This window comes from Mauremys mutica, chromosome 4, assembly GCF_020497125.1.
Source record: "Mauremys mutica isolate MM-2020 ecotype Southern chromosome 4, ASM2049712v1, whole genome shotgun sequence".
Classification (NCBI taxonomy): Eukaryota; Metazoa; Chordata; order Testudines; family Geoemydidae; genus Mauremys; species Mauremys mutica.
In genome coordinates this window covers 120,564,312-120,618,354 of record NC_059075.1, presented here as the reverse complement: position 1 = coordinate 120,618,354, position 54,043 = coordinate 120,564,312, and the positions used below count along the sequence as shown (strand labels likewise).

Below are 54,043 nucleotides of genomic sequence, written 5' to 3'. Positions count from 1 at the left end.
CATTAATTCGGCGGTATGGTAGGTTCAAACACATTATCCAGCGTGGTTCAGGGTATAGCTCGTCAATTTACTCCCTCCCCCCCACACGTGAAAGAAAAGGGGAAAAAATCGTTTCTTGACTTTTTTCAATGTCACCCTATGTCTACTGCATGCTGCTGGTAGACGGGGTGCTTGAGCGCTAAACAGCAGCATCCTCTCCCCTTCGGCAAATGGTGTGGTACAAAATGACTGGTATCCGTCCTCGTCTTCAGCCCGTGAGTGCTCCTGGCTGGCCTTGGTGAGGTCATCCGGGGGCACCTGGGTAAAAATTGGAATGATTCCCGATCATTCCCAGTAGATGGTACAGAACGGCTGGTAACTGTCCTCTTCATGGCAACTGGGGGCTGAGCTCCATCAGCCCCCTCCCTTTCATGTGTAAAGAAAAGATTCTGTACTGCCTGGACTACCATAGCAGCGGGATGCTGGGCTCCTCTCCCCTGCACTGCTTAATGTCCTGCCTGGACTATTATAGCAGCTGGAGGCTGCCTCACCCTCATTTTATCTCACTAACAAGTCAGTTTCTTATTCCTGCATTCTTTATTACTTCATGACACAAATGGTGGGGGGGAGGGGACACTGCCACGGTAGCCCAGGAAGGTTGGGGGAGGAGGGAAGCAACAGGTGGGGTTGTTGCAGGGGCACCCCCCTGAATGGCATGCAGCTCATCATTTCTGCGGGATCTGACACGGAGCGGCTGTGCTCTCTGGTTCTCTGATACACTGGTTCGCTAGTACACTTGCCCCATATTCTAGGCAGGACTGACTCTATTTTTAGATATCATAAAGGAGGGATTGACTCGGGGAGTCATTCCCATTTTTGTCTTTGCGCCCCCGGCCGACCTCAGCCAGGGGCACCTATGACAGCAGCAGAGGGTACAGAACAACTGATAACCATCATCTCATTGCCAATTTACAATGGCAGCAGACGGTACAGAACGGCTGATAACTGTCTCTGCTATCATGCAAAAGCAAATGAATGCTGCTGTGTAGCGCTGCAGTATCACCTCTGTCAGCGGCATCCAGTACACATACGATGACAGTGTCAAAAAGCAAAACAGGCTCCACAGTTGCCATGCTATGGCGTCTGCCAGGGCAATCCAGGGAAAAAGGGCGTGAAATGATTGTCTGCTGTTGCTTTCCCGGAGGAAGGAATGAGTGACGACATTTACCCAGAACCATCCGCGACAATGATTTTTGCCCCATCAGGTACTGGGATCTCAACCAAGAATTCCAAGGGGTGGGGGAGACTGCGGGAACTATAGGATAGCTATGGAATAGCTACCCACAGTGCAACGCTCCAGAAATCGACGCTAGCCTCGGACCATGGACACATACCGCCGAATTAATGTGCTTAGTGTGGCTGCATGCACTCGACTTTATACAATGTTTTACAAAACCGGTTTATGTAAAATCGGAATAATCCTGTAGTGTAGACGTACCCTGAATTAATCCAACCATTCTTTGTTTTAACTCACTGTCTTGTAATTTCATTATCTCCGCAGCCCAGCTGTTATGTCACAGACAGGCATATGATGTTATTTGTGAAATAAACAACAAAACCCAGCTATGCTCTTCTCACCCAGACAAAATGAAGAAAACACTCACTCCTTACATCTGCAACGAGACTGTTTGAAACATAGGAGTTTGTGTTATTGTTGCTGTTTCCAGTAGATAAAGAAACTGTGAGCAAGGGGGAACACACAGAGAATTTATATTTCCATGTATCAGAGGGGTAGCCGTGTTAGTCTGGATCTGTAAAAAGCAACAAAGAGTCCTGTGGCACCTTATAGACTACATCTGACAAAGTGGGTATTCACCCACAAAAGCTTATGCTCCAGTACGTCTGTTAGTCTATAAGGTACCACAGGACTCTTTGTTGCTTTTTATATTTCCATGAATTTAGGGAACTAGTTAGAAAAAGTGCACAAAACCAATACCAGAATATCAATGACTAATTCTCTTTCACAGAATTTGCTTCACAGTGAAGGTCACCATGCATCCTGGGCGCTAAAGAACTACTCAGCTGGTGCTGTAGATGGAACAGACCAAACAATACGGAGATGACAGGACCTACCCTCTTAAAAAAAAAAAAAAAAAAATCTTTGGCAATAATCTTTGCTGGGTTTGTAATTGTGACTGGGTGTGTGTAACCATGGAGAGGGAATTACCCTCTCATTCAAGCTGAGAGAGAGGGTCCATTCAGGTCAGCTTTGAGACACCCAAAGCTGCAGAAATGGGGGTTGAGGTGGTCAGTATTAAACCAAGACAGAAAGGGAATGAGACAAAGGAATGAGGCGCAGGATGGGAAAATGGAGGATAGAAACTACAGTGCACAGAAGAGGAAGGTAAAGGAGAAATGATGCTGAAGCATGAGATCAATCGGCCCCTGGAGAAGAGGATTGCACAAATGGGTGCCTAGGGTAGGCTGCAGACTGAAAGGCAGAAAGGATGATGCATAGAGAATTTGGCAGCAAGAGATAGAAGAGGAAAGATTATATGAACATGATCAAAGGGAAATCAATGGAAGGATGCTGAGTTGGCAAAAAAACAAAATCAATACAAAATTTCAACCAGGAACCACTTCATGTTGCAAAACAATCACAGCTGCAACCCTGTGTGCAATTAATCAAGTTTTATTACTCTAATCACAGATAGGGAATCGTTTCCATCAAATTCCAAAAGCATTCAACCTGGTCTAGTCCATTAGTCATCTATCTTTATAAATAACTTACAGGCAAGCAAACAGAATGTGGTAGGTAAGTGCAGAGCAAAGCAAAATACCATTTATGTTCAGAATCCTTCATTCTCTGTTGGGTCCATTGTTTCCTCAGGTCAACATAAGAGGAAAGGGGCAGGGGGCGGGGTAATGCAAGGGATACTAGATGCTTCGTGATCCAGTATACCTTCAACCCTACCGCAGGTCACTAGAGAGGAGGAAGAGGCATTGCAGGAGGCCTTACATGCCTCAGTGTTTCACTGAACCAATACCAAAGTTTGGATAGTAGTAGTGTTTCCACCATCAATCAGCAAATAAGGCTTAGTCACCCAGATTTCTACAGGTCAAGGCACATGCTGCCTTGCCTCCAAATTGCTAGCAGCTCCAGAAGCATCACGCCAACCCATTTTATCTCCATGGCAGAACTGATATTCCACATATCGAATCCCAGGGATATTTCATGACCCTGATGCCTTCTCTGTGATAATCAACATCCTGCAAAGGAGGGCTCAACCTGTCTCATAGCTAAAAGGGGCCAGTGCTAAAGAGGCCTTCCCCACGAGCAGGCTGGAAACAGCTGAAGTGGATAAACAGTGGCAGCAATGGACGGACCTTTGCTTTGTAGTAAAATTGTAGTGGTAAGGAAACGGCCCTGCAGTGTGCTGGGAATGGCAGGACTGAAGCTGGTTTTGGAGTTATGCTACAGTGACATGGGGCATATCAAGGGCTGATCTATCCCAACATGCTAGCTAGTCACTTATCATTGACAAGATAAATTATGCATTGATTCTGAATCTGGCTGACTCTGCTAATCTAGTTTCCAAGTGAGTTCCCTGGGAAGAAATATGAGCATTTCTGGTCAAATACTGTTCGAGATTCTCACTCCATCTCTCACAAACCTGTGTGTTTAGAATTCTTTTGGTATATATCCATATATACACAGGCATCTCACACACAGGTCCTCAGCTGGTGCATGTTTTGCCCATTTATAGTAGCAGAGAATCTGGCCCACTATTTGTATTTTCTAACACGGCTTCGAGTGACCAATCAGTACAAGTGGCCACTGAAGAATGCCAGCAGTCATCATACAGTATTATTCATTAACCAAAACCTAAAATAGTGCAATCCTCGGATGTCCTGTTACGGTGTCACTTTGTCTTACACCTTATGCTACTAGTGTGTATATGACGCCAGAACCACACCTCTCATCATACATAATGCTTATACATGTATGGATCTGAGGACAACACTCCCAGCTCTTACTTCTTTGGCTTATTTCTCAGCAAGGATCGATATCTCAGACCATGACACAGGAGAGGATGATGAAGCAAGCTCTCCAGAAGTACTGACTAGTATCCAGGCCAAGCAGGGCCTCGAGGTGGTGGGTATCCAAAGGGAGACTGTGAAGCTGGGGGATACGGAGGCTGGGATGGAATTGGGAAACTAGGTAGCGGTGGCTGGGTTGGGTATGGACACTGTGGTCTTCCACCTCCTGGTGGGAAATATGGAGGCTGGGGGTACCCCAGTCCAGATGGAGCTCTGGGCTGGGATTGAGGGTAACCTGAGGCAGGTGGTGGACCTCTGCATGGAGACCCAGGGTACCCTGGGGCTGAAGATAAGCCTCTTGTCTGAGGCTGGGAGTATCCTGGTGTCGAGCCTCCAGGTGGGTATCCAGGAGCTGGTTTATAGGGAAATGTGGGTTGGGTGCCTGGCTGAGAGGAGGTGAGGGGTCCCATTATAACTGGTGCTCCAGAGAAAGGAGCAGGTTGGAGAGCTCCATGGGCTGTAGGGCCTGCAGGCATGCCTGGGGCTGGACTATAGGGCAAAGGGAAGGATGGTGTTCCTGATTGGAAAGGCTCATCAGCAGGCCCAGGAGTTATGTGAGGAGCAGGATGCTGGTGGTTAAAATGAGAGTCACTGGCTGGTTCCTGTGAAGCTTCAGACTTCCTCAGTACCTCTTGGAGCTTTTCCACTCTGACCCGTCGCAGGTGGGACAACTTCCTCATGGAGGAAAACTGCTCAAGAAATATCTCCAGTGGCACTTCGCCCTCCAGGAATTTCTCGGCCATAGTCTGAAACACAAGACACCACTAATACCACTGCTGCCCCCTCCAATGTTCTCTACCAGCTCCAGCTCAGACATGGCCTAGATCACATGGAAACAGTTAAACCACTCAACCGTAAAGGAGTGATAATCCCAATCTTTAGGACAATGGTGTCAATCTATGGGAGAATCTCCAATTTAGGGTGCTGGTTGGGGAGGATAATTTCAAATTTTCAGGGAGATTGCCATTAGTCAATTTTATTTTAATTTGGACTTAAATCTTAGAATCACCTCAGATTCCTCTTCGATCCTCTGGCCCTCCACCTGCAGAAGATTTAACAGGGTCCCAGGATGCATCGCTGCAGAGAATTTCTCTGGGGAGGAAAAATGTGATGACCAAAACGTGACATACAGAAACTAGGCAAAATTACCATGTCTCCAGCTCTCTCAGAGACAATACTAGGCACCTATCCCAAAGCTCTATGCTCTGACTCATGATCCCAGCAAAGCGTAAAGAAGTAGAAACTATGTCACCTTCCTGCCCCGTGCCACCAAGACTCTATTAAACCCCTCACAATCACAACGGGAACCTTCGCTGCCTTGGGAAGTTTTAATATAAGAAGAAAACAGAAGGAGAAACCAACATTGTGCAGTCTCTTTTGACTAGGGAATCACCTCTATTCTTTCCAGGTTAGTCTGAACAAACACCAGGAGAAGACAGGAGTACTTGTGGCACCTTAGAGACAAACACATTTATCAGCATGAGCTTTCATGAGCTACAACTCACTTCTTCGGATGCATAGAATGGAACACACAGACAGGAGATATTTATACATACAGAGAACATGAAAAGGTGGAAATATGCATACCAACAGATGACTCTTCCTGTTGGTATGCATACTTCCACCTTTTCATGTTCTCTGTATGTATAAATATCTCCTGTCTGTGTGTTCCAGTCTGTGCATCCGAAGAAGTGAGCTGTAGCTCACAAAAGCTCATGCTGAAATAAATTTGTTAGTCTCTAAGGTGCCACAAGTACTCCTGTTCTTTTTGCGGATACAGACTAACACAGCTGCTACTCTGAAACCAGGAGAAAACAGATTCAGAATACAGACCCCTTGTATAGAAAGGGAGCAACTCAGTCTGCTGGGCAGGAAGGGGGTGGAGGGGAGGATGGGAAGAAGCCCTGGTTACAGACGACCTGACTGCACTCAGGAGGGTGGGTGGTTTGGGAGACATATACCCAGTTTTGCCTTCTGCTCCTGGCACTGTTCTGCCAGCTTCTGCAGCTTCTGGTATCTGTCGGAAAGGTTTGTGCGGCCAGTTTCCAACGGTGTCTGGAACTCCAGGTTCTGCTCTGCCAGGCTTCGGTTTGTGGCCAAGGCCATCTCCCTTTCCAGCTGTAGTTCCTGGACCTGAGAAGGGAGATCAAAAGCCACAGCCAATGAGGAGCAGTACCTCCTATCTACATCCACACACTTTCCTCACCCTGCAGCATGCATGTTAATGTTTACCTCTGTTGATTCCAGTGCCAGACGCTGGATCTCCTCAGAATTCTCCTGCAGCTCCTGGAGCTCATTCACAGATAAGTCCCTTAATGTCTCCATTTTCACTGGGGAATGTGAATTCCTAAGAGATGAGGAATGTAAATGGACAATTACTAGGTTTCACAAAGCCAGCTGCACATTGACAATATATAGATCTTAATCTCATGACAGACTGAACAAGAGGCTTTGATAAATGATGTCAACCAACAGTGGTGGGGAGGATTCTGTCACACTATAGACAACGGAGAGTCTGAGGACAGAGAGAAAAAGAAAAAACAGCAGATCTAGCCATTTTGATGTTGGCAACTGTCTTTCCATTTCAGGGAGACAAGGTGAGTGAGGTAATATCTTTTTTTGGACCAACATTTGCTGGCAAGAGAGTTAAGCTCAAAAGCTTGTCACTCTCACCAAGAGAAGTTGGTCCAATAAAAGATATTATCCATCTACCTTGTCTCTCTAATATCCTGAGACAAACATGGCTACAACAACATTGCATTTCCATTTCAGGTACAAAAGAGGGAGGTGATTCCTCCACTGTGCCAAGACAAAGGCATTTAAAAGTGGAGAAAAATACCTTCTCAGCCATACCAAATGGTGTGGTTATATCAACCCAATTCTTAAACAACTTCATTAGCTGGCCATTTAGTTCAGGATTCTGCTCAATATGATCCCCCTTTGTTCTTAAAACCAATCGTCTATCTCTGCACACACTTCCCTGCTTATTTTCATGCTAATCCTCTACACATCACCTGATGTAAATGCTTTCCATGCTGGCACTCCTGACACCTGGAACACCCTACCTGTATCTCCCTACCTTTTCAAATTAGGTCTGACAATAAGTTTGTATTTTCTTGCCTAAGTCACACCTGAATTTCTCTTTCCTTTCTTTTCCCTTTATGAATAAATACTTTCATCTTTTCCATGCACTGGGCTCTTACACCTTTGTAAATCAGGATTAACTCTACTGAGGTCAGTGGAATAAACCCTTTGCAGCACTCTTTTCCATCATTTATATATGCTCTGGCTGTCTTGTGCCATTTAGCTTTGTTACACATTAAGATTATACTTTGTCAGAAAAGTGCTATACACAGTAACTGTGAACAAATACAAACTAAACATGGGGGGGAAAAAAAGGTACATTCCTGCAGAGGTGTGAAAAGGGACCAATGAGACAACTAGTGCAGATTTTAACCTAGTACTAACTGCAGCTGTCTGTTCTACCCCTGGTTCAAGTGAAGCATCTCATAGATTCTGCCTCTGGAGATGCTGCATCAGTCTCACAACCAAACCCATCTAATAATCATGCTGTGAAACCAGAAGGCATATGTGCATCAGCAAATTTTGCCATCACGCTGTAGACTCTGAAACAAACTCAGGGCTCTTACCTGTCCCAGGAGCCACACTCACAAGATGAATGATACAGGGTAGTGAGAACTAGGGCAGCTGGAAACCCTACCCCCTGTTTCAGCGTTTCTATAATCTCCTAGAGAACAAACGCAATTCTAATGGCATGGCCACACCTATATCAGAATAATTTCAATAGAGGATGTTCACTGGTAGAACTGGCTTCTGCTGAAGAGGCCCTAGAATCAGAAGCCTGGAAAGCCCAGTGTGAAGGGGCGGGGGGACCTATTTAGTAAACCCTTTGATGAGTAGCAATGTTATTTCTCAGCTGATGAGAGCCATTCATTAGTAATAGCGAAAGCAAGTGGTTTATGAGGCGGCCCATGGGGTCAGATCCACAGAGCGTGATGGCATGAGTCACCCACACAGGCCAGGTCTGGGAGGGTTGGTGCAAGTCACGTGCATGGGGCAGCCCTGGCTGCAATGGCACAAGTCACTCACCTGGCAGCAGCAACAGGAGTGTTGGCATGAGTCATCCACTTAAGGCTGGTGTTAGGCACATTGGGTACAGCCCACTCCCAGGGGGGCAGAGCATGGTGTGAGTCGTGAACACAGGGTGCAGCTGGGTGTGCTGGCATAATTCACCCACACGGGGACTGCACTGGACACTGATGCAAGTCACCCACATGAGGAAGGGCCAGCGCTGGGCACATCAGCGCAAGAGTTACCCACCCTGATGGCACTGCCCCGGGTGTGTGGGTGCGAGAGCTGGGTGGGGTGTGGGCCAAGACAGTCAGGGGGCCTCGCGGCGTAACAGCCTCTCCCCTCCCCCCACCACCGGCGAAGGGCACCACGCGCTGGGCTGGACATTTGGGGCTGATGCATGTGCCACGCCACCTGGAGAGGGGAGAGAGATCGACGCGCGAGAGGGGAAGGCGGGGCGTATGGAACGTCGGTGCATGGTCGCGCGCACAGTCCGTTCTAGCCTCACACCCCTGTCGCAGCTGAGAGCGGGAAAAGAAGAGAGCCAAACCCCCCTGTTCTCGCGAGACCTAGCCCGGGAAAGGGTTAAGCGATAAAGAGCTGATAATCAGAGACTACTCACCTGTGAGCCTCCAATGCCACACACTTCCGGGTTCCGGCCCTCGTCCGGAAGTGAGCCTCACCATTGCTGTGTAGGTAGGGGGGAAGAAGGTGATCGCCCCTGGGAGAATGGTACGCTCCTGCAGCTAGCCCGGCGTTGGACGCTTTCAGCCGCGCGCCATCTTTGTTCCATAGTGAGGCTGCGGAGGGGGCGGGGCGGGAGTCAGCCGAGCGCTCTCCCACAGGAGGGGCGGGACTTGGCCTTAAGCTGCTGTCACTAAGCGCCCCTCCCCCGAGAGCGCGCGCCCAGGATGGGGGGAGGGTAAATCCTAGATCTGGCCCAGCTCTGACCTGGGCTAATCCCCCCTGGACACAAGAGGCCGAACCCTCCAGGGCTCGGCTGTCACCATCAGCCGTGTGGGGGCAGAGCCAGTGCTGGGTTTACAATGGCGCCAGCGTAGGGTGACCAGACAGCAACTGTGAAAAAACGGGGTGGGGGATAAATAGGTGCCTATATAAGAAAAAGTTCCCAAAAGTGGGACTGTCCCTTTAAAAATGGGACATCTGGTCACCCTACGCCAGTGGCGCCATGGAGCCAGGTCCATGCACTGCACCCTGAGACCCCACCAGGCTGCTGGCTCTCCCCACTGCTAGCGCCTCTTCACCCCTTGGCCCTACCTGCTGGCTTCTCTCTGCCCCCTGGCCAGACAGCAGTGAACCTGGGGCTCCCATCTCTGCTTCCCACCACCTTTGGGGCCACACCTGTCTCCCTGGAGCTGAGGCACTTGGGACTGGTGCAGAAGCCTGGCCAGTCCCAGGCAGGTGGGGGTGGGGGACATTGTGGGGGCTTGGCTGGGCCCCTCCAGGCAAGTGGGTCCTGAGGGAGGCTGGCTAGGGCAGACCCTGGCCTGGCTGATCGCACCCCTCCTGAGGGGCCAGAACTATTCCCTGCCCCGGGACCTGCACTGGCAACTCAAACCAGCAGATAGTTGCCTCCCAGCAGGGCTGGTGAATGTGGCCGGGAGGCAGAGCATGGGGGAGGGGATAGCTCAGTGGTTTGAGCATTGGCCTGCTAAACACAGGGTTGTGAGTTCAATCTTTGAGGGGGCCACCTAGGGAGCTGGGGGGAAAAATCAGTACTTGGTCCTGGTAGTGGAGGCAGGGGGCTGGACTCGATGACCTTTCGATGACCAGTTCTAGGAGCTAGGATATCTCCATAATTGAGGGGTTGTCTGGAGGATATAGGTGGTGGGGGTTGCTGGGCTGTGTGGGGGTGGGGAAGATCTGTGTGCTGGGGCACTAGGGAATGGGGGTTCTGTGTGGGGTGCTAGGCAGTTGTGGGGCTGTGAACGGGGTGCTGGGCAGGTGTGGTGTTGTGCAGGGCGCTGTGCATTTGTGGCAGGATCTGGGGAGCTCTGGCCATAGGGAATCAGAGGACTGTTCAGTGTTGCGGGGAGGGGCTCTGTGGCATGGCATGGGCCCATCCCTGAAGGGAAGGGGCACACGGGCAGCACAGGGCTAGGTGGGCCACTGTGCATATGGCAACTGCCGGTTTGTAAATAGTGCCTTTGCACTGGGCTTGGCAGAGCAGGACCACCCATGCTAGGCCCCAGGCCAGCCCCTCGCTCCGTGGACCAACCCCTCCTGCACCATGCTCCATTGCCCCCATGGGGACCCACAAATATGTTTGGTGCCAGGCCCACAAAAGGTTAATCTGGCCCTGGCGCAGAGCACTGTTGTTCTGGAGCTGAGGGGCCTAGCATGTTTGGTAGGGAGACACCTCCATTCCCTTCCCCTAGGCCCTGCCCATGGTTCCGGGATATGCCACAACCCTCCCAGGCCCCAGCTGACTCCCTGCTTCATTAACTCCTGGGCGCGGCATAGCCTTGGCACAGGAAGAGTTAATTCGTTTCCAGACCCTCCCTGCCTGGTGTGGGCAGGCGTGAACCCAGAGACAACCGTGGTACCTAGAGCAAGCACCATCATGCTGAGATAACCACAGCACACGCAACACCGAGCTGCCGCCAGGACCCCCGCTCGATGGTATCGCTGACGAGGCATTTTCCACACATGGATTAGCCCGGCAGGGGCTATTTGGGAAACACTTGGTACCAGATGTGATCATGCAGCAGCAGTGCTAACAGGCTTCAGGCCCCTGGGCCCAGACCTTTTCTGTTTACTCATCAGAAACAAAGGGAGCTGGGAACGATACCTCTGCCTCCATCCCCACCTCCTCATCTAGATTTTGGGAGATGTGGTTAGAAACGATCAAGGGAAACAGGGACCCTGGGATTCAGATTTCATTTAATGTTCATCTAGGATTTTTTGTTTGTTTGGGGGTGAGGAGAGAGTTGGTGGATTTAGCCTTCATGGGATCCAGATCCTTCCCAACCTTCCCCTTTGCTCCCAATCATGAAGGTGTTGCTGATGAGACTCCTGTAGGCCCTCGCTACCTCTTCTTCCAGGCATCACCATGCCAGTGCTATCGTCTCCCTGTCTCCTGCTGGGCTGGAGGAACCGGGCACCCAACCAACACCAGAGTTGTAGTCATATCTTTACAACTTTACTTGACTATTGACATCACTTAATCCCTGATTGTCTAGACCTGGTAGTATCAGCTCCCGACTAGCTGGCTGTTGTCCCCATTCCCTTGACTGCCCTCTGCATAATTGATTTGGTGTACAACTGACTCTTTCATTAATGGAATCCCGGCATAATTGTTTCATTATTGATTCCTTGTGTTATTGCTGCAGATCATAATTGATTCACTATATAATTGCTTCCCCAGTTAGCTGACTCACTGCACAATTGAACAACAGCAGATCCAGTCAGTGCTTTCCTATCACTCTCTTCACTCCCCTTCTTTACATCAGTGTTTGTGTAGGGATTTGCTCTGGGTACAGCTAACAGGCCCAGCCATTCCTGTAGCTGCTCAAAACCAGGGTCAGCTCCATCAATACAAATAGCAGTTTTGCTTGTCTACACTAGGGTTTTACACTGGTGGCTGAAATTGAGCCAAAACCCCAGTGTATGCAAGGCTTTTGTCTTTGGTGTCTCTTCAGAGCTGGATGATTTCCCGCAATGCTGGGACCTTCCAGCAGAACAAGGAGGCTCCCTGTGAAGCTAGATTTCCCAATACACAGCTAATCTTGCACTGATTAACCCATTTTTGTTCCATGCCTCTGTGCTCAGTAAAGCTAATTCCTATCAGAAACATTCCTGCCAAGTCCAGTCCTGTCAGTAACAAAGAAGAACAGCAAAGGAGACTGCCCTGGGGCAAAATAAGCACAATGAGCATGGAGATGCAGATGGAGAGTAAAGATATAGAAGGCACAGAACTAGAGGGGTGGAATTAGATAAAGATGTGATGAGGGGATAGGTATACAGTGCCTAGAAGATTGGCATCCTGATCCATGACTGGTGCATTTAGATGCCATTGCAATATAAATAAATTATAACATTAGACACTATAGGCATTGAATATCAACCTCCACCATGTGACAATGGTATGTATAACCTTGATTGACGCAGATCATATGATGAGCCAGGAAAGTCTCTTCCCACAATGGCTGTGTTAGACCCCTATTAACTCCTTGTTAACTCCAAGTTAACTCCTTGGCAAAAATGGAGTGAATGAAGCCCCCGACTCTGTTGTCTTTAAGAGAAAATGGGCAGTGGTGCCGAAAGTGCTCCCAAATTCCCATGAAAGCAAGGGGTGTTGACAAGAAAGGGTGAAATCCTCTACATGGCAGGCCCAGTGGCATTGAAAATCTCCAAAATGAGAACACCAAGGACACTGTAAACTGTTGAGAGTTATTCAGGTGTGATGGGTTCGGTCACAGAATTCCCCTTGGAACTGTCACCTGACATGCTGAAGTTACCTCTGAGCCTGTTTTCCCTACCAGCTTGGGACTCCAGAACCCTGCCTTGTTGAGCCAGACATGCTAGCCTGCTGCAACACAGACCAAGGTCTGGTCCACGCCCCCAAAGCTGCAGACTTTAACCAAAAACTGCTCAATAGGTCACCTATGTCCTAGATACCCAGTTCCCAATGGAATCCAAACCCCAAATAAATCCATTTTACTCTGTATAAAGCTTATACAGGGTAAACTCATACATTGTCTGCCCTCTATAACACTGATAGAGATATATGCACAGCTGTTTGCTCCCCCAGGTATTGATCATTTACTCTGGGTTTACTAATAAATAAGAGTTATTTTATTAAGTATAAAAAGTAGGATCTAAAAATAAGGAGGTGTTAGTACTGTTATACAAGGCACTGGTGAGACCTCATCTGGAATATTGTGTGCAGTCCTGGTCTCCCATGTTTAAGAAGGATGAATTCAAACCGGAACAGATACAAATAAGGGCTACTAAGATGATCTGAGGAATGGAAAACCTGTCTTATGAAAGGAGACTCAAAGAGCTTGGCTTGTTTAGCCTAACCAAAAGAAGGCTGAGGGGGGATATGATTGCTCTTTATAAATATATCAGAGGGATAAATATTAGGGAGAGAGAGGAATTATTTAAGCTTAGTACCAGGGCCGGCTCCAGACCCCAGCGCGCCAAGCGCATGCTTGGGGCGGCGTGCCGCAGGAGGGCGGCAGGCGGCTCCGGTGGACCCTCCGCAGGCACGTCTGCAGGAGGTCCACCAGAGCCGCGGGATCGGCAACCGCCAGAGCGCTCCCCGCGGCGTGCCGCCCTGCTTGGGGCGGCGCAATTCCTGGAGCCGCCCCTGCTTAGTACCAATGTGGACACAAGAACGAATGGATATAAACTGGACACTAGGAAGTTTAGACTTGAAATTAGATGAAGGTTTCTAACCATTAGAGGAGTGAAGTTCTGGAACAGCCTTCCAAAGGGAGTAGTGGAGGCAAAAGACATATCTGGCTTTAAGACTAAGCTTGATAAGTTTATGGAGGGGATGGTATGATGGGATAGCCTAATTTTGGCAATTAATTTGGCAATTGATCTTTGATTATCAGCAGGTAAGTATGGCCAGTTGTCTGTGATGGGATGTTAGATGGGGTGGGATCTGAGTTACTACAGAGAATTCTTTCCTGGGTGCTGGCTGGTGAGTCTTGCCCGCATGCTCAGGGTTTAACTGATCGCCATATTTGGGGTCGGGAAGGAATTTTCCTCCAGGGAAGATTGGCAGAGGTCCTGGAGGTTTTTTCGCCTTCCTCTACAGCATGGGGCACGGGTCACTTGCTGGAGGATTCTCTGCAGCTTGAGGTCTTCAAACCACAATTTGAGGACTTCAATAACTCAGACATAGGTTAGGGGTTTATTACAGGAGTGAGTGGGTGAGATTCTGTGGCCTGCATTGTGCAGGAGGTTAGACTAGATTATCATAATGGTCCCTTCTGACCTTAAAGTCTATGAGTCTATTTAAGTGGTTCCAAGTAATAACAGACAGAACAACATAAGTCACCAAGCAAAATAAAGCAAAAACGTGCAAGTCTAAGCCTAATACATTAAGAAACTGATTACAGGTAAAATCTCACCCTCAGAGATGTTCCAAAAAGCTTCTTTCACAGACTGGACTCCTTCCTAGTCTGGGCCCAATCCTTTCCACTGGTACAATGTTCGTTAGTTCCAATAGCCATCTTAGGTGGAAACTAGGGGTTTTCTCATGACTGGAAGCCTCCTTTGTTCTGTTCTGTTTATAGCTTTGGCAGAAGGCGGGAATCTTGTCTGTCTGGGTCCCCACCCCTCCTTCTAAATGGAAAAGCCCCAGGTTTAAGATGGATTCCAGTACCAGGTGACATGGTCACATGTCTTGTGAGACCCTAAACCTTCATTCCTCCTGGCCTGACTCACAGGAAGTCTTGCAAGTAAACAGACTCATTTACAACCAATTGTCCTAGTTGATGGGAGCCATCATGATTCCAAACCACCATTAATGGCCCGCACGTTGCATAATTACAATGGGAGCTCAGAGTTATATTTCATATTTCTAGTTTCAAATACAACGATACATTTATACAAATAGGATGAACATACTCAGTAGATTATAAGCTTTATAATGATACCTTACAAGAGACCTTGTGCGACAAGCATATTCCAGTTACATTATATTGACACTCATAAGCATATTTTCATAAAAGATTATGGAGTGAAACATCACATCAAGCATTCCAGGAATACTGTGATTCATACAAATATGTCAACTGGGAAAGGTGCATTTTCTCTGCAAAGATCAAGGGGCCATCTGAGACCACTGACTATCATATAACACAAGGTCATGTGAACTTGGACAAATACCAGATGGACTAATCATAGACAGACTTATTTTTGGCATAGCCAATAACCAGGTCAGAGAAATGTTATTGCAAGAAATGGACTTGACTTTGCAAAGAACAGCCTGATCCAAAGCCCACTGGAGTCAATGGGAGTCTTTACTGGGCACTGGTTCAGACCTTAATTGGTCTGTCAGTCAGCGACAGTGAATCAGAGCAGGTGATACCAGAGAAATTCCCCAGACTACATTTTTTATTCGTGACCTACATTTTTGAATAAGCAAAAGTCACTCCACCATCGGAAGCTGTAGACCACATATGATTGGAAGCTTAGGGTCACATAATATGTCTCAGCAGCCAGTAACTCTGAAGTAAACAAGTGTCAGTGAGCATCAATGAATGTGTAGTTAAAAAAATAATGAATGAAGTTGTAAAGTTAAAAAAAAGCATATAGAAAGTTCAGACAGGACAATATAAAATGATGACACAGTTGAGACAGATAGAACAGTGTTGTGTATTTGGTTGTCATGGTTTTTGTTGCTATGGCAACTGAGTTAGATTATTATGGGTTAGCTCAGCCGGTTTCAACCAGCTGAGTGAGCTCTCTGTATATCTGTAAATAAAATGGAGGTTTTGGTTAGCTGCCTGCTCTCTGGCCTCAAGTGATTGCTTCCTACACCGGCTGCCCCAAGGATATAACACTGGCGACGAGGGTGGGATCCTGGTGCTGCTCCAGTAACAGAAGGAAGTAGAAGTTAAGGTAAAGAACAAACAAACAAAAAAAGCTGCTTGTTTGCACTGACTGTGAAAGTGAAACTAAAAATCATGGCTACTCTGACCAGGCCCCTGGAGCCTTTTGATGAGAATACAGAGCAGTGGCATGTGTATACTGAGCGTTTTGAGCTTTTTGGTATTGCAAATGACATTACAGAAGCGAAGAAGGTGCCAATATTCTTAACTGTTGTAGGGGCTAAAACCTACTCTCTGCTACGCAGCTTACTACACCCTGTTAAGCCTGAGACTAAATCTTACAGTGACATTGTGGAAATCCTGGGGTCTCATTTCTCCCCAAAACCACTGGTAATTGCTGAAAGATATAGGTTCCACAAAAGAGACCAAAAGGAAGATGAAACAGTTGTACAATTTGTAGCCATTTTAAAAAAGCTAGCAGAACACTGTGAATTTAAAGAGATGTTAAATGATGCCCTGCGTGACAGGTTAGTGTGTGGCCTCTGCAGTGAAGCTATACGGAAGCGCCTACTGACAGAGGCTCAGCTTACATTACAGAAGGCTGTTGATATTGCTGTCTCCATGGAACTGGCTACAAGGGAGGCACAATACATCGGTGCATCCCCTAGGGTGCAAAAAGTGTCACAAGAACTGACCCACAAAACGGTGCAGAGTCAAGAATGTTACCGCTGTGGTAAGCTGGGTCACCAGGCATCAGAATGCTGGTGTAAGGACCTGGTGTGTCGACACTGTGGCAAAAAGGGACACATTGAGTATGCCTGTAAACAAAAGAAAAAGAGGCCTGTGGTCTGGCCGACAAAAAGAGGAACCTTGCATACCCTAGAGCAGATCCAGGATGATCAAGGTGACACCTTCTCACAAGAGGAAGTGCCACTGCATGTTTTGTCTTTGGCAGCGGGCTCACATGAATACTGGGTAACCCCCTTATTGGAGGGCAAACCTATACGCATGGAACTAGACACCGGTGCAGCTGTCTCGCTGGTTCCTGAGACTGTGTATAAGGAAAAGCTACAGCATCTTCCGCTTAAGGCAACAAAAACTGTTCTGAAGACGTATACAGGTGAAGCTGTGCCCATGTTGGGCACTATTGATGTTAAGGTGGAGCTCAATGGACAGGCAGCTAAATTGCCACTGTTTGTGGTGAGAGGTGACTACCCAGCCTTAATGGGTAGGTCTTGGCTTGGGAAGATTTAACTGAACTGGGCAGAAGTGCACCGGATGACTAAAGAAGAAACCAGTCTAACCCCTATTCTAAGGAAACATGCTGCTGTTTTTGGAGATGATTTGGGAAGTATGAAGGGAATCACTGTGACATTGAACATTAAACCTGACAGTCCACCAAAATATCTGAAAGCCCGAACTGTGCCATATGCCATCAGGCCAAAGGTTGAAGCAGACCTGGAGCGCCTGGTCACCAATGGAGTCCTAATACCAGTTACCCATAGCTCATGGGCCACTCCTATCGTTCCAATCGTGAAGAAAGATGTCTCTCTCCGGATTTGCGGTGATTTTAAAGTCACTGTCAACCCAGCGTTGTGTGCAGAGCAATACCCGCTTCCCCGCATCGATGACCTCTTCGCAGGCCTGGCTGGGGGACAAAAGTTCAGTAAGATTGATCTGAGTCAAGCATATTTACAGATGCACGTCAATGAAAAGTCCCAAGAGCTGTTGACTATTGTGACTCATAAGGGGCTTTATCGATACTGTCGCCTACCCTTTGGAATAACATCTGCTCCCGCCCTGTTCCAGAGGGCTATGGACCAGATCTTGTGTGGCTTGTCAGGAGTTCAGTGCTATCTGGATGATATCCTGGTCACTGGAAGAAATGAAGAGGATCACTTAAAGAATTTAGAGGCTACCCTACAAAGACTGGAAGAGTATGGCCTACGAGTTCGCAAAGACAAGTGTGAATTCTTCAAGCCCTCTGTTGAATATTTGGGACACATCATTGATTCTGCAGGTCTTCATAAGGCCCCTGCAAAAGTTAAAGCTATTGTGGAGGCTCCCCCACCTCGAAATGTAAGCCAGCTGCGCTCGTTTCTAGGACTCCTGAACTATTATGGAAAGTTCATCTCACAGTTAGCCACACTGCTAAAACCACTTCATGAGCTCCTTGGGCAGAACAAGGCCTGGAAGTGGACTGAAGCCTGTGATGTTGCGTTTAACAAAGCTAAGGATGCATTGCTAAATTCTGAAGTTCTAACACACTTTGATCCATCCTTACCACTGCAATTGGCCTGCGATGCCTCCCCTTATGGAGTGGGAGCAGTCGTGTCACATATTATGCCTTCAGGAGAAGAGAGACCTATTGCTTTTGCTTCACGCACTCTAAGCAAAGCAGAAACTAACTACGCCCAAATCGAACGTGAGGCATTAGGAATTGTTTTTGGAATTCGGAAGTTTCATCAGTACCTGTTTGGGCGAAAATTTACTCTTCTCACAGACCATCGACCTCTGACATCAATTTTTGGACCCTACACAGGCATTCCCCCATTAGCTGCTAGTCGTATGCAACGTTGGGCATTGTTACTTTCAGCACACACATATGAAATCAAATATCGGAAATCCACTCTGCACGGCAATGCAGATGGCCTCTCAAGGTTGCCTTTGCCAGTCAAACACCAAGATAGTGCCCAAAAGGAAATCTTCTACTTTGAACAGGTAGAGAATACACCCATCACTGCTACTCAGATAAAGAAGGCAACTCGCGTTGACCCAGTATTGTCCCACGTTATGGACCTGGTGATGCATGGAAAATCTCGACAAACCTCTCCGGTCTCATCCGACCTTGTTCCCTACATGTCCAAGCGGACGGAGTTATCGGTCCAATCTGGTTGTTTGTTGTGGGGGAGACGTGTCATTATTCCACCACCACTGAGATCACAGATGTTAGAACAGCTACATTCCGGTCACTGTGGAATAGTGCGCATGAAGGAAATTGCACGAAGCTATTTTTGGTGGCCTGGACTGGACAGCGCTATTGAAGAGAAGGCAAAAGCTTGTATGTCATTTCAGGGTGTGAGGAATGCACCCCAGTGGGCACCCCTACACCCATGGGACTGGCCTGAAAACCCGTGGCAACGTATTCACGTTGACTTTGCTGGCCCCCTTGAAGGAAGCATGTTCTTGGTGGCAATAGATGCCCATTCTAAATGGCCAGAAGTCTCTATAATGCAGTCCACTTCTGCAGAGAGTACTATCCAAAAACTACGAGGACTCTTTAGTCGTTTTGGTCTGCCAGAACAACTTGTGAGCGACAACGGACCGCAGTTCGTTTCTCAGGAGTTTCAAAATTTTATGAAGGCAAATGGGATACACCACATCACGTCAGCACCATATCATCCGTCCACCAACGGATTAGCTGAAAGATTTGTGCAGACAATGAAAAACGCTTTGAAATCAGCAAGGGGACAACACTCCATTCAAAAGCGTCTGGATACCTTTTTACTTTCCTACAGAAACACACCTCATGCTACGACCCACGCATCTCCGGCCTTTCTAATGATGGGACGACAGCTGCGCACTTGCTTTGATCTGCTGAAACCTTCTGAACCCCGACAAATTGTGCAACATCAGCAGCAATATCAAGTCATCAGACGGGCACCCAGAGCAAAAGACCGAACCTTTAGCCCGGGACAGCCAGTTTTGGCTCGGAATTATACTTCCAGAGCTAAATGGGTCCCGGCCACAGTCATCACTCAAACAGGACCTGTTTCCTACACAGTCCGGACTGCAGAGAATCTTACCTGGCGGCGACATGTAGATCAGCTGTTGCCAGGTCATGCCAGTCCTCAGGACCCATCTGCAGTTGAGGAGTCTGACTTCACCTCTTCTGGTGAGGGACCGAATCACGAGTCACCTGTGTCTGACTGTTCTCCTCCATTACTGCCGGCGGCTGAGATACCCCTTTGCCCAGCACGAGCTGATACCACCTCCTCACCTGTTCGTGCTGCGGACCCTGAGCCCCTAGTGCTTTCGGGTGCAATAACACCAGAAGTTCGCCGTAATCCACCTAGAGACAGAAGGCCTCCTCATCGGCTGGATCTTTAGCTAGGGCGAACCCACGGTTATGGGGCAAAATAATCCCCAGGGTTTAGCCGGGAATGGAGGCAGTCTACCCTCCTTCTCTAGTCTAGTGTGTGTTTTATTTAGGGGATGTTCTTATTAGGGGGGGAGGAATATGTTGTGTATTTGGTTGTCATGGTTTTTGTTGCTATGGCAACTGAGTTAGATTATTATGGGTTAGCTCAGCCGGTTTCAACCAGCTGAGTGAGCTCTCTGTATATCTGTAAATAAAATGGAGGTTTTGGTTAGCTGCCTGCTCTCTGGCCTCAAGTGATTGCTTCCTACACCGGCTGCCCCAAGGATATAACAAACAGAGAAGATCAATTGGAAGAACCAGCTGTAAGAGTGAAAAGCTGGGAGGAGAGTGGAGAAAAGCAACCAGGCAAAAAAGTTGAAGCAGCCAAAGCAGCCACAGTGGCAGAGACAACACAGTTAAATCACCATAAGCCTGTTAGATTGTATAACATGGCATAAGCTAGTATAGTGACAGAGTAACGGTATTAGTATGTGGATGTATGAGTATGTTAATTGTGGTTTACATATGTAAAATTTAAAGTACATTTGAAGAACTACTGTCAGTGATCTATTGCAGACTGGCCATCTGCAATAGAGTGCATCACTTAGAATAATTTAAACTGCATGCTCTTGTGGTTTAAATTATCTTTAACTTGCAGTAGGGGATTCATGTCTGATTTTTAATTTTAGATCATATTGCAATAGGGATTACTAGTTACATTAATCGGGTTTTGGGATAGAATACTGCCTGTGTCACTCATTTTATTGAAAGCTTGTATCCATGTCCTTTAAGTGTTACCTTAACTATCCCGGAAACCTTTACCTCAGGAAGAACAGATTAAGGGGGCGATAGGCTATTCTAGGAGTGCCCCAAAATCCAATTTTTGGGGTAAAACAGGGACTGCACACCACCAACGGCTGGGCAACAGGGCAGCTCCCAGCCAGCGCCAAGGTGCTAGATGGCAGGATAGGCACATCCAATGAGTGGGTGTGAATCATTGCAGCCAATGAGCATCCTCTGGGCCCCTCGGATGGAGCACTACAGAGCAGATAACTCAGTAGGAAACTGCAGGGGAGGACAGAGCTCAGGTTATTAGGCTACAGAGCAAGACCTCACCACCCTCCAGGCCCATCTGGGGATAGATGGGGCCTGCTGTGATAAGCAATTAACAGTCCTGCCCTCCTTAAGGCATCAGGATTTGATTGCATGGCTCACACCCAGAAAGCCATTTCACAAGTTTCTGTTGGAAGTAAACAAATCAAACAGATGAGGAGTGAGATGTCTTGGCACAGAAGGAGATGGGGAGGGGCAAGGCTGGAATAGCAATAGGGGCTCCTCGTCAGGAATGAGGGGTGCTGGCAGAAGGTACATCTCCCTCTTCACAGTGGTGGAATCTGAGTCATTCACTCCATCAAAGAGAAACAATTCACTCGAATGCTCTTATATTCCTTTATTCTACTGTGGGTAAGATTACAGGACAGAGGGTGAGTGTGGGGTGGGGTTACTAGACTGATACGCGGAGTTGGGGCCCTAGAGAAACAGAGACTTTCCAGGGTCAGTGTTCCATGGCAGTGTCCGAGGAACGGCGCTGTGTTCATGCCACAGAGGCCAGGGCCACTTGGTTGTTGGCCCTGTCAAAGACAACGTAGTACTGGCTGATGAAGACATCTCCGAGGATCCAGAGCTCTCCAGAGGAGGTGGAGACGTCGATGCTTTCAAAGCCAGAGCTACAAGAGCCAGACTCCTGCACCAGGGAAAATAGGACATAATTATTGGGTAGGAACTTCAATGATCCCTTGAGTTATCATCCTGTAGAGCTTGCACATGCCTGTGCCTGTGCCTGTCCCTGTACCATCTTCATCTGGGCTTTCAAAGCTCCCAAGTTAAGGAGCATTAGGCTGGATCAGGGCTTTGATGGGAGACCTCTGTGGGCCACAAGGAGTGGCACTGGTGACTTGTTCCCCAGTGTTTGGAGCTATTTAGATACCTTTTTTTTTTTTTAAATCCCAGTGGCCTACCTTTGTGGATCTGAGCCTCAGAACAGCCCCAGTGCCTCAGCCTAAGCCTAAGGGGTGCAAACTTTCAACTGGGAAGCGAAGCAAGGTCCTGACCACTTCTGTTCATGACACATCCCTTGGGGAGGCAAAGCGTGCTCTCTCCAGGCCAGATTCCAAAGGGAGCAATTACATTCTGCCACCAGAAATCCTGCTGTGATTATAAGTGGATTTGTGCTTCCCCACTGCCTGCTACCAGCTGGTGTTGCTGTGTGCTGTTAAAGCAGCTTTCCTGTTCCTCCCCAGATGGGAGCAAACTTTTATCATGGGGGAGGAAAACTCCTTCCTGATGCTCAGATGCCCAGGCCCTGGAGCGCGAGGCAGTGATCTCTCTTGATCTAACCTCCTAGCTTGGGTAGTTGCTCATTTAATTCTCTCCTAGCCCAGTAAGGCCCCTTCCCTGGTGATCTCCTACGGTGGCCAGCTCTACAGGCTGCCTTGCTTCTCTTGCGGTATGTCACTTTCACTGTGGGCCTGCCTTGATTTTGACCTTCCCTCCCCTTGGATTCCTTTGGGGGAAGAGCTCTCTGCCTCCCCACTCTAATACTGGGGACAGAGTCTTAGCTGTGTCTCAGTGATGCTCCTGCAGGCTCATGCCAGCTGTGCAGGTGGCAAGTGCCAGCACACTCAGTGCAATGGCCTCAGGCACAAGCCCTGGCTAAGCGGCCCCAAGGTGGCTTTCTGAGGAAAACACTCACATCAAGAATGTAGGCACTGGGGGGCACAGGGAACTCGATGCCGTTGATGGTGAAGACGATGTTGGGCAGGCTGCTCATGGCACTGCAGCTGATCTGCAGGGAGGAAGGTCAACACATGGAGGAAAGGTTAGGCGTGTCTTGACCACTAGGGTCTCCAATGAGAGAGATGGAGCATCACATCCATGTGTAGGAGACACCTCTAGAAGTGTCGGTCCCCGATCCCTGCCCTTACCGTGCCATCGCTGGCGCCGATGTAGGACTCGATGTTGGAGATGCCAGTAGAGGGCCCAGCCAGCAGAGAAGTACCAGTGTCAATGATAGCCTGGCAGCCACCAGAGCAAGCGATGGTCTCTCCATTCATGGTGATGCTGCAAGAGAGAGAGAGTCAGGGGGAACCTGCCTAGAAACACTCCCAATCTCATTCCCACTCAGCCCACGAGCCAGCAGCAAGAGGCCTGCAGGGTGGAGCTGCCTCACCGCCCCCTTCCTATGACTGCCAAGAACTTTCCCCTGATGTTTCAGCCTCAACCTTCCTTGGCTATTGCCCATCGCTCCTCATCCTACAACCTTCTGGGATTGTGACCGATCTAGCCTGGGGGTCACAAACAGATGTCAAGGGGTTGTGACCACCAAGCCCTTTCCTTTATTGCTAAGCCGAGCTGGCCAGATGAGGGTTTCTGGTGTGGACAAGGTGGAGAACCACTGATCTAACCTCCTCGCGGGTGAGCCTCTTTCCTATAACTCCAAGGAAGGCATGATTCTGACTCCCGTGTCTCTCATCTTGTCTAGACTCTGTAATTTGAGCTTCCCCCACGTCTCCTTTTGCTTGTCTCCTCAAGGTGGCACAATGAAGGGGAAGGGCCAAGGGGTGGGTGATACCTGTCCATGGTGATTTCCCAGTAAGTCTCAGCAGAGAGAGGGATCCAGTTCAGGCTCCCAGAGTAGTAAGATGAGTCGATGCCGCCAAACATCACGAAGCTCCCACTCTGCTCATCACTGGAGAAGGGAGAGAGGAGAGTCAAGGAAGATCCATGAATGGTCGGCCAAGGAGACAATAGCAAATGCTCCAGCTGTTAGAGAAGGACCACAGCTGGGGAGTGCTGGGGTAGAGTCAGAGCTGGGCACATCAGCATCTAGTAGCAAAGTAAGGACAGGATGGTTGGAAGAGAGCTGTGTCTCACCCCCTACTTCAATATCACTTTCCCCAGCCTCTTGCTAGATCTCAAAAGCTAATCATGATTGGACCTGCCCTAAAACTGGATAGGAGACCTTCAAGGAAAGGCCCAGGTGTTTGAGGCAGTAGTGTCAGTCACTCAGGAGGTGCTGCTCTTCCCTCTGAGCAGATGGTTCCATCTGGTGCTAGAAGATGCTAAGTGAGGGAACCATGTGGGTGACACGTTTGGGGGAACTTTTCCCCCATTGAATCAGTGTAATACAGATGGCCTACTTCGGCACTGGGCAGTGCTTGATGTGGCCCTGATGTTTTAATGTAATCATTAGAGATAGTAGTATTCATTTCTGATCCCCAAAACTTACATCACCGGCACAGAATGTGTGAAGTTGCACTCCATATGATTTTATGAAAATATGCTAATGAGTGTGAATATAATGTAACTGAAATATGCTTGTCACACAAGGTCTCTTGTCAGGTATCATTACAAAGCTTATAATCTACTGAGTATGTTCATCCTATTTGTATAAATGTATCATTCTTGTATCTGAAACTAGAAATATGAAATATAACTCTGAGCTCCCATTGTAATTATGCAACGTGTGGGCCATTAATGGTGGTTTGGAATCTTGATGGCTCCCATCAACTAAGACAATCAGTTGTAAATGAGTCTGTTTACTTGCAAGCCTTCCTGTGAGTCAGGCCAGGAAAAATGAAGGCTTGGAGTCTCACAGGACATGTGACCATGTCACCTGGTACTGGAATCCATCTTAAACCTGGGGCTTTTCCATTTAGAAGGAGACGTAGGGACTCAGAGAGACAAAAGATTCCCGCCTTGTACCAAAGCTATAAAAGGGGGTGGAACAGAACAAAGGAGGCTTCTAGTCATGAGAAATGCCTAGTTTCCTCCTAAGATGGCTGTTGGAACTAACAAAGATTGTACCAGTGGAAAGGATTGGGCTCAGACTAGGAAGGAGTCTAGTCTGTGAAAGAAGCTTTTTGGAACATCTCTGAGGGTGAGATTTTACCTGTAATCAGTTTCTTAATGTATTAGGCGTAGATTTGCATGTTTTTGCTTTATTTTGCTTGATGACTTACTTTGTTCTGTCTGTTATTATTTGGAACCACTTAAATCCTACTTTTTATACTTAATAAAATCACTCTTGTTTATTAGTAAACCCAGAGTAAGTGATCAATACCTGGGGGAGCAAACAGCTGTGCATATCTCTCTATCAGTGTTATTAGAGGGCGGACAATGTATGAGTTTACTCTGTATAAGCTTTGTACAGAGTAAAATGGATTTATTTTGGGTTTGGATCCCATTGGGAACTGAGTGTCTGGGTGTCTAGAAGATAGGTGACCTGCTGAATAGTTTTTGGTTAAAGTCTGCAGCTTCAGGAGCGTTGACCAGACCTGGGTCTGTGTTGCAGCAGGCTAGCATGTCTTGGGGTTCTATAGTCCCAAGCTGGCAGGGAAAACAGGCTCAGCACTTCAGGTGACAGTCCCAAGGAGGTGTCTGTGACCAAACCCGTCACAGCTGCTTTTGGGGAATTCTGATGCAAACTTGCAGGGATCACTCAGTGTGAGAGGCGCTATAGGAACGTGAATCTCACTGCAACAGGTGGGCTGTTTCCAGCCCTGACTTACGAGCTCAGGTAGACAGAGAAGAGGTCCTGTGACACCAAACCCTCATTCATCATGTTGTCGAAGACGGGGGTAGCTCCAGAAGAGGCGATGCTTGGGAAGGCCAGACCCAGGATCCCATCAAATTCAGAGTACTCAAAGGCTGTGCCGGGCTCAGTTTCACTCAGGCCAAAGATCTGTTTGGTGTCCACAATGCCTCCAACCTTGGCGGAGGGATGGGGACAATCAGACACACCCTGCACCCTGGGAGAAGCTGCTAAGTCCTACCAGAGGGAACTTCGTGGGTGGGGAGTTCTCAGAGGCTGAACTCTCTTCTCCCCCCATTTGGGAACAGCCTATGAATGACTGGATTACATGCATAGGCGCTAATGGGTCTGACTTTGATTTCATTCTTTGTGGAGTCATTCAGCTGAAGTGGGCAGAATTACCAGCATGAGATCAGAATGAGGCCCCAGCATTGAGAATAGTTTCAATGGGTATTATATGTATTAACAATCCTAGGATTTAGCAGTTGTTCCTATTCTGGATGCCACACTTATTCCACACTTCATGCCAAATGCAGAGGGAAAACTGAGATCCTCCTGCTCTAAAAGCCTCCCTGCCATACAAAGGAGAAACTCCTATAGTCACTGACTCTATAGGACCTATGGCACACAGCAGAGCAGCTCTATTCCATACAGTAGGGAGCAGAGGTGCTGTACACCCTTCCCTCTGCAATATGAGTCAACCTATGAGATGCACTCTGCATGTAAGTGGGTAAAACAGAATCTAAATGAACATGATACAAAAATGCAGATGATCTCTGGCTTGCTCTGTGTTTCCCACCTCTTTCTCTGGTTTTATCTGCTCTCTTCTCTACCCTTTCTCTATCTCCCTCTCCCGGTTCACTCCATGTGGAATTCCTCTTTAGATTCCCAGATGCGTCTTGTCCTTATAACTCCTGATCTTTATCCTTTCTTGTGATTTACCTGGACGGTGTCGTAGGCCAGGAAGCCGGTCATGCTGCCACTGCCATACTGGATGGAGAGACTCTCATTAATGGCCTCATAGGTGGAGGAGTCTGATGGGTTGAATTGGTTGTGGTTTGCTGCAAGTACAGAAGAGTCAGATGGTCACAGAATGACACTTGTAACTCTCCCCAAGTGTTGTATAGAGAGCCTGGGTGCCTAAACAGGCTATGAATTCCTTAGTGGGGGCAGGGTGCCTAAGAGTCAAGCATTGCAGCACTCAGCATTGCCACACCTAAGAGCCTTTGTGGATCTAGCTTCTGGTCTGACTAGGGCCTGTTTCCCCTCTAACACCATGCAGTACACAGAGGGACAATGGAGGGAGATCTACTGCTCTCTGGCTTCTGAGGTGGATAAAAATAGATGATTAAAAAAATCCTATTTAAAATTAATCTTGACATTAGGACAACATATGTTAAGGTCTAAACTTACTAAAATTCACTAAAATCATTTAAATTACATACAAAGGTTACTATTAAGCAGCGCATGTTTTCTGCCTTTAAAGAAAGTCAATGGAACTAGTGGAATTTAAACGCTCTCATAATCTGGAAACAGAATTTCTTCAAGCGCTAAACAAGCTTTTTGACAGCAGTAGCCTCTTCTGCAAGTGCAGAGAGAATACTTTCTTAATATCTGCTTATTAACTAGTTCAGTTCACGGACTAGTTCATTCCAACTTAAGAAATTAATTAGAAATTGAAAAGTGGGAACACTTGTTTTCCTCTTCCAATCTCTGAGTAAAAACTAGGTGCGAGAGGATGAGATCTACAAGTTCTAAAATCTTGAACAACATGCTGATCAGAATCAGTTCAATTCACTAGCTACAGATAACACTTCCTTTTTTTCATAAATCCGTTATTTTTAAATGCAAAACATGTTTTGATAATTTTTTCTTTCTTATGCATCCAGCCTATTCAAAGGAGTTTTAACTAATTTTTTTAAAAGGCTGGATTTTGCATTTTAAAGTGAATTCCAATTTCCATCCAAATTGAGTTTGACACAAATCAAAAAGTAATTACATAGTAAATAAGAAATGCATCCCTCACCATTCTCTAACAATCAAATGTACAAATTATTTTTCTGTATAATTGTATATTAAGCTATATAACTGCATAAATAAATGTGTACTGACATAGTGTATCTAGGGTTGCCAACCCTCCTGTTTCGCTGGGAGTCTCCCGGAATCAGGCCCTATCTCCCGGAGGCTACTGAAGTCAATCCAGGAGAGTTTAGTCTGCTAACAGTCCAGTGGCGCAGCAGGGCTAAGGCAGGCTCCCTGACTGCCCTGGCCCTATGCTGCTCCCAGAAGCAGCCAGCACGCCCCTGCGGCCCCTGATGGGAGGGCAGGGGGTCTCTGTGTGCTCCCCCAACCTCCAGTGCCAACTCCACAGCTCCCATTGGCCAGGAACTCCAGCCAATGGGAGCTGTGGGGTTGGTGCCTGCAGGCAAGGGCAGCGCGCGGAGCCCTCCTCCCCGGGGCCAGGCTGGCCACTTCCAGAAGTGGCGCGGGGCCAGGGCAGGCAGGGAGCCTGCCTTAGCCCTGCTGTGCCACCAACCCAGAGCCACTCGAGGTAAGCGCCTCCCAGATGAAGCCTGCACCCTTCACCCCAAACCCCTGCCCCAGTCCTGAGCCCCATCCCACCACCGAACTCCCTCCCAGAGCCCGCACCCCACACCTCCGCCTCCACCCTGATCCCTAGCCCTGAGCCCCCTCCCTCACCCAAACTCCATCCCAAAGCCTGTATCCTGTACCCCAACTCCTTCCCAGAGGCCACACCCCTCACCCCCTACTGCATCCCAATCCCCTGCCCCAGGCTCAGCCCAGTGCCCCCTCCCACACTCCAAACCCCTTGGCCCCAGCCCAGAGCCTGCACCCCAACCCCCTGGCCCAGCCGGTGAAAATGAGTGAGGGCTTGGGAGAGTGAGCGACAGCGGGAGGTTGGATGGAGTGAGTGGGGTGGGGCCTCGAAGAAGGGATGGGACTGGGGAGGGGCCTTTGAGAAGGGGCAGGGGTGGGGCAAGGGTGTTTGGGTTTGTGTGATTAGACAGTTGGCAACCCTAAGTGTATCCCCTGATTAGCTAAAGAAAGCACCAAATATAATGTAAAGGCTATATTTGTTGCAAATCAACATGTTTGTAGTGGTAACAAACCAGTGAGAATCAACTTCCTTTAGAAAAATAACTAAAAAGTACAAATGCAAAGCAAGATTAAAATCAATTATTTCAATTAAGGTTCCTCCTTGCTAATGTAAATCTCTTTGATTTCAATCAACTCGCCCAGCTGGAATGCCAAGACAAGAGGCGTTACAGGTGACTTACTGCAGGCTGCGCTGGAGCAGTACACGGAGGGCACCCACAGGTTGGAGGAGCCAGTGTCGAAGAGGACGGAGAACTCCTGGGCTGGGGTGCCGATGGAGATGGTTCCATAATACTCCATCTGCCAAAGCAGGATAAAGAACGATGTAAAGAGAGGGAACCATTGCCATCCAAGGGCTAGATCTGTAGCCGGTGTAAACCCTTATAGCTACACAAGCTGATTTACACATCAACTTCCTTTAGAAGTTGGTGTGGACTGCACCCTTAGCAAGTTTGCAGATGACACTGGGAGGAGTGGTTGATACGCTGGAGGGTAGGGCTAGGATACAGAGGGACCTAGACAAATTAGAGGATTGGGCCAAAAGAAATATGATGAGGTTCAACAAGGACAAGTGCAGAGTCCTGCACTTAGGACGGAAGAATCCCATGCACTGCTACAGACTAGGGACCGAATGGCTGGGCAGCAGTTCTGCAGAAAAGGACCTAGGGGTTACGGTGGACAAAAAGCTGAATATGAGTCAACAGTGTGCCCTTGTTGCCAAGAAGGCTAATTGCATTTTGGGTTGTATAAGTAGGGGCATTTCCAGCAGATCGAGGGATGTGATCATTCCCCTCTACTCAGCACTGGTGAGGCCTCATTTGGAGTATTGTGTCCAGTTTTGGGCCCCACACTACAAGAAGGATGTGGATAAATTGGAGAGAGTCCAGCGGAGGGCAACAAAAATGATTAGGGGGCTGGAGCACATGACTTATGAGGAGAGGCTGAGGGAACTGGGATTGTTTAGTCTGCAGAAGAGAAGAATGAGGGGGGATTTGATAGCTGCTTTCAACTACCTGAAAGGGGGTTCCAAAGAGGATGGATCTAGACTCTTCTCAGTGGTAGAAGATGACAGAACAAGGAGTAATGGTATCAAGTTGCAGAGGGGGAGGTTTAGGCTGGATATTAGGAAAAACTTTTTCACTAGTAGGGTGGTGAAGAACTGGAATGGGTTACCTAGGGAGGTAGTGGAATCTCCTTCCTTAGAGGTTTTTAAGGTCAGGCTTGACAAAGCCCTGGCTGGGATGATTTAGTTGGGTTTGGTCCTGCTTTGAGCAGGGGGTTGGACTAGATGACCTCCTGAGGTCCCTTCCAACCCTGAGATTCTATGATTCTATGATACACCAGCTGAGGGTCTGGGCTATGGTGCCCTCACTAAAGGCTCAGCCTGACCTGGTGTTTCTCTGCCATCACTTTGCCAAGCATGGCTCCTAGCACCTACTCGCATCTGAGGCCCAGAGTCATTTAGCCCTCGCCCCCATAAATATGAGGGTGTGGGAGGGGGTGGTGAGTAGTGAGGAGCCAGCAGAACCTGGGAGTGCTGTTCCCAGTGCTCTTCTTAATCCCATCCAATCAGGGCTGGGTGGCCCAGCACAGGTTCTTGGCAGCAGCAAGATGGAAGCTTGGTTGGAAGCACATGGGTGGGGGAGTGGGGTTGGGGCATTTTTGGGAGGAGGAGAGATCAGCTGTTGGCAGAGGAGTGTGAAGCTTTGATGAGGAGAGGGAGGCTACAAGACCTGCTTTCCTGCCATACTCACGTCCATGTAATTTGATAGGGGTTCACTGGCAGCCTCGTTGGCCAGGCCGGGGAAATACTTGGAGGCCAGGTTGCGAGGGTGTTTCTTCAGGAAATCCTCCAGCAAGCCATGTTCCTTAAGGTTCTGCCTCAGGGATTTCCCCTTCTTCAGGGAGACCCTAATCAACAAAGGTGGGGAGAGAGAACAATCAATAACAAATAAGCAGGAGGCAAACCTTGTGGTCAGGGAATACAGTGCAATCCGGCTTTTACATTGCACTGAGGCCCCTTAGTACACCTAGGATTATCAAAGGAGTGTAAAGGAGTTGGGGTCCCAGTGCACTGCAAGTCAATGGGAGTTGGGCACATCATTCCCATAGGACCCTTGGAAAATCCCAGCCCACGTGTACTAGAGATGACAGAGAGATGACCCAGTGGAAATAGACAAGATGGACAAAGAAAGTATTATCAGCTGCCTTGACTCCGTTGACCATGCTGTTCTGCTTGAAAGCACATTCTCCCTTGGCTTCCATGTCTCTCTACTCTCATGGTTCTCCCTGCTATATCTGTAATCACTCTTTGATGCCTTCAGTAGATCCACCCTTCAACTTTCTATGGGGATCCTTCATCCCTTTCTGTTATCCTTCTACCCCTTATCTCTGTGCAATCTTATCCACAAACATAAATTCCACTACTGTATCTATACCGATAACTCACAAATCTACTGCCCTCCGCTAGACCTGTCTCTTCATGTCCAGACTGAAATCTTGGCCTTGTAGGCCAGGCTTGATGGGAGTAATTGAATACGGGGGAGGCCTCATTTTTTGGGAGACAGGATTAGGGAGATTAATAGATCAGCCAACTGAACACAGAATGTCTGTGCTAACCAGGACAGGTAAGTGGGTGGTAAGCCAAGAGACAGAATGGCTGAACTAGCCAATATAAGGCAGGGAACATCAAGGGAATCATTACAAAGGACAGGGTAACAATGGACAAAATAAGCTGGGAACATAAAGATGAGTAAATCGCACATGGCGTGGATAGAGCATGCTGTACAGGGATTGGTTCCTACAAAGTAACCAAGCCAATCCCAAAATGTGTGATACAACATATAGTAAATGCAATGAATGTGATGTATAAATGTATGTAAAGGAAACAGGGTTATTTGTGTAACTTTGGATCTGTGATGCACCCTGCATCCACCCCCTGCAGTTGAGTCTGATCAGCCCAGCATAGCTTTACTGTATGCCAACTAAAGACACCTGAGTGAGGAAATCTGGAGTCAAACTGAGTGCTTGGGAAGTCAAGTGGGAAGGGGTCTCAGAAGAAATTCCAACAGGCCTGTCTCCCTGACATTTCCCCATGGATGTCTCACTGTGAGCTCCACCTCAACATGACTAAAATAGAGCTCCTAATCATCCTCCTCCCATCAAGCCCTTCCCCGCTATCTCTTTCCTTGATCACTGTCGGCAACCACACCATCCTGCCTCTCACGCAGGCCATAACCTGGTGTCATCTTCAACATGGACTTTCCTCTAGCTCCTCACATCCAGGCTATGTCTAAATCTTGCCAAATCTTCTTGCATAAGCTCTCTGAGACGCAGCCTTCCCTTCACACAGCTATAGCTCTCATCCCAGCTCTCCTCATTTCATGTCTCAGTTGCTGCAACATTCTTCTCCCTGGCCTTGACAAATGCCATCTTGCCCTACTCATGTGCACTCAGAATGCTGCTGCAAAGATAATTTTCCTAGTGTGTCACTTTGACCGTGTGTGATGGCGTGTCCTCCCAATACTCCCCCTGAAGGGGTTAAGGTAGGCCAGAGGGGCCAATGAACCTATTAGGCAGCAAGCTGGGGAAATTAAAGCTGAGAGAAAAGCCCTAATTAGGGTACATCTACACTACCCGCCAGATAGGCAGGTAGCGATCGATCTATCGGGGATCGATTTATCGCGTGTAGTGTAGACGCAATAAATCAATCCCCTATTACTCTCCCATCGACTGCTGAACTCCAGCTCAGCGAGAGGCAGAAGCAAAGTTGATGGGGGAGCGGCAGCCGTCGATCCTGTGCCGCAAGGATGCGAAGTAAGTGATTCTAAGATGATCTAAGATACGTCGACTTCAGCTACTCTATTCTCGTAGCTGAAGTTGCGTATCTTAGATCGATTCCCCCCCACACCCCGCCCCAGTGTAGACCATGCCTCAGAAGAAGCTCACCTGTGCAGGAACAGGCAGGGCTTCCATAAAGCCTGGGAGCAGACAGGAGAAGGGGGCTGCAGGGAAATAGGCTGCAGTCACTCCCTGGGAGAAGGGAGGCGTGTTTTGAGACAACAGAGGCAGGTAGCCTCCCCGGGAGGAGGAAGTTGGGAGGCTGGCCAACGCAGAGAAGGGAGGAAGCCAGATTGGTAGGAAAGGCTTAGGGAAAGTGGCAGCAAAGATCTTGGCTGCTGAGGGCCCTGAGCTGGAACCCAGAGTAGAGGACGGGTCCGGGTTCCCCTAACAGCCACTGGGGAAGTGGCACCAGCTGTGCAGGGAATGGGAGGACTGAGCCTAAGAAGGGACTGTGAAGGGGAAGCCACACAGCGATCTGGACAAAGGGCCAAGTCACGCAGAGGCAGCAGCAGCAGTTCCTGGAGTGACAGAGGGTCTGCAGATCAAGAGGAAGCAACAAAGAGATGAAGTGCAACTGCAGAAAGGGGTGCTGACCCCACAGAACTAATCCCCAGAGAGGCCAGGAAGAGTTACTATCCAGCAGTGAGTAGAGCATCCTGTGACACCTTGAAAGTCCTCTCTTTGCATCTCTCTATCTCATCAGACATAAGCTGCTTGTCCTTACTTTCAAGCCCTTCACACTCAATCAACCCCACCCTACCTCTCATCCCTCATTTGCTATCAAGCCATTGATACTCACCTCCCATTGGCCCATGATGCCAACCTCCACTGCCCACTTGGGAAATTTCCAATCAAGCACCTTCATGCTTCCTCCCACCTGCCCCCTACAGTTGGGAGGTCCTCCCCATAAACATCTGCAAAGCTACCTCACTGTCCTCCTTTAAATCTCTCCTCTGTCATGATGCCTATAAAAAACCCAACACTAATAAAAGTTTGGCTGCTAGTGTGCAGAGACCACTGTCCCTCATGTACTTGTACTCCCCCATTGGTCTGTCTGTATCCATCTGTTGTCTCTTATCTCATACTAAGGTTGTTATCTACTTAGGGAAGGGACAGTCTTCCAGTGCCTAGCACAATGGAGTTCTGGTCCATGACTTGTGGGTCCTAGATGCTGTGATAATACAAATAATAAACACTAATATTATCATAGAGAACTGATCCCCAGAGAGAGACTCCATCACTTGCCCATGGTCACAGACGGAGTCTGTATTAGAGCCAGGAATTAACCCAGATCTCTCAAGTGCCACTCCAGTGCCTTAACCACAAGACCTTCCTTCCTCATTCCTCTGCTACAACACAAAGCTAAGGGGCTATTCCCAGCTGCTACCTATACATGAATTAAGAGTAGAGAAGAGAATGAGAGAGGTGCAGACACTCCCCTTGATAATCACACATTGCTATGTAGAAAGCCAAGTTCAGCAGCCCAAAGCGGTGTGTTCCCCCAATACTCACTTGGTCACCCGGCACTGAGAGAGCGCCACCAAACTCAGGAGCAGAAGCCACTTCATGATGTTTTCTGACACGCAAGCCAGTGGTGCTGAATGGTGAATGTAGAGAATTGCCTGGGTGCTGCTTCTTATAAACACACAGTCCAGAGCTTTCCTTATCGCATTAATAGCCCTGATAAGAAATGTAAACCTTCCCGATAAGATCTTCCAAAATGTCCTTAAATGAAATTTTGGAGAACACTCAAAGTCCATAGATTTCCACCTTCACTTGGCTGTGACCTGAAAATGGGGCATCGTCTAGAGGGAAAGTGTGAGTGTTCAGGGACGTCTGGGCTTTGAAAAACAATGCCTGGGGGCTGCTTTAAAGAATGGGACAGGATGCACAGAAGAATTGCAATGGGATAATGAGACATTCATTGCTTGGTTCTTCATTCCAGTCTGTCCCCATGTTGTGAGAGAGGGTACCTCAATGGGACTGGACCCTTCCTCGCCTTGAGCACTAGTTACAGTACAGCCATGTAATGAGTAACAGGTTTCTTTATAGTAACTGGTATATGGAGCTTTACACCTCTAGGTAGTTTGGTCTGAATCTGAGCCCAGGTCAGCACAAAGATTTAAAGTCTGTGGACTGGGAAATAGGGTGTAGGGCATGCTCACAGTCTAAGCAACTGTCTGACTCAGGAATTCGATATGGAGCCTTTCTCCTCTAGGGTGCTGGTTCTCGCTCACCAAAGTTTTTGTTGCCTGACAGCGCTTGGGTGAAATATGTTGGTGGTCTCCATCCATCTCCTAGAGGGACAGTTGAGGGTAGGGAAGGATGGGGTGTGATTACTTATTTGGGAGTGAGAGGATAGCGCAATGGCGGATGAGTGTGACATGACTACCTTCAATGTGTCTGAGGGCAAATTGTAAGTTGTGCTTTGGAATGGCAGGGCTAAGGTATTGGTGGGCTATGGAGGCCACTGTTGAAGGGCATGAAGGAAGCAGATGTCACGGAGGGTGAGGTCATCATGCCTTAGACTTTAGGGGGAGAGAAAAGGAGAAGATCCTGGATGGCCCCCAAACTGGAGTCTGATTTCCTGGCCCTGGAACAGATGATAGGTTCAAGTCCAAATGGCCTGAATGAGTGGGGTGGCCTGACATTGCAGCCATCCTGTTCCAGGCAGGAGAATATCCACAGGTGTTGGATCCATGCCATACGCCAGGAGCAGCTGCTCTACCTGAAATAACAGTAAGAATCCCATCAGATTAGACAACAACGTTTACTTTCCATTTAGCACTGCCAGGCTCCTGATAAGCAAACACATCATGAGCCACATTCCTCCACCCACTAATCAGGGCCTAATAATCATAAACCTGCCGCAAACCCGTATGGTGGAATTCCTGGCTTGAAATGAAGATCCTTTTAATAAGCATCACAACCAAGGTGACTGGCCTTGGTCTGACAAGTTCAGGAACAGAAGAGGGAGCTGTTTGCTTCTCGTTGTGCCTCAGTCCAATGTGGCCAATCTGGCCACAAGCTGGGAAACCAGCTGGTTTAGGAGCATCAGGATTAGCATACAGACCCTTCCACTTCTAGGCCTCTAGGTCTAGTCTGAGCCCAAGTCAAGTGATGGAAATCCATCAACCTCATGAAGAAACTTGCACAAATACAGACGGATATCATCTTCCTTTCCAAATGTAAACGGATGGACATCATACCTAATGGACTAAAGATAAAAAATCCACTGCTATCTACATACTACACAGACCACAGTGAGAGATTATGCCATACTCTATCTAAGAAACTGAGGAACCACCTGATCAGCATCCTATACAGCAAACAGGAAAACATCAAAAAAGAGCTCTCCAACCTAGAGACACTCATCAATAACCAAACTTCCATACAAACGGACTTCACTAAAATAAGACAGGAGATCTACATTACTCACTTCACCTCTCTAAAAAGGAAAAAGGACTGTAAGCTGTCTAAACTCCTACCTGCCACATGGGGCCACAACCGTGATATCCCTAACCCACCCAGCAATATCGTCAATCTATCCAGCCACACACACAGCCCAGAAGAACAGTCTGTCCTATCTCAGGGACTCTCTTTCTGCCCTGCCACCCCCACCAACATGATACAGTTCTGCGGTGATCTGGAAGCCTACTTTCGCCGTCTCCGACTCAAAGAATACTTCCAGGACAACACTGAACAGCGCACTGATACACAGTTACCCTCCCACCAACAGCACAAGAAGAAGAACTCCACATGGACTCCTCCTGAGGGTCGAAATGACAGTCTGGACCTATACATTGAATGTTTCCGCCGACGTGCACAGGCAGAAATTGTGGAAAAACAACATCGCTTGCCTCACAACCTAAGTCGTGCAGAACGCAATGCCATCCACAGCCTCAGAAACCATCCTGACATTATAATCAAAGAGGCTGATAAAGGAGGTGCTGTTGTCATCATGAACAGGTCTGACTACCAAAAGGAGGCCGCCAGACAACTCTCCAATATCAAATTTTACAGGCTACTTCCCTCAGATCCCACTGAGGAATACACTAAGAAACTGAACCATCTACTCAGGACACTCCCTACACCAGGGGTCTCAAACTCAAATGACCCCGAGGGCCGCATGAGGACTAGTGCATTGGCCCGAGGGCCGCATCACTGACACGCCCCCTTGCTGCCCCTGGCCCCACCCCCAATCCACCCCTTCCATGAGGCCCCGCCCCTGCCCTGTCTCTTCTCCACCTCCTCCCCTAAGCGCACGGCTCCCCGCTCCTCCCCCCTCCCTCCTGGAAAGTGCTAAGCGCCACCAACAGCTGTTTGGCGGCTTGGCGGCGAGAAGCGCCTGGAGGTAGGCAGAAAAAAAAATGAAGAGTAATATAGTAGTATAGTATTAAAATATAGTATGCTATTAAAAGTCAATTTATTAACTTTTTTATTAACTTCTTTAACTGTAATGTGAAACGTCAGTGCTAATTTTGACAGTCATTTCATTTTTGGCCACTTAGCTGGCAGCGTTTTGCATCAACCAGAGCATCAATATTAGGTTTTATATCCTGAGACTAAACCAATCTCAGTGTTGCTTGCAAATGTTCATCAGTGAGCCTTGACCTTAACACAGATTTGTTAATCTTCATGGAAGAGAAAAACTGTTCACATATATATGTACTTCCAAACATTGCCATTATCCTTGCAGAAGCAGAGAATAACATGGGAAATCTTTCTTGTGAAAGAAACCTGTAGAATTCTGGAATTCCAACATCTGTATACTTCTGCTTCAAAATCGTGTCACACTGAAGCTCCACTAACTCCATCTGCATTTCCTCTGCAACATTGTCAATTTCAACAGCAAATGGTGTGGAAAAAAGTTGAAAATGTGGTTCAAGTGCCTTGAAATCTTTAAACCGCACATCAAACTGTTTGTGTAAGTTAGAAATGATCTCTGCATATTCTTTCAAGGATTTGGGTTCAACTTTTCCTAAGGAATTCAGAGTTGAGAAATGGACCAAATTGCCAGCAGTCAGCTGTTTCCCCCATAAAGTAAGCTTGACTTTGAATGACTTAATACTGTCATACATCTGTGTTATCACCTGTTTTCTACCCTGAAGTTTCAAGTTCAGTGCATTCAGGTGATCAGTTACATCTGTTAGAAAAGCAAGGTTGCAGATAAAAGTGGAATCAGTAAGCTGTGGAACCTCCTTGTTTTTCATTTTCATGAAGGAATCAATCTCCTCTTTAAGTGCAAAAAAACGCTTCAAAACATTTCCACGACTCAGCCATCTAACTTGAGTGTGATACAGAAGTTCCCCATATTCACTGTCCATACTTGCTAGAAAAGAAGTGAACTGTCTGTGATTCAGCCCTCGTGCACGTATAAAATTAACAGTTTTAACAACTACATCCATAACTTCTTTCATTTGTAGACTTTTACTACACAGGGCTTCTTGGTGCAAAATACAATGTATACTGGTGAAGCTAATTCCTGGTATATTGAGGCTGTTCAGTTTGGTCTTCAATAATCCAACCACACCAATGTTTTCAGAGCACATTGATGGCGCACCGTCCGTAGCCAAAGATACGAGTTTGTTCCATGGCAGCGCAGCTTTTTCAATGCACTCTTCCAATCCTTGAAATATGTCACGTCCCGTTGTGGTATCCTTCAGTGGTATTAAGTCTAGCAATTCTTCAGTTATATTCAAATTGCAGTCCACACCTCTAATGAACACTGCACACTGTGCGGTATCTGATACATCTGTACTCTCATCAAGAGCAATTGAAAATACTTCAAAGTCTTTTGCCATTTGAATCAATTGTTTTTGCACATTATCAGCTAAATCCGTTATCCTGCAGGCAACTGTATTTGCAGACAAGCTTATGCCTTCAAAAACTTTCTTCCTATCAGGACATAAAATTTCACTGGCCTTCATAAGACATTCTTTTATGAATAAGCCTTCTGTAAAAGGTCGCGATGATTTAGCTATCATTTCGCTTATCACAAAACTTGCTCTTACTGAATCTTCGCTAGACTTGTTAATCCCTGAAAATAAATTTCTTTGCTTGGCAAATGCTGCTTTAAGTTGCTGAACTTTTTCCTCTCTGATTTTTCCGGTGAATGCATCATATTTTTCACGGTGCATCGTGTCATAGTGCCGACGCACGTTATACTCCTTGGGAACAGCAATCATTTGCTGACAAATAAGGCATTGAATTTTATCTTTTACCTCTGTGAAAAAATATAAATTCTCCCATTTGTCTTGGAAAACTCTCTTTTCTTCCATGAGTGTTCTTTTTTTTGACGAAGTCATTTCCAAGCTGTTTTAATAAATATATACACTCAGTAATGCACCTCACTCAAAGGACAAAACACGCACTTAGATTTACTGCCTAAGGCTCTGGGAGGGAGTTTGGGTGGGGGAGGGGGTTTGGAGTACAGGCCCTGGGCTGGAGTTTGGGTGGGGGAGGGGGTCTGGAGTGCAGGCTCTGTGCTCGGTGCAGGCTCCAGGCTGCGGCAGGGGATGGGGGTGCAGGCTTTGGGACGGAGTTTGGGGATAGGAGGGGGTGCAGGGGTGAGGGCTGTGGGGCTGAGGGTGAGGGGTTTGAGGCACTGGAGAGGCTCGGGGCATTGGAGAGTCTCAGGACTAGGGCAGAAGGGCAGGGGAAGGGCAGCCTGCCCTGGCCCTAGTGAAGGGGGGCTCTAGGACCCTGCAGCAGCAGGTGATGCCGGAAGCTGGCATAGCAGAGGAGTGGAGTCAGCGTGAGCTCCCGGCAGGGGCGGCTCTAGCTTTTTGGCCGCCCCAAGCAGTCATGCGCGGGAGGCGCCCCGGAGCCGCGGGAGCAGCGGACCTCCCGCGGACATGACTGCGGACGGCTCGCGGGTCCGGCGGCTCCGCTTGAGCTGCCGCAGTCATGCCTGCCGAGCCGCGGGACGAACGCCCCCTCCGCAGTCATGCCTGCGGCAGGTCCGCTCGTCCCGGGGCTCCGGTGGACCTCCCGCAGGCATGACTGCGGCAGGTCCGCCAGCCCATCCTGCCGCCCCCCCCCAGCAGCAGGGGACGCCCCCTAGATTTTGCCGCCCTAGGCACCAGCTTGTTTTGCTGGTGCCTAGAGCCGCCCCTGGCTCCCGGGCAGGCTCCCGGGCGGTGAGGGGGCAGCAAGTGGGGGCCGGGAGACACTGGGGGGAGGTGCGTGGGGGTGGCAGGTGGGGCCAGGGGAGAGACCCGGCCCCAAACATTGGGGAGCAGCGCGCGGGGAGCTTAGGCACAGAAAATAACTCGGGGAGGGGGGCGGGGGTGAGGGGAGTTTGGCGGTGACAGGAAGTAACTGGGGGAGCTCCAGGGCCGCCCAGAGGATTCCGGGGGCCCGGGGTCTTCGGCGGCGGGGGGCCCCTTCCATTCTGGGACCCGCCGCCAAAGTGCCCCGAAGACCTGCGGCGGGGGGGGGGGTCCCCGCCGCGGGTCTTTGGGGCACTTAGGCGGCGGGTCCCCCGCCGCAGGTCTTCGGGGCACTTTGGCGGCGGGTCCCGGAACGGAAGGGGCCCCCCGCCGCCGAAGACCGGGCTGCGCTTCGGCGGCGGCGGGTCCCTCTTTTCCCCACCCCGGCCGGTCCCGCTTCCCACCCCGGCCCCGGCGGGTCTCGCTTCCCTCCCCCACCCCCCGGCCCGGCCCGGCCCGGCCCCGGCGGGTCTCGCTTCCCTTCCCCCCCCGGCCCGGCCCGGCCCGGCCCCGGCGGGTCCCGCTTCCCTCCCCCCCCCCCCGGCCCGGCCCGGCGGGTCTCGCTTCCCTTCCCCCCCCCACGGCCCGGCCCCGGCCCCGGCGGCTCCCGCTTTCCCCCCCCCCTTACCCGAGCTCGTCTCCGGCGAGGGCTGAGCTTCGTCCCGCTCAGAGCCGCGTGGTGAGGGGGCGGGGCTGGGAACTCCACGCCGAGCGCAGCGCTCAGCCCAGAGCTCCCAGCCCCGCCCCCTCCCCACGCGGCTCGGAGCGGGGCGGGGCTCAGGCGCTCGGACGGAGACGCGCTCGGGTAAGGGGGGTAAGGGGGGGGGGAAAGGCTCCAGGAGAGGGGCGGAGGCGGGAGCCTCCGCTTTTCTCTTGGGGGCCCCTGCGGAGCCCGGGGCCCGGGGCAAATTGCCCCCTTTGCCCCCCCCTCTGGGCGGCCCTGGGGAGCTCCGCGGGCCGCAGGGAAGAGCTCCGCGGGCCGCATGCGGCCCGCGGGCCGCATGTTTGAGACCCCTGCCCTACACTAACACCGGAACAAATCAACATACCCTTAGAGCCCCGACCAGGGTTATTCTATCTACTACCCAAGATCCACGAACCCGGAAATCCTGGACGCCCCATCATCTCTGGCATTGGAACTCTCACTGAAGGACTGTCTGGATATGTGGACTCTCTACTCAGACCCTATGTTACCAGCACTCCCAGCTATCTCCGTGACACCACTGATTTCCTGAGGAAACTACAATGCATTGGTGACCTTCCAGAAAACACCATCCTAGCCACCATGGATGTAGAGGCTCTCTACACAAACATCCCACACACTGCTGGAATACAAGCTGTCAGGAACAGTATCCCTGATGATGCCACAGCACAACTGGTTGCTGAGCTCTGTGCCTTTATCCTCACACACAACTATTTCAAATTTAATGACAATATATATCTCCAGATCAGTGGCACCGCTATGGGCACCCGCATGGCCCCACAATATGCCAATATTTTTATGGCCGACCTGGAACAACGCTTCCTCAGCTCCCGTCCACTCACGCCCCTTCTCTACCTATGCTACATTGATGACATCTTCATCATCTGGACCCATGGGAAGGAGACTCTGGAAAAATTCCACCATGATTTCAACAGCTTCCACCCCTCCATCAACCTCAGCCTGGACCAATCTACACGGGAGGTCCACTTCCTAGACACCACGGTGCAAATAAGTGGTGGTCACATTAACACCACCCTATACCGAAAACCTACCGATCGCTATGCCTACCTTCATGCCTCCAGCTTCCATCCCGGGCACACCACAAGATCCATTGTCTACAGCCAAGCACTGAGGTACAACCATATCTGCTCTAACCCCGCAGACAGAGACCAACACCTAGAAAATCTCCACCAAGCATTCTCAAGACTACAGTACCCACACGAGGAAATAAGGAAACAGATCAACAGAGCCAGATGTGTACCCAGAAGCCTCCTACTGCAAGACAAACCCAAGAAAGAAACCAACAGGACTCCACTGGCCATCACATACAGTCCCCAGCTCAAACCCCTCCAACGCATCATCAGGGATCTACAACCCATCCTGGACAATGATCCCACACTTTCACAGGCCTTGGGTGGCAGGCCAGTCCTCGCCCACAGACAACCTGCCAACCTGAAGCATATTCTCACCAGCAACTGCACACCGCACCATAGTAACTCTAGCTCAGGAACCAACCCATGCAACAAACCTCGATGCCAACTCTGCCCACATATCTACACCAGCAACACCATCACAGGATCTAACCAGATCAGCCACACCATCACCGGTTCATTCACCTGCACGTCCACCAATGTAATATATGCCATCATATGCCAGCAATGCCCCTCTGCTATGTACATCGGCCAAACTGGACAGTCTCTAAGGAAAAGGATAAATGGACACAAATCAGACATTAGGAATGGCAATCTACAAAAACCTGTAGGAGAACACTTCAACCTCCCTGGCCACACAATAGCAGATCTTAAGGTGGCCATCCTACAGCAAAAAAACTTTAGGACCAGACTTCAAAGAGAAACTGCTGAGCTCCAGTTCATCTGCAAATTTAACACCATCAGCTCAGGACTAAACAAAGACTGTGAATGGCTTGCCAATTACAGAACCAGTTTCTCCTCCCTTGGTTTTCACACCTCAGCTGCTGGAACAGGGCCTCATCCTCCCTGATTGATCTAACCTCGTTATCTCTAGCTTGCTTCTTGCTTGCTTATATATACACCTGCCCCTGGAAATTTCCACTGCTTGCATCCGAAGAAGTGGGTATTCACCCACGAAAGCTCATGCTGCAAAACGTCTGTTAGTCTATAAGGTGCCACAGGATTCTTTGCTGCTTCTGATGGATGTTTGGAGTCCCTATGTCTGATGAGTGGAAGGGGGGTAGGTCTCAGTCCCAGATCCTGGTGGGACAGGTGCCCACATTGCCAGATAAATTAATCATATGGGGCACTAATTGGGCCTCTTTATCTCAGTAGATAAGACAGAGATCAAATGGGTCACAGAAACCAATCACCCTTCATTTCCCCACCTTTCAAGGTAACCCTTCCTGTAAGGGCTGAAGCAGATTGAGAGACCTGGGGATACTGGAGTTTTGTGTCCTGGACCTTTCCCCAGTGCTGAATTCCCTGTGAGAGTTCTATCCCTCATGCCTCTTCCCTTCAACTCACTGTCTGGGTGAAGCTGTGTGTACCATATCGCTTCCCGCTGGTGGCCCTGTTAAGGCTGACGGTGTAGAAATCATGGAGATTCTATTCCACTGACTCAATGCCCTGATCTAAATATTTGATGAATATGCATGAGCTCACCGACAGAAACAGCAGAAAATGTCTCGATTACAAGAATTTAAACCTGACAAAGCTCCAGCGTGGAACAAGTTTTAGGAACACAAGAATTGCCATGATCCTGGCTGGCTCTGGTTTGGTGCCCAGGTAGCTCTGAGAGCTTTGAGCGCCTCTGTTTGCTCCTTCTCCTGGTCTGGGTGGTCTTCAGGAAACTCTCTGGCCCTCTTCACTCAGTCACTGAGTTCCACCTGCCTCTGCTTCACAGGGCGTGGGCTTCTGCAGCACCCCCGCCCCCCCTCCAGACTTTCTGTGTCTGGGAAGTGAATGCTCTAAAAGGTACAATTCCCAATGTCCAGCCACAATGTAATAACAACTACATTTAACGAAACAACATTTACATAGCTTGGTCCTCCAAACACTTATAACCATCCTACTAACGAACCTTGCTAATAATGTTCAGTTAATCTCTCAGGTGCCCTTTGCTGGTCTCCCTGCCAGATCAGCACTATTGCTGTCAGAAGGCTGTGAGTCCATTTTGTTCCAGAGATTACATGTTTTGGGGCTTGGTTGTCTTGACCTGTTACCAAACTGAGACTGTCTTGGGCCAAACGTCTGACCCAGCGACCCTCCTCCCTCTCTTCTGAAAGTTGGAGAGGTGTCACCTATTCCTCATCAGTATGAGTCCAGTATGGGTTGACATCAGTATAGGGTGACAGCCTCATACAACTGCAGGGCAGTCTTAAGTTACATGACTAGATAATAGTGAGTGCAGGGGACTGGACTAGATGACCTTCCAGTCCTGTGATTGTCCGATTATATGACAACACCACTGTTGGTAACCATTGATTTCCATCAGAAATGTGGGGTGCATCATGTTCTCCACATGGTGGAAGCCCCCGGGATCCCAAATCATCTGATTTTTTCTGACTAGCTTTCTCTTTTGCTTTTTATTCTTCCTCAAATCCCCAGTTCCTGGGACAGCAGCATCTATCATCACAGGTGTTCTAGTTCTCATTATTCTGTAAAACAACATGTCTGCAGGTGACACACCACGTTTCATTGGTACCATCCTGTAACTGAACTGTGTTAAGCATGGGACAGTATGACTCCTTTCAGTAGCCGCTTTATTTTAACACCATTTTCCACCAATACAAGCCATTTGCTCTTTTTGCTGAAATCTGACTTTGAAGCCTTTCTGCCTCAGGTCTCTTATTGAGGTGTTTTGGATTCTCTACCATGCCCACAGTGTCAGAATGTTACCCTTCTGCTAGTTAGAGTGGGCAGCAAGAAGGGCCGGGTTCAATATCTAGAGGTTCCTGTCGAAGAAAAACTTAGTTCTCGCTTTTCTGTTTGGGTACAGCAAAATCAAATACTTTTATTAATTTCTCTAGTGAACACAAGAGCAAGAGAGTGTCATAGGAACTGGGTTGCCCCTTGTCCCGGACGGATCTCTCTCAATTAGTAAGCAATTCATAACAATCATTTATACCTTTGTAACAGACAATGGTTAGTAATCTTGGAGACATTGAAGATAAACATTTGCATTTGTTTATACATAAGCCTATTCGCTATCTTATTTGTCTGCAATACTAGAACAGAAAACAAAACTGCAGTTTACAAGGTCGTAATGACTCTTGACACAATTCACTCTGTACCACATTAAGATCCCTTCAAACCTTCATTAATTAATTCTTGGCCTCCACACTCCCCCCTTTTGTACTTCTAGTACAACAAACACCTCAAATCTCAATTTGCATTAAACCAAGGATATCAGAGTCTACAGGAGACATGTCAACCTTAGGGGTTTTCATGGGATGTAATGACAATGCATGATTAGCATGAACATGAAAAGTATTATTACTATCAGTACGTCCTTTACAACAACAACAACAATAACATAATCCCACACCAACTAACAACACTACAAACAATAACATCCCCATAGGAATAAAATAATGGGGTTGTCGTACAGTTTTGGTAACAAAGCACAATACATCATACTTAGTACATAAAGTAGACACTCTATAAGCTGTATGAAAGGCATTCTGTTCAGCATGATATATATTCTGAAGCATGTGAATTTGCCCTTGCAACTCAGAGATCCTGCGAACCTCTGGCAACAATGAAAGCAAATCCTGAAACCGATCAGGTACTATTCTAGTCCAATTAAAATATACCTGAAATCTAAGAGCCGCATGTAACATTCTATCTGCAGGCCAGTAAATGATACGATTGCCTGCAGCAGTGGTAAGATTAATATGTATATCTTGTAATGTGGTGGTATTAACGTACACACAGCTATCATTAGCCTGAAAAAGTGGGTGTCCTGCAAGGGTAGTTCCTTGACCACTACCCTCCCAGCAAATATTGTCATAAACAGTGACAACTTCCCCTGGCTCCAGTTTCCGTATACACTGAAGCTGTGGTGGTTCTAACGGCCAAAATGTCCATAGATTCCCTAACCCCATCCAAATATCAGCTGTAATCCCAGGAGCACTAACTAAAAATCGATTAGGAGAATCAGGTGGCCTGACTTCCCAGATATCTCGGTGAATCACCCAATCCCACATGCATCCTCCCCATGTACCCGGCAGGATTCGGTATGTGGGAGCCCACACCCCCTTAACCGGTCCATATGCTTGGAAGGAGCACTGTGAACGTCCACACTTCCATCCAGAAAGTCTCCAAGTATGTCTCCATGGCCACAGATCAGATGGTACTCCTGACATGTCTGTAAGGGCAGTGGGCCAAGCTTGGTGCACTAGATCATTCCGAATGGCCATCAGCTGGTCATTCAGGAAATCCTGAATTTCCGAACATGCGAGATCCCACTGCAATGCCTTCCCAGCCTCAGTGATATTCAGTACCATCTCTCTCAATAAATTCTGGGTCATAGAACTAAGGGCGGAAATGACATGTAACTCACCCACTCCGGTTTGCACTTGGGTGAGCTGTGCCCCAGAAATCAGGCCAGTGGCCGTCTCTAATTGGCCCAATTTCTCATCATGTTCCTGGGTCTTAAAAATATTCCAAACAGCAGCGGCAGAATTGGCCCCATCCCACAAGGATCCGGCTAGATCCCTCTTCTTTCTAGAGGAAATAACCCAGGCCCTCTGTTGTGCCAATCTAATGGCAGCCCCTTGGGAACAATTTGGATATGTAGAGGTGATCTGAAAACTAGATAAAGGCAATGTAAACTTCACAGTCCCTAGTGTAGTGTTAAGTACAGTCCACCGATATTCTGGCACATTTCCCCTCAGCGTAGGTCTATACCACATCTGTTGGTTGTAGACCTTCATATAAGTCCGAGAGGCATTAACATTAACAGCATAAGAGGGAGTGTATTGCAATAAAGTACAGGTCACATTATCAGTCACTGGAATGGTCTCAAGACAGGTAAAATTGCCAGTAGCAGAACAAACTCTTTGGGTAGTCGTTTGATTATTCACTAATTGGGTAACCAAATAACAATAAGGGCCTCTTTCAGGTAACATAGCACAAATTCCAGGAATAACCATCATATCTACTTCACGATGGAACCTATCAATTTCATTTATAAATTCTTGGGGCTGATTTGCAGTAATATTATGGATCTCTATTTCCACTGATCCAAGGGGCATGTACCTTAACCAACCCCCCTACAGCTCCAGCGCCAGGCAAGTCTCTTAAAGGAGCCTGGAGTGCCTGTGTTGTGCTTCTAAGAAAGTAGCCGGCATTATTATCAGCAGAGGCAGGGTTAACCGGACTACTGGAGTCAGCCAGTAGGGAAGAAGATAATTCTTCCGAAGAAGGAGAATGAACAACTTGTGCAGTTGATACTTGCGGCGGCGATACAACCACTGCCTGCATATTCCGAGAAGGGGGAGTAGTGGGAGGAACGGGCTGCGGCTGTGGAATGCTACTAAAAAAATCCACTATGTCTTCTGCAGTCTCCTCCTCACTTTCAGGCTTAACTAATTGGGGATAAAGAGAAGCAGAGGGCTGCACCGGAGCAGGAAGACATTTGGATGTCTTACATTTAAGTTTTAAATCCTGTACTTCAGTTTTTAATTTTTCCTGGGAGTCCTTCAGACTCCGCACCCGAGACTCATGGAGTCTCTTTGTTGCTTCTTCCCACCAAGACAGAAACTGCTCGCACTGCGCAGCAGAGGCGTGTGATTTAAGGGTTTCTCTGAGGTATGTAAGTTTATCCAACTCAAAGGTACCTTCTAATGGGCATTGTTTAAATGAATTTTCACGCGTGTACAGATTCCAATCATTTAAATACCTGCAGGTTTGAGGACCATAATGTACGTACATGTAATATGCTGGGGTACCCTTACGGGGTAAGGTGGAAAGTTTAGACTGTCCCCCCCCCATTTTCCAGTCACACCAACTGAGGGGGTCCCTGTCCGCACTAGCGGATCAGAATCTAAGAATCCCTCTCTACAGGGTACTCACATACAGGAGAGACTCACAAGAAAGACCACGACCCTCGTACACCTCCTTTCAGCAAAGAGCGTCGGCTAGTCTCTGGGAGATAAAGCCGCATACTCTAATTGCTTCCAGTGAGACGATCAGATTGTCAGTAGCCCACACAGAAGGGAAAGGGGAGGGAAGATGGGTTCACACACTCCTAGACCCAGGCAGCTTCCTCGCCGGACTATGCCAAGCTGAGTCAGCCCACCGTGGGTCGGATCTCCTAAAGATCCACTAGTTACCGGGCTTGCGTTAGAGCAGTCCTGATCATTAGCTTCTGCTTCACAGGGTACTCTGGGCGTCTTCCGATAACGATCACTCACACTGGTGTACACACACACACACACCAAGGCCTCATTTCCTTTTTTTAACCCTTTTTTAACCTTTTTTTTAAATTTTTTTTTCTTTTTTTTTTTAACCAAGATGCATCGTTACCTGGTCCGGACCAATACCATGAGGCGGTATGACAACCCCTCTTGAGGCGGTAAAAAACCCCTCAGCACCGGTGCATTCTAATGCATTTACCTATGCATTACCTTATGCATTACCTGTTGGCCAACTCAGCAGTTCCCAGTACTGCTATAAACTAACCTTATTGGGGCCTCTCCCCAATACCACTCTGCATTTGATCCTGCTGCACAGTCAATAAGTTCAGATGGCGTGAGCCCAGCAGAAACAGACGTCCCCCACAGACAGTCCTCCTCCGACACCCCAATAGAGATTTCAAAAGGTCTCTTACCTCTATTGTGGCGCCATGGGGTTCGAAGGGGAACGATCCGTAGCAGCCGTCTGTGTGTCCGTGGGCGTTGCCATCCCGGACGAGCCCCCAAATTGTCGAAGAAAAACTTAGTTCTCGCTTTTCTGTTTGGGTACAGCAAAATCAAATACTTTTATTAATTTCTCTAGTGAACACAAGAGGGAGAGAGTGTCATAGGAACTGGGTTGCCCCTTGTCCCGGACGGATCTCTCTCAATTAGTAAGCAATTCATAACAATCATTTATACCTTTGTAACAGACAATGGTTAGTAATCTTGGAGACATTGAAGATAAACATTTGCATTTGTTTATACATAAGCCTATTCGCTATCTTATTTGTCTGCAATACTAGAACAGAAAACAAAACTGCAGTTTACAAGGTCGTAATGACTCTTGACACAATTCACTCTGTACCACATTAAGATCCCTTCAAAGCTTCATTAATTAATTCTTGGCCTCCACATTCCTTTTCAACAATAGAACACAGAACCGTCTCGAGCCCCCACACAGTAACCTGGGAAAATAACACGCCACCCCCTGGAAACCTATAAGAGGCAGTACTTCCCCACCTGCAAGCACAGAGTCTGAGTGTAGAGAGATTTTTTTAATAAAACTAACATAGCATTAATTTGGGAAAACAGCAGAAGCAGGATTCATAAACATAAAAGCATGAACAAAACACCCACTTTGGAATACGCTGGGCAGTGTCTTTTGATTCAGGTTCTTCAATCCAACACCAAGGTTCTTGTAATGGGCCCCCCTTCATACCCCACTCACAGTTGTTGTCCTTGGTCAGTGAACACCCAGCATTCATAGGTGCATCTGAGTAAATTCACCGCCCATTGTAGTGAGGGGAGTAAAAGCCGCCTTCCTTGCTATGGTGCCTGGGCATTCGCTCCGCGCACCAGCCACCCTCACCGGCTGCCCTCAACAGCCGCCTGCTCACTGCTCTGCCATCCACCTCCTCAGACTTACAAGTTCAGCTCTTCATCCTCAGATCTGTCACAAATGATTGCAGGCTGCAAGGAATTCTGCAATGGGAATAATACAATTGGTTATATCAGCCAACTTTCTGTAGAAGAGGCTAAATTATAGAAAGTACAGAGAGCTGCAGGTCAGGATTGAGGGACACCAGAAGAGCTGTGTATGTGTATGAGGGCTGTGAATGAGGGTTAGAATATCAGGCTGCCCTGTGGCTCAGGAGTGAGGTGCTTCGGGAGCCTTCTGTGTGTGTTTCATATCCCAGGGCTATAATAAACAGGTCAAGACTGAGAGGCATTGGCAGAGCTGCATGGAGCCCCAAGACTGGAAAAGCAGTGGGTGCTATAGGGCAGGATTAATCCCTACTGCTTCAGGGTTCTCAAGGTGCCTGTGTTGTCTCTCTGGTGTCAGATGTCTCAAAGCAAACCTCCCACCTCTAAATTTGAGATTTATTTCACCTTGTTGTTGAAAAATCTGGAGCGGGGAATGGAAAATACCTGCCTGCGAGACTAAAACCAGATGCCAGGACCTCACTGTGAGGCATCAGGGGATAAGCTGATTTTCAGGACCAGTTCTGCTCAGATAAACTTGTATGAGCTGGTAAGATTTCATACACAATGTGGCAAAGTTAGGCCTGCCCAGTTTCAGGCCCCTTTCTTAGGGTTGTCACTGGCCTAAGGTGACTTCACTCCCAGGCACATGGAAACCTCATCCTTCCCCTGGTGTTTGTTTGTCCCCACAGGGTTAGGAACGGATAGTGCTAAATGGAAAGTTAAATGCTATTTTTCAGTCTCATGAGATTCTTATTGTGATTTCATGCAGAGCAGCTGCTCTTGGCATGTGGGCACATGGCCGGGTGCCCAAGTCCATGGATGGCCTCCTGCCAGGAATAGGAAGACTGCAGTGTCAGGGCTAAGCAGTGAGGCCTCCTCACACATCCCAGCCATGGAGACTTGAACCCATGATCTGTTCCCGGTGCAGGTAATCACTCGCCAGTTTGGGGGCCATCCAGGATCTCCTTTTCTCTCCCCCTAAATCCTATGTCATGTTGAACTTACTCTCTACCCAAGGAGGGTTGGACATCTCTTCCCTCTCCTTCTCCACTGGTGGCCTCCATAGCCCACCAATGCCTTAGTCCTGTCATTCCCAACCACAACTTGCCATTTGCCCTAGACCTATTGAGATCATGTCTCATTCATCTACCCACACCCAAACCAAGTCTTCACACCTAATCCTTCCCTACCCTGATATACGCCCCTAGGAAACAGTGGAGAATTCCAGCATATTTCACCTACAAATATCACCCAAGAGCTGTCAGGTGACAAAGCCTTTCACTACAGAACTGGTTGAACTGGAACCAGCTCCATACTAGTAACAGGCTCTGGAGCCCACTCCCCTGAGTCAGCCAGTCACTCAGATTCATGCTGCACGTCCTATTTCCAGTCCACTAACTGCAGCTCCCTGTGCAGACCTTGGCTCAGAATCATACCAATGAACTAGAGATGTAACGCTCCAAATCCCAGTTCCCATAGAGACACCAGTTCCCCACAACATGGCAGTATTGTAACTGGGGCCCAAGGTGTGGAAAGCTCCATTTCCATGGTGGTACCCTCTTTCCCAACAGGGGTCCAGCCAGATAGGAACCAATGACCGAGAGGTAAATGTCTTCGTATCCAATTCCAATTCTTCAGTGCTGCGACCGTATTGTTCTTTAGAACAACCCAGAGGCATTTCTTTTCAAACTTAGCCAGGAAATGTCCTCTAACTCTCACCTGTTCCTCGTGAAGGGCATCCCCATTTTCAGGTCACAGCCACGTGAAGATGGAAATCTATGAACTTGGAATGTTCTCCAATCTACTCATAGAAGTCGACGTTTCTGCGGTTGGTTTAGAGCTGTACCTACACAGCCTCTTCTCCACACAAGCCCAGGAGAACCAGTATCTCCTGTTTACTCCTGGCTGGAGATTTTCTGGAGCATGAAGCTGGCATGGTCAGCTGGGCAGTTGCGGTCAACCATCGAGCTCTACTAGGAATGTTTGCAAGCCGGACCGTCAGGAAAAGGAATTTCAAAAATCCAGAGGGCTTGAAAGGGGTTAGGGAGGCCTTCCATTCTATGTGACCCCTAGGCAGTGAAATTTACAATGGTGTGGGACAGCTGCTGGAGGACAGTTAGGGTTGACATAAGTAACATAGTGTCTACAATCACATTGTGTCGCTCTAAGAACATTGACTGTGGCGCTACACTGCTTGGGGTGGTGGTGTCAGCATAACAGGGCACTTACATTGGTGGAAGACAAATTCAAGTGTAGCCACTTGCACAACCAGGTCAACATCAGCTGCCGGGCTTCGACCTAACTCTGTGCTATGGGCTAGGCCTCTGACAGTAAAAGCAACTATTTTGAAAAAATGTGTCAGTCTGACTTAAAGGAGAAGGGCTCAGGACTTATCTATGCTGGGAAGTTCATTTGTGTTAAGAGAAGGTGTGAATTAAAAGCGGAATTGCTGTTCCTGATTAACTCTCTGTGTGGATGCTCTTATTCTGGAATGAGTGTCTTATTCTGAATTGGCTGTTCATTTGAGTACAGTATAAAATGTCTCTATCCCTTCTCTTAGGTTTTCCAGTCCCTAACTGACCATTATGTGTCCTTGTTAACATATTTTTCTATAATATGTTACTGGGCCACCATCCTGGTGCCTTTAAACAAAAGACCATCCAGCACCGAGAGCTACCCCTGAATTGGTGGTATGGCTGGAAACAGAGTCGTAACCACCTCGTGCTGATAGCCTTAATCACGTTCTGCAGCAACTCATCTTGCGCACTTGCTCTAAGCAATCACAGTCCTCATACCATGGAGATGAGACAGGGATTTTTTAAAAATCAGACTGACATATACAATATCAAACTCTGGACTTTGTTCCACTGCACTCTGATCCAATGCTCTCGAGAGCATGTCCACAACCATGAAATCTCTCCCAGGTTTGTATTCGATTTGCAAATCATACAATTGTCAATGTGAAAATTCTCTGTGTTCTCACGGGGGGTATCTGCCAAACCCCTTTTGGCAATCGGTGGTTTATAGTCAGTTTCAGCTCACACTGCTCTCTTATATATATAACAATGAGAAATTCTTTACTAACAGGGATTAAAGTCAAAGTCGCCTCCTCTGTTTGAGCATATTGACACTCAGGTTTTGTTAGCGTTTGCTACACAAGCTACTACTCTCCACTTCATCAGCTGCTGTAAGAGAACTAAACCACTGAAAGATGGTAGTTGATTTTTGCCCCCTTAATCGGGTGACACACCGATGGCCCCCATAGTGGCTACGTAGCAGAAGATAATAGATAAAAGATAATAGCCTCCAGCATAGGAGGGGACCAGTGGTTTTCAGTTTTGAATTTGGCCGATGCTTTCTTTGCTATCCCTTTACATCGAGATAGATATTACAAATTTGGTTTTACCTTTCAAGGAAATCAGTTGTGTTTTGCCAGGGTCCCCATGGGCTGGATCAAAGCCCCTATTATTTCTCATGCCCATGTAGTTAAAATGTAAAATAAAATGCCTAAGAAAACTAGTGTAATTTCTTATGTAAATAATATCCTAATTTGCACTCAAACAACAAAAAATGTAAAGTATTAAATAGGGTGTTACAAAAAATTCAGGAAGCTGGGTTCATCAAAAACAAAACGCAAAAAGCCCAGTTGTGTTCCCAACAAGTAAATTATCTTGAAGTGACTTGGGATAGGAAGGGTGCTCCCCTAATCAACAAAAAGAAGAGCTGAGTTTTAAATTACCAGCTCCCACAGATGTCACAGCTCTTAAATCCTTTTTGGGAATGGTTAATTTTTCCCAAAATGTTATTAAGGGGTTTTCAAAAAAGGCAGCCCCACTGCATAAGTTGTTAAAGAAGTGGGTGAAATGAAACAGGGGCTCTTTGAGGCAGGAAGCCAGGATCCAGTTAATGCAGGCCTTAGTCCAGGCTCCAGTTTTAGCATATTCCCAGGTGGGACAGCCATTTGTGCTACAACTGGCAACTACAAAAATGGAACGGGGATCAGTACTAAGTCAGAACCACGGAACAGGGCTCCATCCTATGGCTTATGCCCTTAAATAAAGTAGAAAGAGGGCTTACTCCTAATAAAAAAGGAACCTTAGGGCAACCAAAAAAGGCATAGCCCCTATATCAGCAGCAACAAAAAAAAAAACCCTAAATAAATAGATTTAATCACCCTTCAAAGCAGGACCCCAGTCTAGTAGAGATCATGGCAAAAAAAACAACAGAAAATGGACCACCGATTGCCAAAAGGGGTTTGGCAGCATACATCCAAATTAATCCTAGCCACTAAAACAAAACAAACAAAAGTAGTTTGGGTGGCACCCACAGCATTAAAAACAGAACTAATTTCCCTAGCCCATGAGAAGGGACATTTGAGAGAAAAAAAATCTTTAGCTAAATTGTAAGTACCTGGCTGGTGCCAAATATAAGCAGCAATATGAAATAATTTGTAAATAACTGTCTGTCCTGTACAGCCAATAATGTTAATTTGAATATAATCAAAAAGCCTCTAAAACACCAGAGAATAGAGGGGCCTTGGGCTCGTTTACAATTTAATTACATGGGCCCTTTAGCAAGAAAAGCCAGGGGTAGTCAGTATTGTTTAGTAATTGTTAATCTGTTTACAAAATGGAGTAAACCAATCCTCACCCAAAACAGCACAGACCAAACAACAGCCCATGTGCTGATTGAGCCGGTAATAACCAGGTGGGGTATTCAAAAAAAAATTGATTTGGACCAAGGACCCCATTTCATCAAGAATATTACTAACAGGCTTTGTCAAGCCATTCAAATTAAGCAGAAATTGCATATAGCAGGACACTGCCAAGTTCAGGCCAGTTAGAACGGACTAATCGCACTCTTAAAAC

At 48.0% G+C, this 54,043-nt stretch overlaps 2 protein-coding genes across 6 annotated transcripts; both read right to left on the bottom strand.

Annotated features, from left to right (window-relative positions):
• Positions 1 to 2,655: 2,655 nt before the first annotated feature.
• On the bottom strand, positions 2,656 to 8,971 carry VPS37C (VPS37C subunit of ESCRT-I). Of its 3 annotated transcripts, none has more exons than XM_045016896.1 (5): positions 8,795 to 8,971; positions 6,313 to 6,427; positions 6,042 to 6,213; positions 5,090 to 5,172; positions 2,656 to 4,826 (listed from the first exon to the last, which is right to left on the bottom strand). In XM_045016896.1, the coding sequence occupies exons 2-5, from the start codon at positions 6,403 to 6,405 to the stop codon at positions 4,104 to 4,106; spliced, it is 1,071 nt and encodes a 356-aa protein (XP_044872831.1). In that variant the 5' UTR covers positions 6,406 to 6,427; positions 8,795 to 8,971; the 3' UTR covers positions 2,656 to 4,103. The 3 variants fall into 3 exon arrangements, with proteins under 3 accessions (XP_044872831.1, XP_044872830.1, XP_044872832.1); XM_045016895.1 differs by lacking the exon at positions 8,795 to 8,971 and adding an exon at positions 8,191 to 8,707; XM_045016897.1 differs by lacking the exon at positions 8,795 to 8,971 and adding an exon at positions 7,731 to 8,096.
• A 12,364-nt stretch (positions 8,972 to 21,335) lies between these two features.
• Positions 21,336 to 34,996, bottom strand: LOC123370126 (pepsin A-like). 3 transcript variants are annotated; one of them, XM_045016374.1, is made up of 9 exons: positions 33,911 to 34,996; positions 30,310 to 30,466; positions 28,738 to 28,855; positions 26,381 to 26,499; positions 25,416 to 25,615; positions 23,477 to 23,593; positions 22,830 to 22,965; positions 22,598 to 22,690; positions 21,336 to 21,589 (listed from the first exon to the last, which is right to left on the bottom strand). In XM_045016374.1, the coding sequence occupies exons 1-9, from the start codon at positions 34,156 to 34,158 to the stop codon at positions 21,440 to 21,442; spliced, it is 1,338 nt and encodes a 445-aa protein (XP_044872309.1). In that variant the 5' UTR covers positions 34,159 to 34,996; the 3' UTR covers positions 21,336 to 21,439. The 3 variants fall into 3 exon arrangements, with proteins under 3 accessions (XP_044872309.1, XP_044872310.1, XP_044872311.1); XM_045016375.1 differs by lacking the exon at positions 33,911 to 34,996 and adding an exon at positions 33,198 to 33,238; XM_045016376.1 differs by lacking the exon at positions 33,911 to 34,996 and adding an exon at positions 33,064 to 33,088.
• Between the last annotated feature and the right edge of the window lie 19,047 nt (positions 34,997 to 54,043).

Coding starts and splice junctions, on each gene's coding strand:
- LOC123370126 (XM_045016374.1), bottom strand. CDS start 34,158: ATGGACTTTGAGTGTTCTCCAAAATTTCATTTAAGGACATTTTGGAAG. Junction 22,966..23,476: donor TGGGAAATCACCATGGACAG/GTATCACCCACC, acceptor TCTCTCTTGCAG/CATCACCATGAATGGAGAGA. Junction 22,691..22,829: donor TCGGCGCCAGCGATGGCACG/GTAAGGGCAGGG, acceptor TCCTCCCTGCAG/ATCAGCTGCAGTGCCATGAG.
- VPS37C (XM_045016895.1), bottom strand. CDS start 8,327: ATGCCAGCACACCCAGCTGCACCCTGTGTTCACGACTCACACCATGCT. Junction 6,214..6,312: donor TGGCACTGGAATCAACAGAG/GTAAACATTAAC, acceptor CTCCCTTCTCAG/GTCCAGGAACTACAGCTGGA. Junction 5,173..6,041: donor GGAGCAGAAGGCAAAACTGG/GTATATGTCTCC, acceptor TTTCCTCCCCAG/AGAAATTCTCTGCAGCGATG.